Here is a 59514-nt window from a genome sequence, read left to right as displayed (position 1 = left end):
TACACACAAGTAACCTTAGATACATAGACATTCTCTGTCTGCATTGCAGCCACTCACATGTCACAGGGCAAAGATTAACCTGATGTCAGATACTGTGTGATAGGAACAACGGCAAAGGAAAAAAGTGAGAGCGCTTGTGTGTGTGTGTATGTGATTTGTTGCATACTAGTATCAAACCTCTGTTCAATCTCTCTAATAATGTTCCCAATATATTATTTAACAGTGTGACACTAAACATTATTATTGTCAGTGAGGTGACCAGAGAGGGGTTCATCTTAACAATGTGCTGCACTTTTTATTAGAGCCTGTAAGAGACATTTGAATCTGCTGAAGTATCACCTTGAATTGAAGCTGGTTGGTATGAGTACATTTAAACTCTGTCTCAATGTACAGTTAGTGAAAAGGCAGCAGTCTATATATAATATCTAGCTGTGCCACTAGTTAGTTTGTTCAGAGCATGATCTGTTTATATAAAAAAAGAATGCAGTGTTTTGGGATCTAAAGCTAATTTTGCAGGCCTCAACATAAGTTATTTTTGAGTGAGCACATTGAGGCCATACTGAGGCCATAAATAATTGATTGTGTGTGTGTGTGTGTGTGTGTGTGTGTGTGTGTGTGTGTGTGTGTGTGTGTGTGTGTGTGTGTTTGTTACCTGCAATACATAGGAGAAGCAGTCCTGAAACTCTTCTCTCTTCAGTTTCCTGCCGTTAATGAAGACCTCTCCCAGCAGCGCGCCAGAGTTTCCAATCCTCCCTGAGATGGCATCCAGCAGCGTGGTCTTCCCCGAGCCTTTAACACACACACACACACACACACACACAGACACACGCACACACACAGACACACGCGCACACACACACACACACACACACGCAGAGAGAAAGAGAAATTGCTATTGACTGCACATTCATAAAAAATACAAATGCATTTTGATTACTTAATTATTTTGATTGCTCGCAACATTTTGTTCTGTGGACTGAGCTGTGAGTACCAACCTGAATTGCCCAGTATGCCCATGATCTGCCCACTGTCTACGTGGAAGGAGACATCATTGAGGATCTGACGGGTCCATCGCTTCCTGTAGGAGGGCAAGTCCCACCATGGACCCACACGCTCACTGGACCACACACACACACACACACACACAGCACAAGGTTAAACAGACTTGTAAATGACCCCCTGATCCCCCTGCCACCCCTCTGCCTGTCAGTTTCTGCATCTGAATTTGTCTGTGATCTCCTTCTGCAGCTCTTACCTGACTGTGTAGGAGATCTTGTTGACACTGAGGCAGCAGGAGGGCTCGGCCCGCTCCTCTCCACCGTCCCTCCACACATCCTTCTTCACCTCCGAGACAAACTTGAAGGACTCTCTGACCCTGGTCCCGTTCTCCGGCCCCACGGCCTGCATCGAGTACGATTTGTTCATGTCTCCGCCGATATGCTCATCCAAACGGCAAGTATGTGAAAGGGTGGATGGGTGTGTGTGTGTGTGTGTATCTGTGTGTTTGTATAAGGTCCGTCTCAGGTTAAGCCAAATTGTGGGTCCGTTCGCTCATATCCACACCGCCCATATAGAGTGTGTGTAGCTCTAAATATGTATGCAGGTACAATCCCTCTGCCGTCAGCCCGAACTCCTCTTCTCTGTGCCCATTCCCTGTGCAGCGTGGTGGTTCAGCAGTAGTGGTGTTTCTCAGGCACCATAAACACACAATGACAATGCGTTATCTCAGAGAACTTTGATCTGCAGTTGCATAAAGAAGAAAAAAAAAACACTCTTGCTGAGTAGATTGACTGTTAGTCTCTCGTCAGTCCTCACATAGTATGCTACAACCAAGAAGGTTATGACTGACAGCACAGAAAGGATTAAGGAGCTGACATGACATGTGCTTGGACGCTCGGGTTATGAGAGCGGAGGCCTGTGAGCGGAGACAAGAGGAGTTCTTCAGCTGGACTGGAGTCAGACTGCCTGACGTGGAGAAGAAGAGGAGAACAGAGGAAAGACAAGAGGGAGAAGAAAGGCAGAGAGCTACAGAGAGGAAGAGACAGACACAGAACAGAGGAGGAAAAAGGGGGGCGTTGACCCCTTGACCCTACAAACTTCAACCAGCAACTTGCATCATCATGGGCACAGAGATAGACACTGGCCTCGATCACATGAACGGCTCCTTGCAGAAGGTCAGTCCATGACATGGGATCATGTAAACATCAGGACAAAAATAGCATGTTACCATTTACTGCGTACAACAACAGTTGCTGTATCTTTTGAAGGCATTATATTTAACTGGTGACTTATTTGTGGGTTTAGGTGTCCAGTGATATACTTTGTTGAATTCAAATCCCTTTCTTCTGTGGATCCTGTCTGTGGATCCCTTCCACCCCCCCACCCTCTGAGGTGGTGACTATGTGCTCCACGAATAACACACCAGTCAACTCACCAACTTTGAGTGGCACTGATTGCTCTCTGACCTAAATCCTATCAGGTCGACCATTTACAACGTGGAACTGGTGGTCAAAACAGTCAAGATGCTGCATTATTACAATTGTTAGACATAATAAAATTTACTATATTTTATGTAGTATATTTAATTTTTTTTTTTTTTATTACTTATTTTATATTTTCCTATTTCCCACAATTAGGATACTAGAAAAAAAACATGGGTCTTTTATAATTACTTTCATATTTCTTTGATTACATTTTAACAACATACACCATTTCATATTTTATTTTATCAGACTTTTTCTATTGGATCACACATTTGTGCAAGTTATTTCTCTCTTTATTTTTTTATGTAGCAGATTGATTGTTGGCTCTAGGTCACTAACCTTCTAATTTATATTGCTGTGTTAAGGTTCTTCTTGCAAACCAAATATTTGAGAAGGCTTTGGTTACATAACATTGCTAAATGTTTTTGATACCAATAATTTGGGGACCTTTTGTATTATTCTTGTGACCAGTGGGTCCGAAGGCTGACTTTGACAAAACCCTGCTCTACTTGAGCAGGATGGTTTAGCCAATGAATGATCAGTTTGGCTCACACATGGTTAAATCCAGTCATAGTTATCAAGCCTAGATTTTCCTCCACTTAATCCCAACCCGAACCCAATTAATCCCAACCAACTAAATGGTAGTGCTGTCAAGTCACAATTGTCTGCAGCAGAAGTCACTAGAAGTTGCTACATAACATAATACATTCACTTTCATATCAATTCACTGTGCATTCAGGTGCATAGTAGAGTACACTACATAAAAGAGAGATTTTGCCTTTAGAGTCTTCCCTAAATTAACTACAGAGATGGAGGTATCTTTGGTCATGTAATCTAAACATTTTTTTTTGTAGATGTGCAGAGCAAACAGCAGGCTGCTGGCAAAATTGAGGTTAATTTAATTGGTGTTAGTTGGAGAGACTAGACGGCGAGTGTTTCAGTCTCACTCTCAGTCTGGTTCAAAACCTCCAGACTTGTAGCTCACTAGACAGTGACTGTCCTCCAGGCCCTCCAGAAACCAGGCCCTCCCTCTCTCCTTCTCTTTAGATGTCAACAAAGCAGTGGAGGGTTGCCACATGTGGCAAGTGGCTGAGAATTGGACAGAACAGCTGCCTCAGTAGTAGCAAAATATATTGAAAGTCTGAGATCTATACATTTTTAGAGATACTCTGCAAAAGTAGATTTGGCACTAGTCGGTTACCAGGAGTGTCTGAAAAATCACTGGGTGTTCAGGTCACAAGTCAAGTTGTCTGACTGCTTCTGTACTAGTTAAACTGTCATCAATTGATTTGTCTATCATAATGAAGAGCTTTTAGGATTATATAATGGCAACATCAAGGGCAGGTTCAAATGAACCTTGGACCCACAAAACGCACACATGCCTACAAACACACAGACACACACACACACACACAGACACACACACACACAGACAGGTACACACAGATGCATGCATTTATGTGCACCCACACACACACCTGATCATTTATGTAATGGAGTCATTAAAATTGTCCAGTAAAGACAAGATAAAGATCAGCCGTATGATTTGCACATAGCACTCTTGGATTTGCTGACATTCACAGACATATAATATCGAGCATACAGGCAAAAAGGACTTCAGACATCAACAATAGTGATCCCAGAGTATTCCAAAATTTGGTAACCCCATTATGTCAATGGATTCAAGATTGAGATTTATAAGTGCAAGCAATTTCAGATACAGTATATAGATAAAATAATTTTTACTCTACAATGAATTATCATGCAAGTATTTCCATTTGTTTACTACAGCCAACTTCTGTCATTTTATTCTCACAGTTCTTAACAGTTTATATAGTGTCAAAAAAGGACAAAAGTTTTTTTTTTTGCACTCTTAAATAGGTCTTTTGAAATTATTTTGCTTTCAACTTTCCTGTTTATGTCCTTTAGTGTTGACACGGATACAAATAAATGATTCAAATGTGTCTGTGTGTGTGCGTGTACTCATTGACCCGTCTGCTTGTCCTCAACCAGCGCCAGGACACAGAGTTGTTCTCGTCATCAGAAGAGGACAGCAGTCTCTACTTCACCTACAGCGGAGGCTGCAATGAGCTGGAGGTCAACAACCTGCACTATGAGGTAACTACAGGGCAGCTGCCACGCTCTCAGGCAGGGAGATAAGGAAGATAGCCAGCAATCATTTGTAATTATCTGTACCTTCACCTTTGTGTGTGTGTGTGTGTGTGTGTGTATGTGCACGTACATACACACATAGACACACACAAACATAGGTGTATGTGTATATGTGCTCATTGTGCAAATGTGTGTGTTTTCCCAGGTGGACACGGCAGCCCAGATCCCCTGGTATGAGAGGCTGTCAGAGTTTAAGATGCCGTGGGAAATGAAAGGAGACAAGCAGACGGCCATTAACAAGCTTAACCTCCGAGTGCACAGCGGACAGATGCTGGCCGTCATAGGCAGCTCAGGTAACACACACACACACACACACACACACACACACCGTGTTCAAAATTGTCTTATAATTGTACACCAATCAAGGCCATAAAAATAGCGCCCTTCTTGACTGATGTCATTTGGTCCTCCTGGCTTTTGCAAACATGCATTTCTGACCTGATCTTTGAGTAGATACTGATGTGGGATGGGTAAGGACCTTAAACCAGCAGGCAGCCATTTTTATGCATCTTTATGGTCCATCAAAGCCTCAATTGAAGTGTGGTACAAGAAAAACACTGTCTCTACCTTGCTTTACAATCAAGGTGCATGCAGTAGAAAGGCCAGTGGATGTTCCAAAACACGTCTTTGTTGGTACAGAAAAACCAACACGTTTTGGCAGAAAGCCTTCATAAGGTTCTCTTTTGAGTTATATTGGTATGTGCAAGTTGCAAGAAGTTTCATCTCTATGTCTCTTAGTCAAACTTTTCCAGAAAAATGTGTATATACCTACGCGTTGTGCTTTAACCAACCCACCATCCTCTCCCAGGCTGTGGTAAGACGTCTTTGCTGGACATAATAACGTGTCGTGACGAGGGCGGCACGATGACGTCCGGTCAGATTCTGATTAACGGGAAGCCCAGCACGCCCCAGCTGGTGAGGAAGAGCATCGCTCATGTTCGCCAGGACGACCGTCTGCTGCCTCACCTCACCGTCCGTGAGACTCTGGTGTTTGTAGCCAAGCTGAGGCTCCCCACCCACTTCACACAGGCTCAGAGGGACCAACGGGTAAGACTGAGCTCAGTAAACAGACATGACTTGAACCATATCCATCAGGTACAAGGGATCCTCCTTTAACGGTTGTTTAACTACCTTTACTTGTATGACAAATGTACTTGAAAATTCTTACGCTGCATATGCTGTATTTTGGACTGGATGTGATGACAACGCCTATCCATTTTTCCTCAAATGCAATGAGTTGAAATACTGATAAATGATACTCAGCCACTCTGTGTGCTTTGGCATTTCCTGCCCATGTCACCAAACTGTCTCTCTGCCATTTTCTGCCGCAGGTTGATGATGTCATCGCGGAGCTGCGGCTGCGACAGTGCGCCCACACCAGGGTGGGAAACGACTACGTGAGGGGCGTTTCTGGAGGGGAGAGGAGGAGAGTCAGCATAGCTGTGCAGCTTCTCTGGAACCCTGGTGAGAGAGAGAGAGAGAGAGAGAGAGAGAGGAAGGGAGGGAAAGAGGGAGAAACTTTTTTATCTTGTTATAAAAACATCTCTACACTCTGGAGACCAGATATTTAAAGCCACATTTTCCACTAAGTGTATATGAGTCTCTACTATTCTTTTCTATTCACTGTATAGTTTATCTCAATGCCTCAACACTCCCATTTACAAGCAAGAAGAGTCATGTTCTAGATCATATTTTCTCTATTATTTAACTTGTCCTTCTCCATCTCAGGTATTTTGATCCTGGACGAGCCGACGTCGGGCCTGGACAGTTTCACAGCTCACAACCTGGTGATCACGCTGTCCCGCCTGGCCCGGGGCAACCGGCTGGTGCTGCTGTCGGTCCACCAGCCTCGCTCCGACATCTTCCAGCTCTTTGACCTCGTCGTCCTGCTCTCGTCCGGGTCGGCCGTCTACTGCGGCGCCGCCCGCGACATGGTGCCCTACTTCACTGACCTGGGACACCCCTGCCCACGATACTGCAACCCCTCCGACTTCTACGGTAGGCGTGTGTGGGGGGAGTGGAGAGGGAGAGGAGGAGAGGAAGGTGGGCCGCTGCGCTCAGAACAGTCAGTGCGTTGTCATTGTTTCAAATGTCTGTAAAGAATAGGGTTGCACTCAGCTACTAAGAGGGAGAAATTTAGGACAGAGGACTGCACTGTTTCCTGATGTCACGTTACATGATTTCTGGGTGTTGAAGTCTTCAATCAGTTACCGCCAGCATACAAAGTCACGTAGTGCTGCTTTAAAACAGACAAAATGTATTTGGCACTCTGGCCGTCATCAATGTTTTTCAGCTGGAGAGCAGAAAATGCTTTGCCTCTCCTAAAATACCCTATTGTTGTACCCTACTGTATGACCCTATTCTTCTTTATAAACCTAAACTGTACCCATACTCTTATCTTTCAAGCCTCACTCTGTGTGTGTTTGTGTTTGTGTCCAGTTGATCTGATCAGTATAGACCGGCGCAGTCCGGAGCAGGAGGCCCAGTGTTTGGAGCGGGCCAGGGTTCTGGCTGAGCAGTTCATGGAAAAGGTCCGAGACACAGATGACTCCATGTGGAAACCAGCTGGAACCGGCACAGCACCAACACACACCGACAGGTAGCTGTGTGTGTGTTTGTGTGTCACTGTGCTTCTCTGCTCCTCTCTTTCTTTTCTCTCCTATGCTCGTCTTTCTATTAATCTTTCCATTCTTCTACAATTTCTACTTCTTATCTCTTGTATTTCTCCTTTCTTTTGCTCTTCTCTCCTCAACTATTCAACTGGATAAGTATGGCACTAAAAGGGGTATTTTTCACTTCTCTTACAAATTTACATTATTACCTTGAATATATGAAACCTGTCAACACCTGTCAAGTTTTTTCAAGGGACAATAATTTATAATATTTTTAGTAAAATACTCTCCTCTTCCCACCTAGGGAGCTACAGACCATTTTTGGGCCGCTTGTTACTGCAAACAAGGAACAGCCAAGAGTGTAAATTCCATGAAAAGCATTAGATTATTAATTTCTAAAGACCTCCCCCCCCCTTCCTCTTTTCCAGCCCTCAGCAGCCCAGCAAAGTGGAGAGAGAAGAGGTGATCACTGTTTCCAAGAAGAGAGACAGACTGCCTGGCAGACTACACCAATTTACCATACTCATCAGGTATGAGCAACACACACACACACACACACACACACACACACACACACACACACACACACACACACAGACACTAACCTCCCCTCCCTCCTCCTCCCACAGGCGTCACATGTATAATGACTTCAGAGACCTGGTCACCCTATTGGTCCACGGCTTCGAGGCCCTCCTCATGTCGCTGCTGGTTGGTTGTCTCTACTACGGGGCAGGACAAGAGCGTCTGTCCATTCAGGACACAGTGGCCCTCCTCTACATGATCGGAGCTCTCACCCCGTTCGCTGTGGTGCTGGATGTCATAGCTAAATGTGAGTGAGCGAGTGGTGACACTGTAGGGATGCACATTAGGAATTCATGATGCAGATTAACTCTCAGTTCCTCATATTTACTGCTAGTCAAGTCCCTAAAGTCAAAGTTAAGCCCGTCAGTTATGTAGTTAGTCAAGTTCAACTCCAGATTCAGACCCCAATGTTCAACTCCAGTTTGAGTCCATCCTAAGTCTCAGGACCTGCACATATACAACTGACAAGGGGTCACATTCTGTTCAGGCACATTATCTCTCTTAGTTTTTCTAAATAATGGTGGGGTTTTAGGGAAGTTGGGATGTACAGCATTTGGAAAAGTCATTAACAATACAATTTTGTTATGGAATGAAAGAGCAAACCAACCGGAAGAGATGGAATGAAACAGTTTGGTGAGAGAGAGTTGGGCACAGAGTGTTTTTGGTACTAGTAAAAGATATCCAATGTCCAATTTCAGTTCAGCCAACAGCCATCAAGATATGAGTCCAAGGTAAAGTCTGAAAGTCATGCCATTAGTCATAAAATTGATTCAGTTGATTTACTCATGATTCAGAGTTCAAGACTTACTTTAACACTGCCTGCATATAACACAGGGTCTGTAAGCACGTATAGAAAGTGTTACAATATATGGAAAGTGAATTTAATAATTTCCAGATCTTAAAAACTTTTGGAATTGTACAGTTCATTCCTGATACAAAAATGGCTACACATTTGATGTAGTTGGAGACCCAATGTAATATCGCCTTTTGTGATATTTGTGATATACTTTATCTTCAGCGACTGAGTGATATGGCTTGGTTGACTGCTGTCAGCATATAGCATATTAAACACCACCTAAAATCTCCAAACTAAGGTCTATAAAATGTTTGGAAAAATTTTCCTGATAACAGAGGTTATAATACTCTACCTATGCACTACACTCCCAGCGTCTGAAGACTTACTGACTTTTCCTTAACAGTGTTCTCCTTCTCCTCAGGTCACACAGAGAGAGCCATGCTCTACCATGAGCTGGAGGATGGCATGTACTCTGTCACTTCCTACTTCTTCGCCAAGGTAAAACACAGTGATCAAACGGGATCTCCAGCAGGGGTCAGTCTTGCTCCACGCTGGAGTGACACTTCAGTGTGATTTACCACCCTAGTTCTAGTACAGTACAGTAATCTGGTTTTTGGAAAGCACAGGAGAATGTGGATGTATGTGTCTGCATGCAAATAGACCACCCAGATTCTATACTGTATACACTACCAGTCAAAGGTTTGGACACCTGATTGAATGCACTATATTTTTCATTATCTTAAAGCCATTTTGATCCAAAGGCTTATGCTTAAATGCTTGATTTTTTGTTTCTTAGACAAATATAAATCGAGAAGTTGATGCCTATGTATGAATTTCTTTCCAAAGCCTTTGCCTTTCCATCAAGGCAAAGGGCGGCTACTTTAAAGAATCTAAAATATAAGATAGTTTTGATTTGTTTACACTTTTTTGGTCACTTTATAATTCCATTTGTGTTATTCCATAGTTTTGATGTCTTTAATATTATTCTAAAATGTGGAAAATAGTAAAAATAAAGAAAAATGTGTGTGTCCAAACTTTTGACTGGTGGTATACATTTGTGTGCGTGTGTATCTGCAATTGTGTCCGTATATTTGAGAGTGTTCTCTCTCCACCTTCAGGTCCTCGGGGAGCTACCGGAGCACTGTGCGTTCACCTTGGTCTACGCTCTGCCCATCTACTGGCTGGCCGGGCTCAACGAGGCTCCGGACCGCTTCCTGCTCAACTTCTTGCTGGTGTGGCTGATGGTTTACTGCAGCCGCTCCATGGCTCTATTTGTAGCTGCCGCTCTGCCCACGTTGCAGACCTCGGCCTTCATGGGCAACTCCCTGTTCACCGTCTTCTACCTGACCGGGGGGTTCGTCATCAACCTGGAGAACATGTGGCTGGGTGAGGGGACAGACACAGACACAGACACAGACACAAACACAGACACAGGGTTCTTCATTTCTTTCTACCTTACCATGGAATGTGTTAGGAGACTGAGGGATATGGGTGAAGATAGAGAGTGAAAGAAAGAAAGAGACGGAAAGAGCAAGAGAGACAGACAGACACAGATGTACACACTTACGATTGGTACTTGACTTGATTGGTTAGTATGTGATCTTAAAATGTGTGTGTGTGTGTGTCTCCCCAGTGGCCTCCTGGCTGTCCCATGCTTCCTTCATGCGTTGGGGGTTTGAGGGCATGCTGCAGGTGCAGTTCAGAGGCAACAAGTACCCTGTCTCCATCGGAAACTTCACCATCAACGTCGATGGCATACATGTAAGTTAAAACCAAACGCACCCAACACAGTCGTTGGAGTTAAAACTAAACAGCTGCAGAATCGCACATGGGAGTTAATCAAACACAGTTCCATATTGCTGACCTTCCTTCTTTAACCCTCTTCCTCTCTAGGTGGTGGAAGCCATGAACTTGAACCAGTACCCTCTATACTCCTGTTATCTGGTCCTGCTGGCAGTCTGCCTGGGCTTCATGGGGCTCTACTACCTGTCCCTAAAATTCATCAAGCAGAAGTCCAGTCAAGACTGGTGAACACAGTTTGAACAGTCAGACCAACCTCTGTCTGATATCTGATATCTTCCATGGAACACATGGAACAACATCAAAAGTCTAGAAATGTTTCTAGCAGTGGTGGAAGGGGATAATTTTGGTTCTGGGTCGACTGGTTCGACATCCACCCATATTTTCCATTGTTGGTTACAGCGCTAACTGTTCTTATTAGGATATTTTACAGTGCTAAATAGTTAATTGATGGCAGAAACTTGCTAAATATATGTTTCTGTAATCTTAACAATTTCATAATCCTTCAAAATTGGTGGCCACCAGTGCTAGAAAATCCCCACCACTGTTCAAATGTTATGGAAGAAACGCTTGTCAGGGCAACCAGTTTGATGTCATATCAATCATGGCACCTGTGTGTGAAAGTCACTCTTGAAATCTTAATGGTGTAAGAAATCCTCCCATCTTTGATTCGACTGGTGAAAAGAACCTCACCATATCCACCATGTGCCCAGTCTCAGTAGTTTAAATACAGGAGGAGGAAACTAGAATATAAAAAAAGTTGTACTCACGGTGTGGAGAATCAGTGTAAATCAGCAGCAGCACTTGTTGCAGTACTGCTGTTTGCCGCTGGATGGCAGCAGAGCACTGCAGGTAGATCACAGTTTGAAATGATGGAATTTTTCTCTCCCTCTCTTTTCTGTCTTGGCAAATGATTAGAGCGCCACTTTGGCAGATATCCATCTGCAGCTTTTGCTTGTTCCATTTTCAATCTTCTTTTTTTCTACAGCTTTATCTTTTTTGTATATGTAAGGTTATTAAGCTTAACAATGTGTGTGCCAGTATAGGGAACGCTGAGAAAAGCCGAGCAGAGATTTAGTAAGTCACACTCAGAAAAAGAGCTTGTGTTTGTTGTGTCCTCATAGATTGAAGATTATGTAAGCTGTATTTTTTTTTTTGCACTGGTGCAAAAGCCTGATAAATATATCGCCGACATGGTTTGGGTCCAAATTAGGAAAGCATTAAATCAAGTTGCTCCACTTGAGCATGTTTATTTTTTCTGTCTGCTCTCCTTCGGCCTCCTCACTCGGTATGAGGAATCACTTGTAGCCATGCAGCTTCATATCCATGACAGTTATTAATCATGTAATGATCTTTGGTTGTTATTTCAGTGCTATGAAAAACCTTTAAGATGATTCTTCAGATTTTTTGGGGTGCAATCACAAATGGAGCCTTTTAAAAATCAAGTGTACATTTACACCATAAAGGTACTAAAAAGGATGGATCAAAACAAGAAAGTGGTTCCCCTGTGATTATGAATACAATACAATTTTACTGTAGGCCAACTGGACTGAACTAGTTTTTGGAACATAGAGTGGAATCATTATGTAGCAGTAAAAGTGGCTTTGCTGCCATTTTCAAAGAACATGAACAGTGCCTTTTAGTAGTAGTTTGTGATTATCAGTTACGCCACAATGTCAAGGTAATGTTCATCCCTGTCAACAATAAACACATTTTTATTTACGATGACGGTATGGCAAACGGCAATCAGTGATGGGGTTTGTAACAGAATGTCAACATTGTTACAAACTCACAAGGAAAACACATAAGAGTTCTCCACATGTTCTCCATGACCGAGTTTCTTCTCCTGTGTCCCAATTTGGATCCCAAATGGACTCTAATGCTCTGGCTGACACGCTGATGTCAGCTAGTGCTTGATCTTCTTGGAGAAAAACCAATCTGTGTTATCTAAGGCCTGCCTCTCTCGGGGTCAAGAACAGCTTATGTTACATGAAACGGGAATATCCGAGGCCGATATTGGAGAGTAAATGGGTTCAAAGCCAAGCAGAGGAATGTTGCAGATACTGGTTGAGGGAGAGAAGAGAGAAGAAAAAAATAACATGGATGCTGGTTTGTGATGTTTTAGATGGACTAGCTACGGTTGAGGAGGATTCAGTTTGTCAGAAAAAAAGATTATCTGTGTCCCACACTGCCAGGACAAAAAATATTATATTATGTCAAGATGCTTTTGACACACCTTGTCCAAAGTCCTGTGGTAGATCAAATTGATAGTCATTCTTTTGAATCTACACTGTATGGAAACATGAAATGGTCAAACACAGCAACACATGCACATCCATACAGAGCACAGTTAGTTCAAATCTTTGGCATTGTAGTAGATGTTTTTCCTGCCTTTTCACTGAAATTCTGTAGTTTAAGTCTGTGTGTTACATATTGACTAAACAAGAAGGATGGCATCTGATATTGCACTGCTGAACACATGCAGACAGGAAGACTCAAACACAGACTCTTGATTCCTAACATCATTTATTAGCATAAATACTTCTGTACATCGTCAACATCATCATCATCATCATCACTGACATTATCAATGGCGCGGTGGACAGAGATGAACATCCAACAGTAATAACGCAATATTCCACAACATTTCAGCTCAAACAACTTATAAAAAAGGAAAAAGACAAAAGGAAGAAGACGGTGGGATCTGGGCGGAGGGAAGAGGAGGGGAGGATGAATCTATTCTTCTGCTGTCGTCTGGGCTTTGGCAGCTCTCTTTCTCAGCTTGTCTGCATAAAACTTAAAGGACTCCTGAAAATAAAGTGAGAAAGAGAGAGAGCAACAAAGAGAGACGATTTAGCATCAAACATATTCCCAACAAGCTGTACACACAATTTGGGTAACTGCTCCATAGGTAGTCTGTGTGTGTGCGCGTGTGTGCGTCTGTGTATTTCGTCTCTTTCCAAAAGTAAACAACGGCGGAGCCCTCCTGGGCCCGTCTAAATAGTCTCCACTCGCTCCAATCAGGTTGTCTCGTTTCATCTTTAAATCCCCATTAATACACAAATAAGGGATTTGTAGCACACTCCCCAAACACACACTTTCTCTCTCTCCCTCTGTTCCCGGCTAATTAATCAGCGTTTTGATCCAGACAAAGTGTTGTGGTGGGTGTTTTTTTCGGGGGGGAGAAGGTGAGTGCTTGATGCAGATTACGACGGCTCCCTACATTGTACGTTCGCTTATTAACGTAGTAATTAATGTTGATAAATAGCCGCGTTCGCCATACAAGGAGGAAGAGAGGGAGAGAGAGAGAGAGAGACTGGCAGAGGCTCAAATCTCTCCGCAGCTCCTTCCTCCCAAGACACTTTTGTTCTTGGAGCCATAACTACTGTACAAATGGAGAGAAGGAGGGGGAAATGAAGGAGGAGAGGAGGGTTGCTACCTGACATTGGTTTGTGGAAACTTCTAAATACTGAAAGCCTGATTGGGCTATATACATATTTTGGGTATATTCACAAAGAGTCTTACTTGTATATAGAAAATATGCTTTTTGGAACATACTTAACACGTTGTAACTCAATGTGAATAAACCTTTTACAGCCTTGGAAGTAAAACTCGAGTCAGGCTGTGATTTCTTGCATCAAAAACTGAGACAATTAGAGTCATTAACATTTTTTAGTGCAATAAGTCACTATGCAAACCAATAGCCAGTAGTGGATAGACAGTGTTTCAACAGATTGTTAGTGTAACACATTGTTTTGAGGTGGGCTGGCAGGAGAGAGGGGCAGTGAGGAGGAGAAGGGGTGCGGAGAGATGACCTCCACACCCCACCACCCCCACCCCCCACCCACTGCCTCTCCTGTGCTTATAAAACCAGGCAATTACTTTACCTTCCTGACATTCTGTGAATAATGCAGCGGCTCCTCTCTCCCTCTACCTCTATCTGTCTCTCTTTCTCCATCTATCTTTGTAGGTGAGCGAGGGAGGGTAAGAGGTGGGCTCACTCGTACACCTGCCTCGAGGGGACAGCACATCAAAGTGCTGGGGCTGAGAGGGGGCTGTGTGTGTGTTTGTGTGTGTGTGTCTCAACAGTCCTCTGCCAAAAATAGGGCTACATCAACTTACAAAATGTGCAATGTACTGAAATGCTCAAAAACACTAGGAGCCAGAAAAAGAGATAGGCTATTGCAGTGACACCATCTCGCTTACACAATATATGTACTCTGTGACCGGGGGGCACAATTTCTGACACACACACGCATACCAATACACACACACCCACACAGCAACAAACACAGGAGGCTAGCTGCGGGCCAGTGTGTATTGAACTTCCCTGAGCAGGCAGACTGCTCCCTCACATTACCTTGGCACACACAGACTACGCCACACACACCATGGCACACATTAGGACACCAGCCGGACAACTGCCAGCACTGGTTAGGAGCTGTGGGGTGTGTGTTTGTGTGTGTTTGTGTGTGTGTGTGTCTGTGTTTGATCTGTTCATAGTCTGTTGTCCATGTCTGCGTGGTTGTATGAATAAGGAAAGGCGTGTGTGTGTGTGTGTGTGTGTGTGTAGTCGGTTGTCTGATGGTATAGTGTAGTACTGTAAGCATTGAGAAAGAGTAAAATGGTGAGTGTTGAGTCTTCTTTTAGAGGAATAAGTATTTATGTTTCGCTTTTTTATTTACCAAGGTGTGCTGAGCACTCATCCTCGTTTTTTCCACACTCACAGTTACACACACATTCACACGTCATCGAGCTTCCCAGTACAACCACAGGTTTTACTGCTGGCCATTTAGCAATGCTGGAATAGTTGAGGTACGTGCCTTGTTCAAGGACACATGAAAGGTGATTTAGGTTTACAAAGTTCTCCGATGCAAATTTTCTCAGCTGGTCTGGAGAATCGAACTAGCAACATTACAGTCACAAATTTGCTTGTCTTAACCTACAGGATACCACTTACTTTTGGTAATGACTACTTGTAGCATTAGAGAAGCTAACTTGTGACCACAAGGACAGTGGTTTGAATCCACAACCGGTCTTATAAAATGGGGGAACTGGATGTTGCTCTCATCTTTCTCAAATATAGTACATCAAAATGCCTTTGAGCAACATCCTTAAACCCTGTGTGTGTGTGTGTGTGTGTGTGTGTGTAAGCGAGAGAGAGACTCACAGGGGGCTCAAGGAAGGGCGCCGTCTCTCCTGCGTCGCGGTAGAGCGCAGCCAGCCGCTTGAGTGTCAGGTCATCTACTTTCATCCCCTCTTTCTGCATCTGCTCATACAGGGCCTTGGCTGATGTCAAGTCCTTATCCAGATCTGAGAGAGAGAGAGATTGTGTCAGCAAATGAGGAAAGAAAACACCATGTCAGATTTAAGTGTCATGTTTTATTTTTGTACAGACATTTGCAAAAAAAACAACAGCAGCAAAAAAAGTGTGCTTGAGAGAGATGTAAGTGTCATGTTTTAGTGGTGGGGGGAAAAAACTGATATCCATTCATTTGTCACGATCATACAAAACAACATTAGCTCTATAAAATCCTGTTGGTGGGGCATGTTAAAAGAACAGCAGGTGAAAGAGCATGAGTAGTTGTGTAGGCTACTTTGTTTTCCTCCTGTTGTAGTAATGGCAGACAAGAAGAAAGAAAAACTAGTCCAAGATACATTGTCAGCTTTCAAATGAAAGGTTTGGGCCCGTTCTGGATTTTACTCCACTGAAAGAACCAAAAACCTCCATAAAGATAATGCGATTGCAAGAAATGTCTTATGAAACTTTTTTTTTTTGTGTGGAATTTGTTCTTAATGATAAATAGTCAGCACTACCCCAACAAATAAAAGGTTAAATAGATTGACCTTTGCCTTATGGGATGTTACGTTGCCATTTGTAGGGGTACGTTTTAAATTTTTTAGTCGTGATATATGGCAATATATTGATGTAATGATCACCTGTATCCTGATACTATCGTTATTGCGGCCTAAGTATTGTGATAGTATCGTATTGTGAGGCCTCTGATGATCCCCACCCCTATTTCTGTTAATTCAGACATTTGCAAAAATCAAACAAACAGAGTAAAAATGTGTGTGTGTGTGTGTGTGTATAAAAGAGTGAGACAAAAGTGACGTGTGAGGTCACTGCGGTCACAAAGAAGAGCGAGGGAAAGAGACCGAGAGAAAAGAAAACCCCCAAACGAGTTGAAAAAAAAAAAAGAACAAGAACAGAGAGAGAGAGCGGAGAGGAGAAGCGAACAGAGCATTGCTAATTGTGTGCCTTGACCGGCCAGCTAGCTAATGCTAATTAAATAGTCATGTCTGCTCATCTCTGGTGTGACAAGGTACGGAGGAGAGGAGGGGGGGGTGAGGTGAGGAGACGATGGAGAGAGGGGGGAGGACATGAGGAGAGGAGATGAGAAGGAGGAGAGAAGAGACGGGTCAAAAGAGGAGACGGGGAGAGGAGAGGAGCGGAGCGGAGAGGTAGATGAGAAGAGGGAGAATGCAAGCGGACAGGTAAAGGAAGGAGGGGAGGACAGCGGAAGAAAAGAGATGCGAGGACAAGAAAAGAAGAAGTCGACAGGGTTGAAAAGGTGGAGAGGGCAGGAAGCGAGGGAGTGAGGAGCAGAGTGGTGGACCGTGTTGCGATTAGCACGCTAGGCTAGCCAGGACAGCTAACTCATTAGACGACATGTGTTCTTCTGCCCCTGAATGCCTGCATGCCTGCACACGCACACCTTGCCCTGATGCATTGTTAATGCGTCCGCTAATGATGAGTTAGCCACAGGCCAGCGAGCCGACTGCTGCACTGCTCCCACTGCTTCACAAGAACCCGCCAGGCCTGTGTGTGTGTGTGTGTGTGTGTGTGTGTGTGTGTGTGTGTAGGATACCGTACCGTGACATTTCATCAGGTATGAGTAGAGCACCTTCTTCTCAGTGAAGTCTGGAATCAGGTTCAAAAGGCTCTTGATCTTGCCCAGCTGCAGATTGCGCACACAGACACACAAAACACTTATTTACATTTAAGTCAGTTCAATTCAATTTATTGTCATTATACCAGTCTAGTATAACAAAAAGTCTTGTTTGCCAGTCTCTCTGGTGCAACATAAAAACATAGTGCAGATACTGACACAGTAAGAGACACACTTTCAAGACAATATTACATCATGAAAAATATTGCACAGTGCCTATACCTTTGTGTCTGTGCTTTTGTTTCATTTTTATTTTGCAAATAATTGCAAATGATGACATGAGCAGAATGTTTCTATTGCCATACACTAACAGTAGGGATGAGACGATATATATCAAAATTCAATATATCACAACACAAAAATGTATCGTGGGGCAGAAAAATGAATCATGATATTAGCTACATTTTATTCTGCTGTAGTAATCACAAATGAGACGGCTTGCTCATCACAATTTCACAAGCTCTCCAACCAAATTACATTATTTGCACTTTGTAATGACATTTAGAAATTGTTCACATTCTAGTAAGCCAGTGCTAGACAGATTTGTGGCTCAGAAATCAACAGAATTCTGCACAGTCATACTTTGTTGTCACTGAATTGTATTGAATATTGTATTGAATCGTGAACCTCGCATATTGTCCCATCCCTAACTGACACTGTAGTTAAAAGCCGTTAAATCACCTGTATTTGCCCTCTCGATGGCCTTTAGCATGCATTTAAAAAGACAGAATAATACAACTGTGTGTTTTTACCTGTCCGGGCCGCTGGGCCTTCCGAGCCATATAGGACACCAGTGTGTCTCTCTGTTCAGCCACGGCGTTACAGCGCTACGGCAGGGCAGGAGGGACAAGAGACATGACAACATTACAATGAGGGCTAACATTTGGGGGTAAATGTGTTTTTTAAAACGGTAAAGACTCTCCAACCTGTCCCCCCTGCTCTTTACACACACTCCCACATACCCATGCACGCACTCAATCACACACACACGCATTGACACACAAGTCAAAGGTTAATTACCGACTTAATAAGGGTGTCAGACACACAACTCCTCATTTCTTTATGAATTAAAATGTACAGTGCTATTCACTTCAGAAAGCATAATTATCTACACTTAGTCACATAAAGGGCCCAATCTAGTACTTAGTGGAAATCTAAATATGCACTAAGCCCAAGCTTTTCATTGGGTGATTTTTTCCTGTACAGCTTGCAGAAATTAACCAATTAGCGAAAAACAGGAAGTGAGAGAGATAATGATAACCAGCGAGCGGGAGAGAGAGTGTAAGAGAGAGAAGTAATAGACTCCCTATTTGACATAAATGACAACATCCAACCAAGCAATTTTCGCTGCACTAGGCCTTCATAATGCTATACATTCAAATATAACACTGTAATTTAGAAAAACATGTAGTTGTCGGAGGGGGGTGGGGGGGGGAATCTCATGGCGTGTTGCTGATGATTTAACCTGTACAAATACTACACCCGTTTGTGTCAAACGTGTGAGCATACATGCGTTTCATGTGTGTATTTAAAGTGTGTGTGTGTGTGCAGGGAATGCATTAAAGTTGCCGTGCTCTGTGTGAGCGAGTGTGTGAATGAATGAGAGAGTGTGCTGTTCTCTTGGCTGAGCAGCAATGAGGTCAGATTACTAGCCAATCGTGAACTAACGTGTTTCACTCCTTCTCCACCTCCTACAGAATTAAAAGCGAGTGGCCTGCGAGGCTTTTAACAGGAAGACACACACACACACACACACACACAGCAAGCTCCCCACTCTTCGGAATCACAAAGCGGCAGGAATGGCTTTAGTACAATCAGGCAATTAGACTAACACTATGCCACTTCACTCAACTTTGCTCCACTCTCTCTTTCCTCTCCCTTCTTTTTTTTCGCTAGACCGACCACTCCCAACGGCGAGGCAAGACCCAACAGGCGGCTATCTTCTCCCCTGCTCATGGCACTGGCGCACACACACACACACACACACACACACACACACACGCTGCCTAAAAGCTCTGGATACCCAGGGAACGCTACCTCCTTTCCTCAGTGACCCCTCTCAACACAGACCTACACACACACACACACACACACACACACACACGCAGTTGTAGACAAGTCTGTGTGAGTGCCCGCCTCACTGCTTCCCTCTGTTCACCGTTCACTTCTTAATGACTAAATTCATCCCTCTCGCTCTCCTCTCGCTCCCCGCCGACCTCACCTCCCTCTCTCTTGATAGGCTTGTCATCATTATCGTCTGCTTGGCTAGTTAGAAGCTTTTCAGAGTTTCGGTCCTGCTTCACTTATAATGGGATGGAATGGAAGAGTTGGGCTGCTACCCTTCAGTGACCCCGGAATGGCGGCTTGGGAGGGAAGAGGATGGTGGGGTGGGGAGGGGGGGGGGTCGTGATGAGGGACAAACCAGAGCCTACCAGTTCAGACTGGGCCGGACCAGTTGAGTCTAAGCTTGCCAACTTGAGGCTTCCACTGGGAACAGCGGGGGAGAGCTTTAAAATACTCATTGCTGAGATGTGCTTGCAACTTTTCTTTCTAGCACCATGTCCATTTGTTCCAAGTTTGGGTTTTTTTTTTTCCATGTTTTCCTGAAAGATAGCCTTTACATTTTCAGAGTTTTCAAGACACCCTCACTGTATTAGTAGCAGCTTTCTCACAGGCACTTCATGTCCTTTCTCAAACAAAAACATCACACTATACGATCTTCCTCCCGCTTTCCTTGGTCTTCAAAAACGAAAACTGAGAACAGAAATTTTGAAAATAGTTTTTCATCTTTCTCTTCTGCAGAGAGAGAATAAAAAAGTAAATGTCTGAAAGCCTTAGACTGGCCAAGATGCATATCAAGCGAGGAGCATATTATAGCCTCAAAAACACGGAATCCGTAGTTTGTGTTTAAATAGTGATGAAGATGAGTAGTAAGTAATGTATCTGTGTTCATTAGCATGCATGCTAGTCAGACATCCCCGTTAAATGATTGAGAGGGATAATCACTCTGGATGTCAGGGAGGAATGAGTAGTAGATATTATGGCAATCTCTCTCTTTTTTCATTGTCGCTGTCCTCCTCTCTCTTTCGGAAGAACACACTGTCATTATGAAGAAGAATTGTTGAACTGTTTGAATTGTTGAACTGAAGAATTGATTAAATTGACCTGGTGGGTAAAATAAAGATAAATACAGACCAAGACTGAATCGTCACCTTCATCCATGGATTAACCACGTATGAAATGTTATATACAACCCCTGGCAGCTTTCTACTATTCTGTCCACCTTTTTCTCACACTATTCATCCCCTCCCAGGTACGGGTTTTTCAGAAATTATAGCAAGGGAATACACTTGCTTTTATATTATATATTAGACTTATATTTCAGTATATATTTGTCAATTAGCAGTGTCTTTTGGGTAATAAATGATAAATATTGTAATTCAGAGGTTAAAGTTGGTTGTAGTAGTTGTACTGGTCTCCTTGTTGAAAAGGTGCTTTTATTTGACTGTTTTTGCAATGAAATTGTGATTTGTGAGAACTCTGTTCCATGACATTTGTCAATATATGAGATGGTTTTTATGTGGTAGAGTGGGGATTGTGAGCCTTTACAACATTTGTAGGAAACTTTTGATTTGGACATATTTGATATCACAAAATCACAAACTTATGTCAGAGCTTACCTATGGGTTTCCTGTAGTAAAATATTACATTTCTTACAATACATCCTTATCTTTTCTCCTCTTTACAAAGAGTGTAAACTTCAACCAGCTAACACGCATGTCTGACAAGAAACATACTACGATGGATTCCTATGGATTCCTTTAGTTCATGTTTAAAAAGTGATGAAGTGTAGTCGGTAAGAGCTGTAAGTAATATATCTGCGTTCATTAGGAGGCACGCTAGACAGACATGCAACTCAATGACAGAGCGATAAACACAGAAAATGAGAAACATGGCTGTTGGAGGGAGGAAGAAACAGGAGAACAATCTCTGCATGTCTGTCTTCATGTCTGTTTCTTCCACTGAACCTCTCTCCCTCTCTTCCCACTTCTCTCCTTCCGCTCATCTTCCTGCCCTCTCCATCCATCCCTCTGTCTCTCACCCATCTAGCTTGTACATATTCATATCCCCAAGCTCAATGCAGAGTCATTGAGCTGTAATTTATGAACCGTGGTTACATTAGCAAAGTAGTAGGAGGCCAATTTCAGACAGCCAGACGGTAGTGGAATGTGGTTAAGTATTCCCTGCATTTACCAAGAATGAGAAGACGTAAATGCAAGGCTGGATAAATAAGTCAACGACCCCGGTAGCAGAATTTCTCCAACACTCACTGGTATTTGGCGATTGGACGAATACATCGGGGATCTGAGATGGACTAAAACCACCACCAGTGGAAATTCCCTTGTTGATTTTCTGCAGATTTTAATTACCTTGATCTTCAGGTCATTTAAAATGTAGCCTAGTCCCTACACTCAAAATGGGGAAAGCACACGCGACAAATTATGCTCAAGTTGATTTAAAATTTTATTTAGTGCTAGCATAGAAGGTAGCCTAAGCACACACATTTCACTGAGCCTTCCTCATGGTGTGCTGGTTTTTTGTCCCATCTTGTGCTACTGCCTCCCTCACTGCCACCTGATACTTGTTCAGTTTTCTTATACTACATTATACTAAAAATGGCCCTTCCCGGCACATTTAGAAGCTATGTTTCAATTCAAGTCATCAGATCTGCTCCATGAACACTGTATGTCTTTCTTACCCCAACACCCGCCCGGCATGAAACAATACAACTGTATTCCTCAGACAATGTTAAAGTCTTGGTTCTCTGGCTTCTAGTTTTGGGAAACACACACACACACACACACACACACACACACACACACACGTGTACTCACAGCTAACATGAACTTGGCATCCTCCACTTTGTCCATATCCAGTAGCTGCAGGAAGAGGTCTGAAGCCGGCCTGTAGCAAGCAAAGTGGTTGGCTAGCCGCTCTGCCATAGCACTCACTGCAACACACACATACACACACACAAACATAATGGTCAATGGCTTTATCATTACATGTGTGCTTATTTTGTTGATGGTTGCATTGTACAGCACTATATTTGTCAATGGCTTTAGCATTATCTATGTTTGTATATTTTCAACTTCGAATCGTATTTTGTATTTGTGTCTTTGTTTTGTGTGTGTATGCGTTGTGTTTCTCTTACATTTGTCAATGGCTTTTTCATTGTCATCTTCCAAAACCCTTCTGAAGACGTAGGACATGCTGGACCCTGTGCTGTCTGGACCGGTGTAGACCGCCTCCAGTACCTCTACTGCAGACTCCAGGTCACCGCTGGGGAAGGATGGATGGGTGAGAAGAGTGGTGGTGGGGGGGGGCGAGACAGAGAGAGAGGGAGGAAGGCGAAAGAGAAAGAGGTTACTTCATATAAAACAGTACAAAGTACTCCCAACAACCTGTGCATTTTTTTTGTGTGGCTTTGTGCAGAAAAAAAAATATGTTCGTCTGATACATTCAATTCTTTGACATTTGGTAATCAGCCATGTGATATTTCTACCCCACTTAATACCTTCAAACACGGACCTGACCCCTTCGAACAGGAACAATACAGTAGATGTGGTGTACTGTGAGAAACCGGCAGGGTTAAAGGCCAGTGACTTTGTTGCTACATCATATCTGAGTTTTTTGACCTGGAAAGCTCTGCCATTATGGAAATTGGAATCTGGAATCTCTCATAAGCTTATGTGTTACAGTCAAATATTCTCTCTCAAAAAAAACAACAAAAAAGTTGATCAAGATGATACTGGTTTATTTTCTTCCTTTACAACCTTCCACTGAGTACAGACCAACTCTTCCACTGATACACTTGTTATTCTCTGTCATACTGTAAAATGTGTTTCTGCTGAGGTTGCCACAACCAAACACAGCCTGCGCACCAAAGCACCGCAAACCTCAAACAACTCAATCTGGCAACCAGGCCTAGCTAATAACACTTTACACTCCCTCCTCTGCTCCCCCTCGCTGCCACCAGTCGTTATGAATATTTAAAGTACAGGGTGTGTGTGTGTATGTGTGTGTGTCCGGGGGTGGGGGGGCACGTATCCGCGCTGATTGTTGCGACTGGGGCCGTCTGAATAATTCAGCGGGGGGCCCCTCTAAATGTGGTGCTCCGCTTTCCGGGCCTCCTTTTTTTCCGCCCCGGCTCTTAACCAGTCAGCTCGACTCAGGCGCAGCGGGGACGCACGTGTCACAGCCGCTCAGCGCCCGGCTCCCAGAGGTCAGGGTTCAAGCTGACAGGCCCGCGCCGCGATGGCCAATCGGGCGTGAGACCGTCTTGCTATTTTTCACTTCCTGCTGTCCCTCCGAGTTGGCGTGGGGCCGCCGCCGCTTGGGCTGGGGGACGACGCTAATGCGGCAAGTAGCGCAATGAAAGTTTGATGCACAATGTGTTTTATATTTTGTTCTCTCTTGTTTCGAGAAGCGATGGAGCCGGAGCGGAGGACGGAGCAGAGGGGGGGCGGGGCGGAGGGAAGAGGGTATTGTGTGTTTTTATGACACTAAGGAGAAACCATGAATAATCCCATTAAGCTTGTGTTTCCTATTTGTACGTGACAGCCCCCTCTTTCTGTGAGCTTTTAATTTAAGAGTGTGTCAACCTGGGTCTTGCTCACACTCTTGCCTGTTGGTTATGCATTAAACCATCTATCTCTCTGTACTGCAATGTAATACTGAACATCATATAAAAAGGTACTTAAGACTTAAAAATGGACTTTGTAAATCATGGCGCAATATCACAATGGCAATATAAAGTGACAAATTCACAATATATTTTTTTGCCCATAACATGCAGCCCTACTTTGCTGTGTCATCGTCTTTCTGTCTGTCTGCACTCCATTTGCCTTTGCATGGCTGTTATTTTGTCTGGAAGGATTAGAGACGAAGGCGATCAGATGCCAACTTTCTCAGCCCTTCAGATCTAGGGAAATGTCTGAGAAGCTGTACATGCCAAAATGTCTGTGTCTCGTACATGACCGAAATCCTTCGGCCTCATAAGCACCGCGTTATAACTGCCATGACCAGCCGTACACAGATTAAGAAACTTCTAGAGTCTTGGGAACATTTAGTGTAGGCCAATAAAACACTTGTCAGATTCATTGCCTACATAACCCTCACCAATAATCTCCTCACTCCAGCCAAAATCTCCTCACTTTATCTATGAAGAACTCAAACTAGTCTTCACAAGTCCATCAATAAAAGTCCATCCCCACATACACACTTGGCAGCCTTACTTTTTGATGTGTGCCATGGCTGTGTTGTTGATAAACAGCATGCTGGACAGGTTGAGGGGCGTGCCGAGGCCCATCATGAGTGACTCCACTTCCTGGATGCCCGTCACGTCACCTTGGCTACCCAGGGCCTGGACCAATCTGGTGATGGAGAGGTGCGATGGCACATGGTCTGCCTGCAGCATGGACTTGAGAATCAGAAGGCCATCTGGGGAGGAGAGGAAGAGGTGAAGAGGTGTGTGTGTGTGTGTGTGTGTGTGAGAAATGAGCGTGTGTGTGTGTGTGTGTGTGTGTGGGGGGGGGGGGTTTGTGTGCATGTGTGTGTTTCTTACCTTTCCCCTGGCCTTTCTTGCAGTGTGTGATGATGAGCAGGTTGGTGGCCATCTCACTAAGTTGGAAGCCTGCCACATGAGATGCAGCCCTGAGAGAGAGAGAGAGAGAGAGAGAGTGAGAGAGAGAGAGATGGATGGGTTACACAGTATTTTCTTAGTACAGTTTCAACAAAATGCTTCATATTTGCATTTTGCCACATGCCTCAAACTCCAATAACAAGCAAATAAAAATTGGTTTCACTCAACGTTTCTGTCTTGACTTAATTTTGAGCTCTTCACTATGTTTGACTAAAGCGGTCTAGAGGCTGCAATAACTGACAACCACAGCAGATTAGATGCATGATGGGAAATTTCTGTGATGGCTACCTTTAGCCCACAGAATCATAATACTCAGATTGATTCCACAGAGATCTGAACATATCAGCATGGTACAAACTGTCATGCACTTGTCCATTACACCAAGTTAAATTTAGAAAAAAACATTAGACTCATGATCCACATAGAGGATAAACAGATGAGCAGAAAGATAGAGATAGAAGATAGACAAGACAATGGGAACAAATCTGATTGACAGCAAGTCTGAGCCTCTTGTAAAACGCCTGCTGTGACGCTGAAAATAATACAGACATGAAACAGTTGATTGGTGTCATGGTGTGCGATGTTCCTCCCAGCTCAGACTGTGCATGCGTGTGTGTTTGTCTATTTGTGTGTGGTATTATCTAGGAGGGTGAGGCCGGGTCAGAGGAGCCCCTCCCACTCCTCCATCACTCCATCCTTCCATTTTTCCCTCCCTCCATCCATGTATTTGCTGTCCTTTTCAGCCCTCCTCCTTTTCATTTCTTCGCCTCTAAAACCTCAATCAAGCTCGCCTTCCTTTTTTTTTTTTTTTATTATTATAGCCCTGCGACCAGATTAATCCGCCCGCTCAATTGAGCATCAGGCCGGCAATCCTTATCGCCACGGCGACACCAGGCCAAGTAGCAGCCGGCAGCCGCAGCGACGGGGTCGCCGTGGAGATTGGAGCGGGAACAGGGTCGCAGACGGATTGCCGTGGAGACCGAGTGGTGGGGGAGAGGGGTCAGAATTATTCTTATCGGTTGAGAGGAAATCTCTAGAGGCCGTTTCTTGCTCACCTTTTCAACACCCCCCTCTCTCTCTCTCACACACACACACACACACACACACACACACACACACACACAATCACTCTCTCCCTCCTGGGTCTAGTGTTTTAGCCGATGAATGTACCATCATCCACCTCAACCCTCTCCTCTCTTTCTCATCATCATCACTCTCTCCCGAATCCCTTAATCTTGCCATAAGCACCCCGCTGCTCAATTCTGTACAGATTACCCTAAAACAAACACACACACACAGAATTAATGCCTATAGCGTCTTCATTAACCTCATGCATGATTAAATCTACCCCTCCTTCCCTCATTCACTCCTTCTTTCCTATTCATCTCTTTTTATCTCCTTCCCATTTTCGTCTTTCTCCTACTCTCGTCTTCACTCATTCCACCTCTCATTTAGAGTGGAGATAAACTAAGCTTTTATCCATGTAGGGAGGCCATAACCCAATTCAAGGAGAGATTGGAGATGGGTTATCACTTGTACTGCCTAGTGCTCACTGAAACACTGGTGTAAAATTGATACGATTATTTCACAAAACATAAGAGAGCCATGTAGAGACACAACAGGAAAAATAATGATAGTGTGATAGATGTTTTTCTATGCGTTTTTTTAATCTCATCTGCACAAATTAGTAATTGCATCATTCTTTAAGTGTTTTGTATCATATATTATCACTGTCTTTTTTTTAACTTCGCTTTATACGTCTTAGCAAATAAAGTAAATTGATATATGGAAGAGAGAGATAAGGAGAACAGGTCAGAAAAGGAGATAAAGAAAGAAAGAGGGAAAAAAGGGGAGATTACCTAAAAAGACAAACAGAGCAGAGAAGCTCAGCGCTGTACTAAGCTCAGATCTCTAATGCCTCTGTCTGTCCATCCCTTTGTCCCCAGGCTCAAGCCCTGATACGGCCCCGGCAGCATAAACACACGATACATTACTAATCGGTGGAAGATTGACGTTTTTGCGCAAAGTCATCCGCTTCTCAGAAAACCACAATTAATCTGTGCGTGTGAGTGTGTGTGTGTGTGTGTGTGTATGTATCTCTGGGCTTAGTAAGAACTACTGTTCATATCCAGTGTACAGCAGGGTCGAGTGTGTCAACACACAATCAGTGCATAATCCCCGCCTCTATTGAGGAGATGCAGCCTGAGACTGACGTGACCTGGAGGAGACAGGCGAAGAGGCAGAGCCTTCACCAGACTGTGTGTTGGGTTTGTCAGAGCGTTACATTCATAAGCAGGATGCTGCTAAAAACCAGCAACAGTGTTGGAAAAAAAAAAAAAATCCTATAATATATTTAGAATATATTAGCTGTTCTGATTTATAATGATCTAAAATGGGGGGCGGGGGGGAGCACTAAAAAGAGATTATTTGGTTATCTGTGTTTAGCCATTGTTAAAGGTGTACTGATACAGATACTGGTTATCACAAATTAGGCAAATACCAGGATAAAATGAGGTTCTGGTGTTGGAGACTATTTCTACTGAAATCCAAAGATGAACACCATGCCAGAAATCAAAGCAAAATTGTTCCTTGTCCAGAGAAACCAAAACTAATTGTCTAAGCCTATAGTGTTCATTAAAAAGGATCAAAACTTGGCATCAGCGGTAAAAAAAATAATTTTTGCATCCTTAGCTATGGATGCCGTTTCTCCTCATGATAAAACCCTCACAGTCTGAATGTCACTTACATGTCTCTGAGGTCCATGGCTTCCTCCATGCACCCCGTGGCAAGCAGCGAGCGGATCAGGTAGTCATAAAGGGCGGGGCCTAATACCACACCCTTCTTATCAGCCTCCTTCAGCATTCCATAGGCTTCTGCAGAGAGGGAGGAAGGGAGACAGAAAGAATAAATTAAAGAATAGTAGAATTTGAGATCATCTTCATTGGGTTATTATGGGATGAAATACAACAGATGAAATACAACAGTGAGGCTAGTAAGGCCAGTTAGCAGATGATCTTCACTTGAAATTTGGCACCATTTAGGTAACTCAAAGAGTAGTGTTTGTGTATGTTATTAATATTGGGAATGACTTCATCAAGCCCATAAGTTATGGGTTGAGCAAGGGAAACTTTACACCCCTCGGATGGTTTAAGTATCTGAAAGCAGCTTCAAATGGCTTTAGTCCCAGGTTTATGTGATGTGGGACAACAATACCGGGACCCCCTGCGGCTTACCTTTGGCCTTGCCCCTCTTGCAGAGTGTCAGCAGACGGACCTGGTAGTCTGTCACACTGACTGCGGGGGCTGTAGGGGGGGGGCTGGCTGATTTGGGCGACTTGGCGGGCTCTGTGGTGGCAGCTTGTTCATACCAGACCTGGAAAACACACAGAGAAAACATACAGATATAAAACCCAGTCTGATGTTTCCTACAAAAGAGAGCAACTTCCAACATTCGACTCTGTATATGTGTTCAACTGTGTGTTGGCGGTGTGTGTATGTGTGTGTGTGTGTGTGTGTGTGTGTGTGTGTGTGTATATATAATGCTGGGCGGGCAGGGCAGGGTTCTCCAATGCTCGGTCACCCGTTTAGCCGTGAGGGGAGGGGGTTAAGCTGTACTGGCTAGGGGCAAATTAGGACTGGCACCCCAGGGGCAGAAGAAGTGTGTGTGCGAGCATGTGTGTGTGTGTGTGTGTGTGTGTGTGTGTGTATGAGTGTGTGTGTGTCGAAGTGGGGGTGACAAATCCAGAGCCCCAGGGGTCACTAAGTTCATCGCTCCAGGCAACAGCAATCACTTCCTGTCTCATCATGCTCTGGGCCATTGCCGCACACACACACACACACACACACACACTTACACACTTTACAGTGCAAACCATAGCTGAGAAAAAATGCAGCAAGGATGAATGGAGCAATCTGACAGAAAGGAAACTGAATTTTCAGGTTTTACTGTAAGTAAAATTCTACTCCATCCCTGTTATATCCCATTGTTTTCTTTTATTCTTTGATTCTGTCCATTACGTTGTGTTTTTGGACAGCATACACTGGAAAGTAGCAGTATATTCGGGAAGAGAAATAAAGGTTGCAGGTGGGACTTAATATCACAAGAAGCATGTGACATGCATGAATCCAAACCTGTTAACCACAGAGAGCCCTTTATTCTACCCTGTCTTTCCTGTTCTGGTGTTGGATATGGGGCTGATAAAAAAAAAAAAGGGTATCTGAAAATTTCCCCAATATTAAACTCTGGTGTCAAGATGCAGGTGCACAATGTCAGAAATGAAAACGTGACTTGAGTTCATTCATTTTTCACACATAAGATGATCTCTAATTTTTGTTCAGCGACTAAAAACTAATGATGTAAGTCTATATTTAAAAAAGTAGTATCGGTACATCTCTATCTGACAGCATCCAGCGTCCTGTACTCTCTTCCTTATGCTGATATAACGAAGCAGCCAGCGGCAGCCATATGGTGGCATTTAGCTGCTGCCTAAATTAGTCTGGCATTACAGACAGATCAAGCCGTAATTCCTTTCACCAGCCAGCCTGTCTGATTGACCACACTTCAGATCAGAGCTGCAATCCTGTTTCCTCTACATGTAATGAACAGAGGCTTAAAGGGGAGGGGGGCGGGTGGCGGGGTCGCATGGAGAGAGCAGCTGATGGAGGTTTTTTGGGGTTGGTTCCTGTGATCAAAAGTTGAGGTCAATTTGCCCTCTGGTCTATCAATTCAGGAAGCAAAAATAAAACCTTGTAGCTTTCACATGAATTGTCCTGGCTTTATAATTGAGAACGAGACCGCTGCATCCTTAACTGATGAATTTATAATTTGAATTTGCTCACTGGGAAATGAGCTTTAGCATTTTGTTTAACCTTTATTTATCCAGGGAAAGTCAACTTAACACACTTGCCATTTCCAGCCACACCCTGCTTCACATTCATATAGTGCCACCTGGGAGCTTCCCAGTACAACCACAGTCTTCTACTGGTGGATATGAGCAGCTGGGGGTTAAGTGCCTTGCTCAAGGGCACCTCGGCAGTGCTTGCTGAGGGAGGGGAGACCATTACTTATTCACAGTGGTGGAAGAAGTACTCAGATCTTTTACTTAAGTAAAAGTAGAAATACCACAGTATAAAAATACTCTGTTACAAGTAAAAGTCCTGCATTCAAAATGTACAAAAGTATTAGCATCAAAATGTACTTAAAGCAACAAAAGTAAAAGTACTCATTATGCAGAATGGCCCATTTCAGAATAATACAGTATATATTATATTATTGAATTATAATTATTGATGCATTAATGTGTAAGCATCACTTTAATGTTGCAGCTGGAAAAGGTGGGGCTGATTTCCACTACTTTATATACTGCTGGGTAGCTTACAGTAATCTATAATAATAACAAACACAAACTCATTCAAGTCCCCCAAGAAGGCTGGTCGTCCACGAAAGACAAATACAAGAGAGGACAGGATAATGCGGAGAATCTCAATGGGCAATCGGTTCAACACTGCAGCTGGAATTGCTCGCCAGTTCAGCGCTGAACGGGGTAAGGATCGGTCTCGTCATACAGTGTCTCGACGTTTAACAGAATTTGGACTGAAAGCCCGCACTGCAGTGACCAAACCTCTCATTAGCAGAAGGAATCAAAAGGCTAGACTAACCTTTGCTGAGGAACATGTTGTGTGGACAGAGGAGAACTGGTCCAAAGTTCACTTTAGTGATGAAAGCAAGTTTAATTTATTTGGGTCCGATGGGAAACATTATGTTCGTCGTCAAACTGGGGAAAGACTGAACCCAAAGTGTGTAAAGAAGTCAGTGACAGGTGGAGGAGGAAGTGTCATGGTTTGGGGAATGTTTTCTGCAGCAGGAGTTGGGCCTCTTATACAGCTACATGGCAGAGTGAATGCAAATGTTCATCAGAACCTTCTTCGACAACATGCGGTTCCTGCCCTGTGTTCATCACCCAATCAGCCAGCAATTTTCATGCAGGACAATGCCCACACACAGCAAAACGGGTAAAGCAGTTCCTTGAAGCTGAAAACATTGAAATAATGAAATGGCCAGCCCAGAGTCCTGATCTAAACCCAATAGAAAACCTCTGGAAAATCCTTGGCGACAAAGTTATGGCTAAGAAACCCACTACAGTCACTGAACTGTGGAAGAGACTGGAAGAAGAGTGGACCAAAATCACATCAGAGCAGTGTGAGAGACTAGTGATGTCCTGTGGCCGCAGATGTGCTGAAGTCATTCAAAGCAAGGGCCTGTACACTTCCTACTAATTGTTGACTGTTGTAACCTTCAGAAATTTTAGTTGTAATCTTTCTCCATGCTACAGTCATTGCTGTTCTCTAATTTTGATCATTGTGTTTTTCGCAAAATAAAGGTTTTTTGTTGAAGTGCCTTGGTTATTTTGTAAAACACTGTTCTAGTAGCATGGTATAGCCTCAACAAAAAAATCCTTCAAATTTTGAGCAATGAAGATTACGTTATTTATGAAAAAATCAAGTGTTCATAAATTGTTCTCTAATTGTTCCCTAACCCACTGTATATATAAACATAAAAACTTTGAGGACAGAAATCTATAAACTGGCACTTGTGTAATGTGCCTCTGTAACCATCGATGTTGAGCTTGTGTGTTGTGTTTTACCTCCTACCTCCCTACCACCTCAAGGCCTGTAGGGTATATTTCACATCAGGCACCTTGAAGGACACCTCCTGGAATTTGATTTCAGGTTTCTGCGCTAAGTTTTACAGTTTGCTAGTTTTATTTTTTTCCCCTCAAGGACCTCAAAGGGTACTTCCTGGCCATCGTTCTTCAGAATACCGAATCCTTCTGTTCTGTTCCTTCTCAAATTACAGGGCTGTATTTTTTACCTCAGGCACCTCGAAGGGCACCTCCTGTCCATTACTCTTCAGGATGTCTGCCAGCGTACGCAGGGTCCGCTCCCTGGGAATGACGTTCTCCTCCTGCATCTTAGTCCACACTGCTTCTGCCTTCTGCCAGTTGTTTGTCTCCTCTGAAAACGACAACACACTCGAATGAGAAAAGGACTGCTCCCATCGTTCAACAGCACATATGGAACAAACTATGAGGCATTAATACACGTGTAATCTGTTACAGCTTCAAACAAAGCCTTGAGACAAAGAATCGTGTGTATTTCCAGTTGTATAGTCAATCCATATTGAATGTAGGCCAGCGCCAGAGAGTAATTTCTGACAATGCGCTCCATGCTGAGAGGGCAATCAAAGCACTAATCTGGTCAACTGACTGACCCTCAACTATGCTGTAATTTAGGAAACACACTAACTAGTGGTGTGTGTGTGTATGCAGGGGAGTGGGGGGTGGGGGGGTGGGGGGTGCTGTAATGGGTTGACAATCAGCTTTAACACTCCAATCACAACTGTTATCTGCTCTACTCTTCACTACTGCAATCACACCATGTCTTCTGCTTACTTCTGACTGGCCCCATTCTCTGTCTCTTCCTAACACACACACACACACACACACACAAAAACACACACCCTAAGGCTAGAGCCCTGTACACACAGACAGATACACACACCCAGAGGTGGGAGGTCATAGCGGCAGAGGAGATTGCTAAGATTGGCTAAGTGGGGGGCCAGGGAGGGTAACAGAGTTGAAACACACACACACACACACACACACGAGAGAAAGAAAGAGAGAAAGAAAGAGAGAGAAAGAAATAGAGAGAAAGAAAGAAAGAAAGAAAGAATGGACTTACTGCAGAGACGGAGGATATAGTTGTACATCTCATCTCTGTCACACTCGAACAGCTTGGCCGTCACGTCCACCATCTGCTCCAAGGCCTCCAACTACACACAAACACAACCGTTTACAACTGTATTTGGAATTTTTATATTTTTAATTCATGTATCCTTCCTCCCTGGCTTTAACTGTGTGTGTGTGTGTGTGTGTGTGTGTGTGTTTTACCTGGTTGCCAGCGATGCACTTCTCTGCATACCACTGCAGGCGTCCAGGCCTTGCCCTCAACCCAGGAGTCTACAAAAGACAAGACAGAATTTTTAAAGCAAAGAAACAAGAGAGTAAATAAATATCAGTATTAAAAAAACAGTGTCTAAAACTGAACAGCTACCAGATGTGAATGTGTGTAACACGTCAGTTACACACAAAATATCAGTTGAACCCTGCCAGGAGTCTCTTACAACATCTGGCCTAAATCAATCATAAAAGTGGGATGTCAGTCGAATGTCAAATGAAATACAGATTAAATATATACTTGGATAACTTTATGGTCATAAAGCCACTGCATTATGTTCCAACTTAAAACCATAATGCATTATCCACAGGGTAACTGCCTATTGATCCATACTGGCCCATATAGGCTAAAGAGCTTTTTAAATATTGCTATTGATGTGCACTGTTTACAACCACATAACATGAATCAATATAGATGGATATATCAGTGGGTTAAAATCTTAAATGCTTCTGCACTGAGTAAGCTATTGTACATATGTATTAGTGCATTGGTTTTACATCAGCATCACACTGATATATTTCCAGTAGCTTAAGCTTGAACTTTAAACTAATTTGCAGACAGAAGAAATATGAAGTTGACATTTGCATGGCCTTAAATGGGCTTACAGAATATGGGTGTATAAAAGTCAAAGGCAAGTGCATCACTAGATAGATGCTATTAACTGGTACAGAGTGAAAGATGCTTAGGGTAGGTATATGGGTTTATGGCATCAATATGTATAGTCCTTTGTTTCACTGAGCTGATTCTGTGTGAACTGACATGAAGCTTATGCTCGAATATTGTATTTCATCACAAAACAAGACCCACTTCATCTCTTCCAAGAAGTACCTCACAGCACTCTCTCTTCACTGAATCATATCCCTCTGCCCACATCTTCCTCCTAGACTCACTCTAATTTTCTCCCACAAAAAGAATCAGTTTCATCTCTCACCTTAGCTCCTATTTTCATTTCATTTCCTGGCACTTCTCTCTTACACGATCATTCTTTAGCTGCAGTGATATTGTCTGAATAGTGCGGCTCCGACCCTTGAAGTCCCTCACTGTTGGTTGCTTGTAATGTTGGTGCTCTAAGAATTGAAGCGTATTCTGCAATTGTTGCACTCATGCCAAATTGCTCTGGGAGACAGAGCTAATTAAACACCTAAATATGTACACGTATAAATGTCTTCATTTGAGCTGATTTGGAGGATATTTTTCAAGGAACCAGGAAATGTGTATAGGCTTCATGTGGTAAGAAACTAACATATGTTTTGTTTGCCTGAAAGACTGCTGGGTCACAGGAGAAAACGGCAAAGACTACTCACTGTAAACTCCATTCATACACCTTTTATTGCAACATTCAAGTTAAACATTGTCAATAAAAAGGTGCATGAATTGAGATTCAAATGTACTGGCTGTGTGGTCTCAACAGTTGTAAATGCTCTTCCTTTTTTTGGAGTACTTACAGGACACAAAGAACATGTATGCGGGCAGATTGAGCATGTGGGCTGACAAATAAGGGCTGACATAGATTGATCTGCAGGCTTGTGTAGCTAAGATTTAGCCTGATATGGGGGAGGCTAGATGATTATTATCATGGAATAAGAGTGATCAGGATTTCATCTGTCTCTTGGGACTGCGCTGCTTTGATACAAACTGAATAAGACTAGGACTGAGAATCTCTCCCTCCCTCTCTTCATGGTAATCTGTCAGAGGGAAAGAGAGAGAGAGAGAGAGCGAGAGAGAGAGAGAGAGACAGAGAGAGATCTGCCAGCAAGTTAATCTGAACTGGGATCAACAGTGCTCAATCCACGCTGGCCTCTTTGATGGGAGCCCATCACACTGCGAGAGGGAGGGCAAGTCAAGAAAAGACGGGCTCAACCCGCTCTCTGCAGATCCCTTCCTGCTGTCATCCACTCCTCTTTCAATCCTCCCTTCTCTCACTCCGCCCCCCCCGCCCCCCCCCTTTCCTTCAAATCTCCCCTTACTCTGCTTTCTCTCCCCCCTGCCTCTCCATCCCTCCTTTCCTCCATTCGTCCCAGGGAAAGGCATTATGTTCTTACCCAACCAGCCAAAGAGACAAATTAAAATGTGTTGCACTCTCTCTTGGTCTGTCTAATCTGCTTAGAGACTAAGGCCCAGTGCAAGTGCTCCATCTTTTCCCTCGGATTCCCCTTACTTGGAAAAATCTCCCGGGCTCAAAACGGCCCTCGCACGTCTAGTCTCAAACACACACACACACACACATCCTTGGGCTTCTGAACCCGTCGAGACAAATCTTCCTAATCTGGGCAGAAACAAAATCCACTGGAATAAGGGGAGCGCACACATATTTTACACACACACACACACACACGGGTGGATCAAACAAATACAGAGAAACACAGCAACAAATAAAAACCAACACAGACACTCTTATATTCACTTTCACAACGAGATAATGGAAAAAGGACAACTAGGTCAGATTATGAAGACAATCCACACACACAGCAGAGTGGATTACAGTACACTACTCTGCCTTTTTCAGAGCCTTGTGTGGCCTCTTTTTTTTTCATCCTTACACACACACACACACACACACACACACACACACACAAACAGAAAAAGAAGACAGAACAGACTAACACAATACAGTGGGGTAAACCTTGACCTCTTCTCACCTACACTTAACAAACCCTCTCCATCTCAATTCCTAATGTTCTAATTCCACTAATCACCTGGCCACTTAGTGTACACATACCTAAGCACACACACACACACACTCACGGCCAAACCCACCCCCGCAACCCCTCTCCCTAACACAAAAACACCTAATGGCACACCACTCTTTTAGCAATACTACCTAACCTTGACCATCACACACACACACACACACACACACACACACACGCATGGCGTACTAATAGCCCCGACCACCTGACAATCCTCTACCCTAACCATGACCATTTAGTACAAAATTGGCCACCTTTCTCTATCATTACATTTAATTAGCTGTGATTAATCAGCTGCCAATTATACCAAACACAGCCTAAAGAGAGACACCACTCTGCGCTGCCACTTGACGCTCTCACAGGGAAAAAGTATTGTGTGTGTGTGTGTGTGTGTGCGTGTGTGTACATGAGTGATAGATACGTCTATCAAATGTAGCTATATAACCCCAATGCTATATCCATCGTCATGCAAGTATGATAAGTGACACGGGTCAGAAGTGAACTTGCTGTTCAGTGACCCCGGTTTAAACACCTGCATAGGTTAAGTGGGCAGGGGCTTTTGAAATCCAGCATCAAAGTGATATTTCAGGGGTTTATTTTTTACTTTTTAGTGAACATTTTCCAATAGATGGTAAAACGCTAATATTGTCTATTATGGGGAGCTTTAGTCACCGTCACCGCAAAACCAAATAACACATTTATGGCCAATGCAACACATGTAAGAAGAAGACCTGTGTAATATAATTTCACTCTGGGTTCACAGTCATAATTTGTGAGGTTTGCTTGTTTCCTATGATCGACATTGAGAGATAGGGGGAAGAAAGCCTATTATGATAGCTAATGTTGAAGACTGGCCGCTCTCGAACTTTGCAAGAGGTGGTGAACCCAAGTGGAGTATCGTTTTAAGGTCTACAGGTTTAACTTTAGAACTATGAGGCCATGACAGCCCAGCTGGACCGTACCTTCAAACTACCAACCCAACAGATGGGGCGACGCAGTTGAGCTTTTGTCCGTCTAACCAACATCTTCCTTTGACATCAAGGAGGCCGTGTACATCTGCAATCCGTCTACAAGGCTACTGACTACTCCAATCTCACACACCACTGGCACACAGCCGACTCTCTGTTATAAGTAGGATAACAGCCATACAATCTAGCATGAGTGGGATGAGAGCCACAATAACAACATGTCAATATTTAAGAGGGATTGGCAATCCTCAAGAGGGATAAATCCTTGTTTTAGTGCGCACCAGGAGACGAGAGAGAGACAGAGAGAGGAGATAGAGAGAGTTAAGGCATATTTTTTTCAGTTTTGTTCTCATCCTGATCACACAATCAAATGGCGTTGCTTCCTCTGCTCTGATGACAGACTCATCCCCCCATCCGTTTATTCATCAATCTCTCCGTCCATCTATCCAGTCCCTGGCCTTACCCTTCATCCATGTGAATATCGCTTCTTATCCATCCCCCTTGCCCTTCTCTCTCACTCTCTCTTTCTCTCTCTCACACACAAACACAATAATCTACAGGGCTTAGAGCAGGAATAAAGATGAAGAAATATTCAAGCCAGATAGGCTACAACAACAACAAGAGTTGGCCATGAGGCGAGAAGTACAGAAGGGTGGAATAGGCAGTGGTGCAGCTATCTGACCTTTTTTTTATTCAACTATTTAACCAGGTAGCTTAACTGAAATTAAAAAAAAAATTAAAAAAATAACTTTTTTTTTTCCAGTGAGATCTGGCCAAGAAGGCAGCATCAAGGTTGCAGTCAAACAACAAAGCATAGAGAGCTCCTTATTGAGTCTGCTACATGATCCTTCATTGTCAGTTTAAACTCAACAGAGAGACCAGCTCTTTCCACTTTAAATCATTTTGAAGTGAGTTCCATGAAGAGGGAGCAGAATACATGAAAGCACTTTCGCCTTATTCAGTTCAAACCTTGGGGATGGATAACAAAAACAAATCCTGCGACCGTAAACAGTGATTTCCACCAAGTTTAAATGACTGGCGACTCTCTGGAGGGAATTAAGAGGCTTTTTGACATTTACATGGTACTGCATGGATATGGCTATACTAGGAAAGCGATTGAAAAGAAAATCCCCCTCTCACATTCATGAAAAAGGACAACATGCAAAACTCATTTCACACACACACACACACACGCAGACCACACCATCTTCTGTGGCAGTCTGTTGTATTAAGACTAGTTGTTCCTGCTCAGAGCTGGGAGCTGGCTTACAGATCAGCATGACTGGCAAATAAAAAAAAAAAAGTCAACAGGCTTGCCCAGAACAATGCATAAACACAGTCGACCACAATTGCTAGTGTGTGTTGAAGGAGTGGAACTGAAAGAAAAGGTGGAGAAATGCAAAGAGGGCATAAAAAATAAACAAACAGAAAATTAATGAAGCGTCTCAGAAGTGTCAACCCCAACTTGCCACGTTGAAATGGGAAGGCTTGGTAGAACGGGACTCTAGCTGATGACATTTTAGATAGATGCAGTGCACTGCAGGGTTCCCACTCTTTTTAAGAAATCATTTTCCAGGACCTTTCCAGGACATTTTCCAGGAGTTTTTCTTGACAATACAGGACAGCACTTGCTCACAAACAGTCATATAATTTACCGGTAGGCCTAGTATTGACACATTTAACCCCAGTTTTATACCTCCTTTTTTAATGATGCAGGGTTCATGATGAAGTGTCTCGGGTTTATTATGGGTGACGGCTACACCCATCACTTTTTTACTTACAAAGCTCTCCTCAGCAAACACCAACATGTTCTGTGTTACACTTACTTGAATTGTGGCAGTTACAATACTCACTCCAAACACTGGCTTATACTCCAGGTCCCTCATATGAACTTCAAACTTGGACAAAAATTGACTATGTTCTACCTCTGTAACAATTTCAAAATGTGATAAAGTAGTAAATCACACCATAATGTACGCTGTAAGGTGTGTGTTATTGTCAAAGCATTGTTTAACAGGTGGTATTGTAATGGGTTGTTACATGCACCTCTAGTAGCCTATAACTGTATTGATGTAGATGAATAAAATCTGAATTTCAATTTAACTTAAATTTACTTTTGTCAAGTGAGTGAGGGGCTAAAATACAATTAAAATTTTCCAGGACAACATAGATTATTTCCAGGATATTTGGTCATTTTAATCAATTTCCAGGTGTTTCCATGACTGGAAAACTAGTCTCTAAATTTCCAGGTTTTCCAGGTTTTCCAGGACGCGTGGGAACCCTGGCACTGGTATGAGTTTCTGTACCCATAAAATTGTGTCCCTTTACTGTTGGTAGTTTTTCATATATTAAGTGTTCCCTTTATTTTGTCCAACCCCTGTATATTGGTGTATAGTGATCTGTGAATGACGTTCACAGTCAAAAAGCTGTCAAAGAAACTTACTCCTCCAAAACAGTCAGCCCCTTCTATTCTGCTGGAAAAATTTGGCAAGTTGCCTTTGGGAACTGCAGTGCACCAGTCTCAAGAAGATGCAGTGTAGCACAGCTCAGCCTAGTTCCCTAGGTACCTGTGTCTGTGTGTGTGTGTTTGTGCGTGTTTACCTCGATGATCTTGCGGGCCTCGCGGTAGCGGCCCGTCTGCATGAAGGCGAAGAACAGGTCATAGAGCATGGTCATCTCTCCTCGCTCCTGACTCACAAAGTCCATGGCTAAAGACAAAGACAGACAGACACAGAGAGAGAGAATCAGAGCAAGAGAGAGGTCATGAGAATAAAATGCAACAACAATGCATGCAAGGTGAACAAACACGCCACACACTCCATCCTTTCCCTGTGATTCCATTATTTGGCACACTGTCCTAAGCACAAAGCAGCCCTAGCAAGTCTAGTCTCAAACACACACACACACACACACGCACACACACACACACACACATACACATCCCGAATGAAAGCTTAAGCCCTCCGGTGGTAAATTTGCTAAAGCGCTCTGCTCAGCAGTTCAGCTCTAAATACTATCTCTGTCCAACAGCTTCAGGACAGGTGGGAAGCTGGCTGCCACACACACACACACACACACACACATAAACTCAGTGCAAACGTTCAGTTATCCAAATGGACGTGCATATCCAAATAAGCCAAGGAAGAGAAAATAATCCCCCTCTCTGTCTTACTTACTCGTGTTCGGAGTCAAAAGAAAGGACAATGTGGTGTTTTGGGCACTTTGGGCTTAATCTGTGGCTTACGATGGTTGATATGGTGGCTTGGCAACTAATCAGTAAGAAATCACGTCATGGGCAACGCCTGATGCAGAGAAGTGTATATCGATCCCCTGGTTATGTTTTTGACATACACAACTTGCATACTATTGGAATCACTTAAGGACCTAAGGAATTGGATGAGAGTCCTAATTTGAGGCTTCTGTGGCAGACAAGAAGCGGGAGAAAGGAACGGTTGAGTAGTTGAGTAGTCTTGGATTCCTGTAGCCTCTCTCTTGACAAAAACATCCAGATTAAAAGCATGCATGATCACTACTTGTGGTTCCAACAACCTCACAGAATTTATTTTTTTATGTTGATGCTTTGAAATGAAACCAAGGTCAGAGCTGCGAGTCAAGCTGTCAGGACAAGCCACTTCACGCTTCTAGTGTGCTTTGGGACACTGGAAACACCTGCAGTCTTTGAAAGTGTGAACGTCTGACGGCTCAAGTGCATTTCTGCTTTTATTTCACAAGGTGCCATGGGAGCTTGGGAGTGTAACGGATTTTTCATACTATTCATGCACTGCATCAACATGGGTCTGAATAGAGCTAGCCATGGTGCAGCCGGCTACACACCATGTACTCGCAATGCTGTCAGGGAAAGTATGGCTCAAGACTTATGTTGCATGTCATCCCTCTCTCCCACTGTAGAAGAGGGAGTAATAATCTGTTATTTCAAGACCCACTGGTTGCCATTTGTTTAGATGCTGGCCTCTGTCGAACAATCGTCATGAATGTCATTTTACTTTTTGAGGGTGCAGCAAGTGACTCGGAGGGGCTGTCACCTTTCACGGGGTTAGAGAAGAGGGTGGGAGGGCAGGTCGGATGGGAGAGCGGGTGGAAGGGGAGGATGGAAGGGAAGGAGGTGGAGAGGTGCTCGACAGCAAGGATTCAACCTCGACGCACTCCAGAGCCACTTGCCCCTGTGGCACGTTGAACTTGACCTGCTCACCACGCCGCTGTCGGCATTATAGGGAGGCTGTTAAAAATGTGATCAGCTGACGTGCTTCAGCGCAACCCTGGCCTGACCTTTTCTCACTCTCTGGCCCTCTTACGCACTCTTGGAATAGTAGCCGCTTGATATGCGTACGCTTAATGCAAACACTGCACAGGCACTTAATTTTCCCTTTCCCACATACACACACTCTTGCCCACACATACAGATGACAGAGGGCTAGTGTCAACCAGGAAAAATAGGAGAGGTTCCACACAGTCTGAGTTGGATGAGCCTAAATGTTAGAATATAGCTGCCAGTAGCAGTAATAGCTGCTACTTTGAACCTTGATGAGGCTGTTGGGAAGTTTGGAAATTTGGACAAAACAATTTAAGGGTTGGGCTGTTTTTACAAGTCATAGATATATAAATTAACTTGGAGCCTCTGGTTGTGTGGGGAGCATTTGCAGAAAGTGAAATCATGCATGCACCTTATGTTGTTCATAATACAAGTTCCTAGAACCTGCAGAACTGATAACCCTGCAGCACTGATAGTTGCACAAATTGTACAAATTGCACAAGTTGTACAAATTCTTCGGCAAAAGCTGGAGTTTGAAACCAGCGTGCTCAGGAATGCTAAGTAGTTAGAAATGTACAAGGTGGATGTATGGAAGGCTGGTTAAATATAAAGCTGCACGAAGACTGGAGAACATAGATGGATGGATGGACAACCAGACAGAAGACAGAAAAAGATGAATCAGTGATAGATGGATAGATAGATGGATAGATAGATAGCTGGATGGACAGATGTGTAACCTCTCTGCAGCAGTTCTGTGTCTCCTTTTTCCACCATGCCAACGATGATGTCGTGGATACGAGGCAGGCACCTGTAGCGCTTCTGACAGTCAATGGCTGCTTCTAGAGCTCCGAGCAGGTCCTCACTGCACACACACACACACACACACACACACACACACACAGGGGAAGAAAAGGAAGAGAGAGCGAGTTAGGTGTCAGGTCCGTCCAATCAGACATGCACGAGACTGTGTCGGTAGAGAATAGAGGACGTGTCATGGGGCGTTAACCCCATGACCTGCTACTCAAGCACTCTGACCCACCACAACAATGCAGGCCTTTGAATTCATGACAGCACGACTATGGCAGACAAGGCCTTTGGCCCCAGTACATCATTCTCACACAATCGGGTACATGCATACATACACACACACACCTGTCTGCCAGGGGCTAATGTCTCTTTGGACAGGCTTTTAGAGATGAAGCTAGGTAATAGACAGAAGGACTCATCTGATCTTTACCCTCTCTCCTCAGCTACCACCTTCTCTCCTTTACTCTCCTCTTTTGTCCTCTCCAGCCCCCCATGACTCCTTCATCCTCCCCTCCTTTCGTCTTCTCTCATTTCCCTTTCAGCCTCTCTCCTCCTCTTCTCTCCCGTCTCCTCACTTTCTTCCTCCCCTTCCCTCTCCTCCTCCCTTCTCTCCTTTTGCTCTTTTAACCCCTCTCCTCCTCTCTTCACTCCTCTCCTCTTCGTTCCCCTTCCTTTTGATTCCATGCTGTCAGCCCTCACTCCCCTCCAATGACCTCGCCCCCCAGCTGAGCAATTTAGCAGAAATATGGCAACAAAATTAGAGCCCCCCCCAACCCCCCACCCCCCGATCTCACTCCCTTCGTCTCATGTCATCCTTTTCTTGCTCAATCTAGCCTCCTCTCCCCCCTCTGCCCATCCCTCCCGAGCGAACGAACAAACAAAAGAGCGGGTTGGGAGGATGAGTGTTTCTGATGGAGTGATAAAGAGAGGGAGAGAGAAGCAGAGAGAGGAAGAGGGAGAACGGAAGCGAGGAAACAAGAGAGAGAGAGAGAGAGAGAGAGAGAGAGAGAGAGAGAGAGAGAGAGAGAGAGAGAGAAGGGGGAGGGAGAGAGACCACTTCAATCCCCTCTATTGTGACAGCGCTGCCATCAATCTGCTGATTGGGTAATTACCATGTCAATCACACAGAGGTCAAAGCAGATAGGGCACCCATGGGGGAGGAAGGGGGCAGAGTAAGTGAGTGAGAAAGAGACAGAGACAGACAGGAAGGGAGAGAGACGGATAGAGAGAGATAAAGAGAGAGCGCGAACAGGTATAATTTCTGAAGTGTTTTCTCCTCATCAATTAGACAACCGTACGAGAGAAATATGCCCAAAAAGACCAACAATCTGGAAGAAAAAAAAAAAAAGCGGAAAGAGTGTGACCTTGACTTCGGCTTCAGTGAGGCAGGAACGGAGGAGAGGGATGGAGGGAGGAGGAAGGGAGTGATTAGGGGTGGAAGGTAAAGAGGTCCCCTAATTGAAATGAAGAGGGACAACATTATTCAGCAGCGCCAGTCAAGAGGCTGTTCAACTGCACAACAGTCTGATTGAACAACAGAGAGAGAGAGAGAGAGAGAGTAGGGGAGAGAGACTGAGAGGAAGTGAAATGAGAGAGAGAGTGTGGGGACAAATTGAGAGGGGGGGCGGGGCGGTGGGGGGGGGCTATGAAATTGCAAATTCCAAAAATTTGATGCGGATGAGAAAAAAGTGCAGAGAGTCGATTTGCAATTACCGTAATGTGGCTTATATGCACAATTACCTTAACTGTTGTGGTGAACGCAGCTGACTAGACTGGAGCCATTCCCACACGCTGTAGGAAAAGCCCAGCAGTGCTAGTGGACGGGATTCAACACTCACTCCTCCACTCATTTCATCCCTCCATCTCTTCTCTCTTATCTGTCCACCTCATTCATTCATCCATCAACCTCCTCCACACCTCCTTACGATCCCTCCTTCCTAATGAGACATCTTTAAAAACAACACAAAAAAAAAAAACTCCCCATCACTCTTGGCAAAAAAAGGGCCTGGTGTTGCAATTACACCCCCTCTTCTTTCCTCCCCTCTCCCCCTCTCTCCGCCCGCCGATCCACCCCAAAAAAAGAGCTAAGGATGTCGAAAGATGGATAATTTCCCCTAGGTACAATTTAACTGTCACTTTGCGTTGCCATTTACTGCGGTGCACAGCCCCGTTAATGTCCCCAACTTTGCATGTCAGCCACTTTCCAACCAATTAAGCCCTGAAAAAATAACGAGCGCTTTGCGCGGTGGAAACCTGAAGGATTAGACAAGGAAGCTCATTTTGCCTCATCTCACTCCCCCTCTTTTTCTCTCCCTCCGTCCCCCTCCTTTGTTCAGTGCAGATCAGCAGGCCTGTTATCAAGCCACTGTCCTCGCATTGGGGGAGGCCGAGGTGTGTGTGTCTCTCTATACGCAAATGAGAGTGTGATCATGACACCACTAGCCTGCTGTTTCAAGTGCTGAAGAATGGCACTTACAAATATTCACGCTAATACCCACACAGGTGAATGCGCGCATGATGCACACACCTAAAACCCTGATGAGTGTGTGTGCGCTTGTGTGTGTGTGAGTGTAAAGGTCTAAAGTACACAACCAGTCGAATAGTGCAGGGAGCTTTGTTGAGTTGGAGTAAATCATCTTGTGGCTTTCAACTTGCAACAACTCTCGCTTCTTTGGTCGTCTATCTTTTCTTCTTTCCATCTCCTCATCCTCTCACTCCTGTCTTCTACCTCTGGCTGCCTCCTCTTGTCTACTCTGGATTTTGCCCTACTCCATTTTCTCTTTTGTCCGCCTTTTTTTTTTTTATCCTATTGCTTCTCTTATCAGCAGTGAAATGCTCTCCTCTATTCACCTCTCCCGTCTCTTCTTCCCTCATTCTGGGCCCCACTTAAACTCATTGTACACACAGTAGAAGATGGTAGAAATGAGTGGGAGTGAATCAAGCATTTTCCATCCCGAGACACTCATCTTCTGTCAGCTCCCCTCCCCTCCAACTCCTCCTCATATTCTGTCTATCTCCACCGTTTCTCTCTCTGTCTTATCTTACATCTCCTGCCAGCTCCCCATTTTGTTGGACTCATTAGCATTTGCTGTCGCTAATCACCCCTATAGGGGTACGGCGAGGCGAGCTAGCTGCCTGGCTAGCGTAGCGGGTTAGCGCACACAATGCTGAGCGGACGGGCAGGGAGGCTAACGGGGCGGCGCGTATGACGGGCTGTCAAGGGCTAATCTGCCGGAGAAGTGTTCATTAAGTCATTAGCGCTGACGCGGCGATGAGACGGGCGCAGGCGGGAGTGATGCGCGCTTTGTCCTCTTTTATCGCTTCGCTCCATCCCTCCTCCTCCCTACCGTCTGTATGTCCGCTGACTGACGGAATCAAGAGGTGGAGAGAATGAAAGAGGATAAAGGATATAGAGAGGAGAGAAGAGCAAGGAGATAGATTTAACGGGAGTCCAAGAGTCAAGCGTTGTGGTACTCAAACCTGGCTGAGGCTCGGCTGAGCAAAGGGAAATGTATGCATCAGGGCCCAAAGTCACCACTGGAGGTACACGTCCAATGCCCAATACCTTTTATACATCTTCACAGTGACAAACATGAAAAACCCCTATTTCCCAAAAGCACTTTCACACCAAGGGTTTCATGATGGAACTAATAGCATCTTAAAATTTGTCATATGTAGTTGCAGAAGCAGAGGGGCAAAGCGGTATTTATGATGCCGGGTTTTTTTTACAGAAAAGTTTCATTTATTCATCAACCGCTTGGGATTCATCTTCATATTTTAAAGACCTCATGAAATGGCATCTTTACTTCCTTGATTTGATGCATTTCCTGTTGAAACAGGATGATGGGGCGGGACATAATGCAGTGAGGGATCATTCAAAAGTCTAAACCAATGGAATATGAGATGGGAGAGGAAGGCAGCAGGGGCGGGATTGTTCAAAAATCTGATGGTTTTATTGGTTAGAAATTTATATTTATGCCTGTTTTCCAGGAAGTAAAAGTAATGGAGTTCATTTCATGGGGACTTTAAAACTTGTTCAGTGCCTTAAAATCTTAGAAACAACCACTTAGAGATGGGACATCCAGCCTTTACCTCACTCTTGCAAAGTAGGACCAGTTAAATGAAACTCAGCAAAGAGAGGGCAAGCAGGTAGAAGAAAAAAAAAGTCCTTTGCCTTGTATCGTTTGAAGCAAATAATCACTCAATGCAAGAGTATGACCTATGAATAGGCTATATGAGGTAAGCTGTAACTTTCTTTGCTTTTTAGGCTATTTCCTGGATTCACTGGATGGACGGGATAGGGGGCAGACAACCAGCCAGCCAAAAACACATATATATCCATATAATACAATCCCCCATCTACACTGCAATTTCAAAACATTTCCCCATGTGAATGACGACAGTAGAATGCCAGAAACTAGCTTGTTAACTTGTTAACACACACACTGTTCATGAGTGTGTGTGTCGTTTGGAGGGTCTACACTTGGCGCATGAACACTAGATGTGTAAACAGAGATGTGGTGAGCTGGTGTGTGTGTGTGTGTGTGTGTGTATGTGTGTGTGTGTGTGTGTATTTTGGCTGTTGTTGATGACCCAGGAGTAAATTAGCCTGCTAATCTCACAGAGGCAGTGATTAACGAGTGAACCTGCAAACTCTGTTTGTGCCAGAGACCTGACTTACAGCAAAACAAACAGTGGCAGGGGAGCCTTGGTGTGTGAGTGCCTGTGTGCGTGTGTGTGTGAGTGTGTGTGTATACGAGCTTCGCGTGCAAAGGTGCGGACTTGGCCTACCTCTCCCACAGCATGTACAGTAGAGGTAAACAGTGTGTGTGGGAGTGTGTGTGTGTGTGTGTGTGGAGGGCCTCTAACAGTGCACTGCATGGCTGCGGTAAATCCAGCAATTAGTGCTCTGTACATAATTAACATGCTAATGAGTTGATCTACTTAAAAGCTGTTCTGACAAATAGAGCACGCACGCGCACACACACACACACGCTGAATAGAGTCGGAGGGGAGGGGCTACACCAGTGACCTCGGGGCCAGTGTTTGGCAAAGTTAATTTGCATATTGGCATTATAGGGAAGAAGCATCAATGGCAATTTCTAAAAACACACACACAGAGACACACAGATATACACACACACACACACACACACACCACTACACCTTGGACTCAGAGTATGGGAGTGGGTGTTTGGAGAGATCGGGGCTGGGGGCATGGGAGGGGCTGCAGCTGGCGAATCCTCAAACAAACAAACAAAGCTTGGCTGTAACACCCCCCACACACACACACACACACATACGCGCAGGCGTGCGCACACACACACGGGGCAATTTTCACATCCTCTCTCTGTCTGAATCGCTGACCCAGAATGTAACCCCAGCTATGATCATGGGGGGGGATGAGTGACTCATTGAGACACAAACACACACACATATACACACACACACCTGGCAACTGAATTTGGCAAATAAAGAGACAAATCTGAAAACAAAGTGTGCTTGTTGGTTGGTTGATGGGGAACTTGGCAACTTCAGCCATGGATATAGAGCACACCATGAATCAATGCCTTAATATTATATTTGTTTGTGTCTATATGGCCAAAGCAAGTGTGTTTGTGCGTGTGTGTGCACATTATGTTCACAGGCATCTGTCTTTCTGCAAGTGTGTGTTTTGTGTATACTTTGTGTGTGTACTGTTCGTGTGTCAGTATTTCTGTGTTCTAATGCACATCATATATCTGTCTGTACCTGTCCAGGTAGGCGGTGATCAGTGGGGAGCAGAGATTGGCGGTGGGCCTGGCCAATCCCAGGGTGAAGATGGTGTCCTGGAGCTGGCGGATGGTGGCGGGGTCGCCCTTGGCCGCTGCAGCGTTGAGCATGTGGAAGAGCATGGTGACGTTTATGTCGTTCAGCACCACCTCTTTCTCTTTCATCTCCTTTAGCAAGTCCACTGCCTCTGTGATGGAGGGAAGGAGGGAGAAAGGCAGAGAAGGTGTGTTATGAATGTGAAAAAATGTTAGGTTTGCATCATTTATTGCCATCTTTTGCTCCTCCATTTCCCAACATGTATGATGCTTTTGTGATGGATGCAGAGACAAAGTCTTAGATATGTGGCAAAATGTGATGGCATCTTTGTCCTGAAGTCCACTGCCTCTCAATAGAAGGATGAAGTGATGACCGATAGTGAGGGAGAGTAAGTCAGAGGTAGAGGCAAAGAGGAAAATCAACAGAATGAAAGAGAGAGCGAGAGAGCAAGAGAGAGAGAGAGCAAGAGAGAGAGAGCGAGAAAGAGGCGGGCAGAGCTTGGCTAGGAGAGAGCAGGGTGTGTGAATATGATAAAAGGCCCCTTTAGCTAATTCCATGTGGGGAAAACAAACCCATATTAAAACAGCATTTTGCGCCCAGCAGGGATGCAAATCCAACCCCGTATAATGCCAACTCGGCGCTAATTGCTACTTGCGGTTTTCTAAACGAGACTACAATTACCGGACCCCTACAATGGAGGCCGGCTTTTTGCCGTGGCCGTGTGGAAAGCACTTGGGGGGCTAAATTATAGGTATGCGGCGACGAGGGCCCGCCGTGGCCCCGGTAAGACCCCAGCAAGCGGGATGAGGGGTGGATTGGTTCGGTCAAGTCCGGCCGGTAATGGAGGGCTTTTTACCGGGCCACGCGCCCATCTGGCCAACGCTAGGGGCTAAATGGTGTAGAGGGAGTGTGTGTGTGTGTGCGTAGCTGTGGTATATCGGGGCGAGGTTATTAAGATGTGTTTACTGTCTATTTAGACAGCAGCTAATGGGCTGACAGCGATACAGCCGCTCTCCACCACAGATACTAATCTATACTGCCTGACCAAGAGAAAGGGAGAGAGAGAGGCACAGAGAATATGGGTGGATAATGTGCAGGCACAGACACACAGGACGAAATGGCCAGAGGCATGGTGAGCAGAACCTAGGATTGCAGAGCAGGGCTTGGGACCTTGCTCAAAATTATGAGTGAGGAACCTGGTTAGGAGCCCATTTAGTTCACTCTACAAAAACACTCGCTCTTTATAGTGGTGAGGATGACAACAGGCACAAAGGCAGAGAAAGTTAACACAAAGTGAGTGCACGTGGGTCTAATGATACTAACACCTACGTAGCTAGTAATATAACAAACCCCTCAAACAAGAGTGTCACTCTCAATTGGGAACACACATAGCACACACACACACACACACACACACGCATGTGGGCTGAGGGACAGGGCCACTGGTGAGTGCTTTGGCATCCTAATTCGAGTCTGTCTCTCCATCTCTCCACCTCTCTCTGCCAGTTGTTATGGCGATGGGAACCAAAGGCTGTCATAGATTTAATGGGACAGGGGAAAATAGGAAGGGGGGATTTAGAGGAAGGGAGGGTGGTGGTCTGGCAATGGAGGATGGACTGGTAAAGAGGGGGGAGATGAAGGGAGGACAGGGAGAGGAAGAGAGGAAGTCTGAGAGGGCCAGGTTGGCTTGGTTGGATGAGGACTTGAAAACAGAGGGGAAGATGATCGAAAAGGGGGAGACCTTCAAGTTACCAGGTTTTCCTTCACCATGTTTTTGTTTTCTGATCATTAAGGATCAGCCCAGTGCCCTACTTATATTTTTGTGGAAAACTTATCCAGGAAGCAGCTCTTGTCAAATTACTAGAATTCTGATACTATATCTTATCTGCAACCTAGAAGTTAAAAGGGCCTGGTGATTTTTTTTTCCAACTTCCCTGCCAAGTAAGGAGAGTTTCTTTCATAAGGATAGCACCTATATTTGACATTAGTGGTGTGACACAGACCCAAGTTACAGCTGTCAGTTCACTAAGAATTAGGATAGCCGATTGCAAACCTCTAATTTCCCGAGATCACATCACTATGCAGCCATGCTCAGCCTCACAGTGTCTCTTATGGTTTACTGGCTTGTATTTCTGCATTTATTGACATCTGCAGCCACATTATCTTTTCAGATTTTTCCCATTAAGTGTTTACATTTTCTCATATGTCCCCAGTGGCTAATTGCATCTAGACTATGTAGAGTTCCCATTATGGAGTGGCCCGCACATCCAAATTGGGCTAGGAAGAGCCAACAGCAATCTGAGCAAAATATGAAGAGCAATGTAAATAAATAGAGAGAAAGAGACAATAAAGTAGACAATGTTCTACATCTTGCATGGCTAGATTTATTTAAGTCAGACATTTTCAGGCCAAGTATGGATGCTCAGTGAAAAAACATATGACCAGAACTCAAAAATAACACTGAAATAACTACCTGAACCAAGGTTATAGGTAAAACAATCTGATCCCAGACAGCGATGTCAACAATGGGCCTGATGACCTGACCTGTTGGGCCTGTGTCTCAGTACGGATGCATTGTATCTCTGTCTCTCTCTCTCTCTCTCTCCGTCTCTCTCCATGTCTCCCTCCCTCCCTCTATCCATACCTCTCTCCATCACTCTCTGACAGACCCGCTAATCACCGAGACCAATGGCTTGGAGTTGATCTGCCCAAATGGAGCTACACCAGCTAACATCGCTCCGTCCAACGTCCAACCCTCCCTCCCTCTTCCTCCCTCCATCTCTCCCTTCATCTGTCCGTTTAGCCAGTATGCATATCCATCAGCTCAGCCAACCATCGCAGCCAGCATAGCGAGCCAGACCGCACACACACACCCAGGGATGCGGAGGCAGACAGGCCAGGTAAACAAACATCACACAGCCCATTGGTTCATCTAATGTTCCACGGCTTGACTGCTAGCGATGTCTCTCTCCCAACACACACACGCACCACCAAAAGACTCACAGCACCAAAGAAGAGTCCAGGGGCATCTGAAGCCAGGACAAGTTGTGTTTACCAAAGTGGGTGGATGGATAGATGGAAGGAGAGAGGCAAGGGCAGGTCAAAGAGAGTGTTGGCGATGGAGGAGAGGTATATAAAAAAATGGAGGGAGAGAGGCGAAGGGGTTGGTTCACCCTCCGTGATATAGAGGCCAGTGAATTGAGCTCAGTTGGTTCACCAGGGCAATGAATGGATGGCTGGACAGATGCACTCATATAGGTATGGGAAATCACTTGGATGCTTTGGGGTATTAGTATCAGCAAATTTATCAGCAAAAAGTATGACAATCTGATGTCAAAAACCAAAGCAATGCCAAAGTAAGTAGGTAGTGGATAATATTGGATTATACATCAATCATTTTTGTCCAGTGACCCAAACACAATGGTCTGAGTCTACAGCATTCAATACAAAGTACTGACCAGCACTTAAATTTTAGCACTCGGCACTGGTATCAGCAGTGGAAAGAGTTGTCTTAATGCATCCCTACACAGATGAATGGAAGATTAATTAATGGATAGATGGACCGATGGTTGGACGGATGGATGGATGGACAGATGGAGGTCTGGGTGGATGTGGGGAAAGTAAGACAGAAGGATGGGGGTACAGGTAAACGGTGAGCAGCAGAGGTGACAGAATAAGTGTTGGAAGGAGAGGAAGGAATTAAAAAGAAAGTTGAGAGAGGAAAGGTGGAAGGAAGGAGAAATAGGGAAAACATCAACAAAAGGATGGAGGAAGAGAGGGAGAAAGTTGCTTGGAGAGGTGGGCTGGGGGGGGGGGGTGTATGAAGCAAGGGTAAAAACAACAAAGCCATTAGAGAGGGTGAGAAATGAGGAGAGATGCCAGGAGGCATGATCTTCAAGTGGGCCTGGTGTGTGGTGGGAGCCAGGCGGACTAACGTCTGGGTGGGGGCAGGCTAACATCAAGGTTAGCCATGTGTGCTAATGTGGATGACAAGCGTCCCCTCCATGTGCACACTCTGGCTAATGGCAAACGCGTTAGCACCGCCTATACACACACGGACACACACACACACGCGGACACACCAACCGTCGTCCCCACCAAATGCCTTTTGCTTGAATTCACATGCAAATTTGCGTGTGGCTGTGTGTATGTGTGTGTGTGAAATGTTCAAGCACTTTGGCGGACATGATCTGCCATTAGCATCAAGGCGGATTTCAATAATTCTGGAAAAATACACACAGTCCTGTAATTTTCCCCCTCTCTCATTTCTCACTGACGCGGGTGTGTGTGAGGGGGGCGAACGAGAGAATGACACGCATCGAGACGGAGAGAGAGCGGGTCAGATAGAGAGACAGAGAACAAGACGGAGGGATGGGGAGGAGAAGAGAGGCGAGGATAGACAAGGGAAACATTTTGCCTGTCATTGTGTGCACAAAGCAGAGCGGCAACACTGATGGTAATTGGGTCTTCGATGGGCTGAAGGAAACCCACCGTGGCATTCTGAAAATGGCTGGCTAATGTGGTTTGAGGGAAGGAGAAAGACAGATTGCGACAGAGTCAGCGACACACACACTTGAATGCGTGCGAGCTCAAACACACACACACTCACACTTTGAGGCCTTTGAAGCCTTTGGCCAGGCTTACTGTCAGAGAAAGAGGGAAGGGAGGAACTTACCCTCCACTCTGCCATGCTTGGAGAGGGCCTTGATCATGGCGATGTATTTACTGGCATCCAGTGCTACTGATGAGTCCTTACGACTCCTGGAGACAGAGAAAGAGGGAGACAGACAGAGACAGAGATTAATGCATTCCACTTACAGTAACGCAACTCATCTACTGTACTTTCTTCTGCTGAAGTTCAGTCTCTGACGCTGGAGCCAGGAGAGCAGAAGTGAAGAGAGAGAAGGAAACAAGAGATGAAGAGGAGAGAGGTTCCTGTGTTTTAGCCAGTCAACAGAGTGGCTGGCCCCTGCATTAATGTCTCCCCTAATACTGCTCATGTTAAACTTTAATGGCCTACTACTGGTCATAACACTGCCCTGTGTGTGTGTGTGTGTGTGTGTGCGTCCTACTCCACTCACAGCTCCCTCTTCAGGTTGAGCGCCTCCTCCACATTGTCGTGACGACAGCATAAGTTGATGAGGGTGGCGTAGCAGGGGGCTGTCATCTCCTCCTCATGCTGCTGCTTCAGCTCAAGGGCGCGCTCCAAGTTCTGATTGGACGAGACACGAAAAAAAAAGATCATGCTTCCGTTTTGTATCACACATGTGAAAATCATCTCCTGACTGGACTAACAGACAGATTTTTGATTGACAAAGGGACTAAATTAAAGGAATACACCGAGTTTTGGGGAGGTTGGCCTGTTAAAATCATAAAATCAACCATGCCTACCTCCTCTGCACACAGTGTCAGTATGACTTGTTTGAGTGTGGCGCCTAATGGTTTGTTCTCTGCTTTCAGTTCAGCCAGTTTCTTCTCCAGAAAAAACACTTTGCCCTCAATAGCCTGATGGAGAGAGAGAGGGGTGTTGGACAAAAGCACACACTTATGCACATGTACATACGTGCATGTACACACATACACAAGCACATGTGTCTAGAGTTTTTATCTAAAATTAAACCCACCATTTGAAAAATGTGATACTCCTACAGAATGACTGATAGCACACAATTAAGACAAATGATGGTACTTTTTAAAAGGATATTATGTATATTAAGTCCTTTATTGAAAAAAATGGCAACACTTTAACCATCTAGATCCTCAAGATTTTAGAGGATGATGGTGAATCTCAATGATTTTTTTCCCAAACAGGTATACAGCATTTTGGAGTAAAATAGTTTAAATCCATTATATAGCATTTATGTAGCATTATATAGTGTTTTATATATGTATATGTATCCATTTGTCACTCTAATGTGCACACTGTCCTACTCACAGTGACTCTGGGATCAGCTAGCACAGAGCCGTTGGATGGCTGGTCTTTGGGGCCCACCAAAGTCATCACATCCTGACACACAAACAGATTACATTTGATAAGTGATGATATTGAAATAGGCCTACCAGTAAAACACTACATCTACAACCTTAGGCCTGCTATCAAAACATTAGAAAACCTATAGTAAAAATAGATCCTCAATGTCAAAAATTAACTAATTCTGGTAAAATTCTGGCTGTGGTTCGTCTACTCTACCAATGCCTTTGTTAGATAACCAACCATCTATTCTAAAATTCACAAATGATACTCTGTTTTCCTGCTATGCCTACAATAGAAAAATATGACAAAACACAAGAAATCAGGACAGTGGTGTTGTCTGCCTCTGTACCTTGATGAGCTCCGGGACTTGGTAGGAGTCCAGAAGGTTCCTGATGCCTCTGTAGATGTTTCCTGAGATGATTATGTTCTGGAGAGGGCAAAGGAGATGAGAGGAGAGGAGGGGATGAGAAATGAGTGGATCAAGCACTGATCAAATCTTAGTACACCAGGACCAGGAGCTGAACCTGTTGAATTGTGGGTTAAAAAGGTCATGACTTTTTTTTTTTTTTTTTTTTACAATCAGTGCCACTAAAAACCCACCCAAGTCTGAAATTTTGATTCCTAAATTTCCTTATGAAAAAAAAGATTAAAAGGTAAAGTTTTGTGTTTTCTAAAGCTATTCGCCAACTCGTGTTAAAAATACACTAAGCCTACACAACCCAAAGAAGACAATCACTGGATTAAACGTGCTTCACTTTGTCGCAGTTCGAATGATAGCCAAATGTAATGAACACAAAGTAGGAAACTGTCTCAGGTAAGTAATAATTTCAGTATGATTTATCTTAGAGGTAACCTTGGAAAAAGATTTAAAAAGTGTCAGACCTCGCCTGCGCTGTTGGAAATATTGCAATTTCAGGTTTAACACATTGAATGACCAACAGAGGTCAACAAGTGATAAATTTCACTTGGAAAGTATGAGAATGTATCAGAATTTTTGATTTTGATGATATTGTTTTGTGTGAGGATGATTTCAGCAGAAAGAGGCCACTATTAGCCCCAACCCGACCTTAATTAGTTAAAAAGCTTTTATTGAACAGTCAAGATAATTATACAATAATTCATATTCTGGGCTTTTCTGGTGATCATCTGACTCATAGTGGTTCCAAATTGGGCCAGAAAGTAATTTTGTTGAACTCTCCACTTCAACATGTCTGACTGTCCCAACCCCAAAAATTCAACCACCCAGCCCATTACCCTTCAGAAATGGAACACAGAGAAGCAGTAGTGTGTGTGTGTGTGTGTGTGTGTGTGTGTGTGTGTGTGTGTGTGTGTGTGTCTATACATGCATAATCCAACTCTCATTACACACTGCAGATCATCTCAGATCAGCGTGTGTGTAAACTGGGTTGAAGTGGGACAGTTATGAATGAACTGGATATAGTGTATTTTAGTCTATGCATGTGTGGTGTGTGTGCTTGTGACATCATCCCACAGTCTGTATAAATTGATGAATTGACTTCATCATCCCACAACGTGTATGTTTATGTATGTGAGCTTACTCATCATCTTAAAGTCTATATTTGTGTATTGGTGACACAACAGCAGTGTGCATATCGTCAAGTAACTTCTGATTATTTAACATGTGACTGTGTGTATCCACCATCCTTGTGTGTGTGTGTGTGTGTGTGTGTGTGTGTGTGTGTGTGTGTGTATGTGTGCGTGCGTGCCTGCATGTGCGTGTACCTGGGCCTTGAGCTGATTGAAGAACTTCCTCAGTTTTTCTTCCTGTGCCTGCACCTCATTCTCCGGCATGTTGTCGATCAGGTTGTACAAGAAGTAGGCTGCTGCCTCTGGAAGGGGACGGACACACACACACACACACACACACACACACACACACACACAGAGAGCAATTGTCTTGGGAATGCATTTCATTTGCCACCGTGTCAGTCACTGGATCCATTTGTGCATTTATACAATTTTTCTGTAACCTCTGCAGTGTGTGTGTGTGTGTGTGTGTGTTCCTGTTCTGCTGACAGAGCTTTCGGCCGGGAGTGTGAGTGAATGTGCGACGGCCAGCAGTGACAGCCTCCCCCCGCTCCCACTCCCACTCCCACTCCCACACACACACACACACACAGACGTCGGCTAACGGGATGTGACATGGATAACCGTCTCCATCGCTCCCACCAGCACACACACCAGTGCCAGTGCGGGGGGTCAAGCCCACGCTCTGTGACACACACGTTGACACGGAGCGACACCAACGCTCCACACACACTGTCAGATCGGAGACGCTGCCCAGCAATGACACACACACACACACACACACACACACACTTTAACTACTCAGCGCTGTGTCAGCAGCCAGGCTCCATTTCCTCTGACAGAGAGAGCAGGTCTCTCACTCACACACACCAACACACACACCTAGAGCACACTAGACATAAACACACACAGGCTTCATAACGCAAAGTGAGCCGGTCAGCAGTCTACTGCTACTGAGACTGCAGATACACACAAACAACATGAGCACACACACACACACAAACACACACTGGGCATTTGTCTGTCATCTGAATTATAGTTGCAAGGTTACTGCTACAGAGACTGCAGATATACATGTACCACAGACATCAAAACGCACACTCGACGTTTGTCAACCACGGTAGTAGTCACATGTCTGCTAGTCAGAACACTGATATATGATAGACGATACACACACACACACAAACACCCACACCCTCCACCCTCCCACTCTCTGCCTCTCCAACACACACATCTTGCTTACAAAAAGAGACCGTCAGATATGAATGTCTTCCCTAGTCAGCGAGCGCAGTGTGTATCAATGTGTTCTTACCAGACAGCCTGGAGCTTCCCTTGGAGAAGCGCTCGTCTCTGTATAAGAGGTCAGTAATCTGGGAATCAAAAACCCATAAATTAGACACACACACATCGATATTTAACTATATAGCACAATTGATAAAATACGGCATCAAAACTGCCAGGGTTAGGGGTTCAATTCCCCCTAGGCCCTCCATCCTAAAAGCATATAAGCTCACAATGCTCCAAGGAGATTTAGGTGGCAGATGGCATTTGTCATATTTGATATATTCTCACCAAATGTGATTATAACTGTGTATGTAACAGATGGCGACTAATTTAGTTTTCATGGCTATTCCATAACATAAGGAATAAGGCACCAATAGAAAACTGAATCTTTATCCAATGCCCTGAGGACTAGAAGCAGCATTTTAGAGTTTATTTTACACTTTGATTAATATCCGTTTTCACAGAGGGAATAGAGCATCTGTGTAGATTTTGTCATCTAGGCCCAATATTTACTTGGCTTTGCAATTGCTTTCAGCTATAGAACCATTTTTTAAGAAATCAGAGTCCAGAAACCCTGTAGGTCATTTACCATAGACACACAGACACACACAACCACCAGAGTCTTACCTTGACCATGCTCTCCACATCAGAAGACCTGCAGGGGGCAGTAGAGGACAAGACATGAGCGCCCAGCTAACACACCGGGGGTCAGCACACTAACATGTCAGGACTGAGGTGCAACGTGCTCACAAGTGAGCAAGTGAGGAAATTTGGCTTTTAGATTAAAAACACAAAAAAAGGGCATCCAAGTTTCTGAACCCTCATCTCTAAAAGAAATGCCCAGCATCCCCCTGAATGATTTTCCTTCTCCCATATCTTCCTCCTCTATTTGTTCCAATTTACTTGAAATAAAAACACAAGCCCTTCAACCTCTATCTTTAGCTCTCATTTATCTTCTGTTCCCAAGCACTTCTCTCAAGCATGATCACTGTAGGATTTTGTCAAATTGTGTCAAAATATTGTCACATGAATATTGTCAGGGAACTATGGCTCTGACCTTTGCACTCCTTATTATTGGTTGCTTGATATTTTGGTGAGGAATTGAACTTTATTCTGTGGTTGCACTCTAGATAACAGTGTCAGGTAAACACCTAGAATGTAAAAGTTGCTTTGAAGCTATATGAATATGTTAAATGTTTTAGGTGAAATAAAAATAGAATAAAGAAAGATACAATAGTTTAGATGAATTAGTAAATCATTTAGGGTTGCAAATTTTCAGACAGTATTTTATGTTTTTAGAGGAAATGGGCTACTTTCAACAGAAGGAATAGACTCACAGACAATATGAGAAGCTGTATGTATGTATGCAACATCCCAATATAAGTTACCAAAACACTGACATTGTAATGTTACCGTAGATAGTGACATGACAGCGCAGTACAATACAGCAGGCTACATAAAGACTGTGTTTTCAATCTGACACTCATAATCCTACAGAGCACCGGAGAGAAGAGACGGCACTACAAAAGACTGGGAAACCACAAAAGACAGATACACACACACACACGCACACACACACGCTAAATGATGACAAAGTGTGACATTTCTGGCGTTGTCAGCTAGTTGGCAGTGAGGAGGAGAGCAAGGGAGGAACGAGAGAGGAGAAGAGAGGAGAGGAGAAGAGGTCTTTAATGATTAAATTATCCCCTGACCTTGCCTCTGACAGGGGCAGGTCCCCCATCGCAATGACACAGCAGACACACACACACACACACACACACACACTTAGTGACAATCTCTCTCGCCCCCCCAAGTGACAAGCCCAATTATGACCCTGTCAGGAAAGCTAACACAGACAGAAGAGTGTGTTAGCGCATGTACGTGTGTGTGTGTGTGTGTGTGTGCGTCCATGCAATGAGAGCAGAGCAACTGGAGGAGAGGAACAGTGGATTCAGACAAAAAAAGGATAGACACAGATACACAGACACAAATAGCGGCTACACTGAGTTACCATCTAAACACACACACACACGCACACACACAATGCCAAGAGACATGACCATTTCCGCACACTCCATCATGGACAAAAAGACACACAAACACACACATCCTGAACCCACTGTACCTAATGCAGCTGAAGTAACTTTATTCACTGCCCAGGTGAACACTACACTTATCGACTACTGCTCTCCTGCCACACTTCCCTCTTCATAGTCTGTGTCTGCTGTCGCTGTATTATCTGAAAAGCTCATGAAAACACTGAAAGACAGCATGGACTGGCCCTGTTCTCCTTGAAAAATAATATATAGCCTATATCTCTCCACTGAACACACAATTCTTCTCTTTTATAACCAATTTCTGTAGAGGACTTTGGTACAAACTTGTTTTGTTTTGTTTTTTAAAGCACTATATAAATAAACTTGAACTATATTTAATCACATTATTACCCAATGACTAATGAAGAAGATCTCACAAAAATGTATATATTATAATTATATTGAAATATGTGTGATAATTATCAATATTCCCCCAGTAGATTAACAAAATCAGTTAAAAATATTTAGTGACTGAACATAAACTCAACTAAGAGGAGTGTATTTTGTTATTTAACAACAGAAACAACTATATTATATATAGAATATATATAGAAACAACTTTGGTCCCTCCAGGTCAAGTCAGCCTACTTCTCTATAACTCACCTGCAGCCTCACTCAGGGGCCACAGTGGTTCTGTGCATGGTGTTAAACTGTAAATATTCATAAACATCCCCTCAACAAAAGCCCACGGGTCAGGCCCTGGCCCTCTGTGTGTGTGAGTGTGAGAGAGAGAGAGAGAGAAAGAGAAGAGAGAGAAGAGAGAGAGAGAGAGAGAGAGAGAGAGAGAGAGAGAGAGAGAGAGAGAGAGAGAGAGAGAGAGATCAGTGTGGGTCTGGGTATGAGGGGCAGCAGCGGGCATCTGCTAATTTACATATCTCCCACGGTGCTTTGGGGCGAGTGCTGAGGGATGACGGCCTCCATATGCATGAGGCACCCGTCTGCATGTGTGTA

At 44.2% G+C, this 59514-nt stretch overlaps 2 protein-coding genes across 2 annotated transcripts; one reads left to right on the top strand and one right to left on the bottom strand.

Annotated features, from left to right (window-relative positions):
• Nucleotides 1-2120: 2120 nt before the first annotated feature.
• On the top strand, nt 2121-10676 carry LOC139640241 (ATP-binding cassette sub-family G member 8-like). The gene is made up of 13 exons (XM_071514419.1): nt 2121-2174; nt 4497-4601; nt 4801-4948; nt 5464-5702; nt 5987-6119; nt 6384-6653; nt 7095-7254; nt 7696-7797; nt 7897-8096; nt 9067-9143; nt 9764-10031; nt 10279-10406; nt 10539-10676. Exons 1-13 carry the CDS (start codon nt 2121-2123, stop codon nt 10674-10676), a joined length of 2022 nt encoding a protein of 673 aa, XP_071370520.1.
• Nucleotides 10677-12960: 2284 nt separating this feature from the next.
• Nucleotides 12961-57116, bottom strand: LOC139640242 (leucine-rich PPR motif-containing protein, mitochondrial-like). Its single transcript, XM_071514420.1, has 24 exons — nt 57095-57116; nt 56496-56553; nt 55379-55485; nt 53985-54062; nt 53597-53668; nt 53053-53166; nt 52743-52873; nt 52337-52422; nt 47605-47812; nt 41784-41908; nt 39378-39484; nt 33052-33120; nt 32843-32933; nt 31974-32116; nt 28337-28475; nt 27850-27976; nt 25026-25114; nt 24697-24901; nt 22614-22741; nt 22294-22409; nt 18151-18225; nt 17323-17407; nt 15616-15758; nt 12961-13253 (listed from the first exon to the last, which is right to left on the bottom strand). The coding sequence occupies exons 1-24, from the start codon at nt 57101-57103 to the stop codon at nt 13182-13184; spliced, it is 2577 nt and encodes an 858-aa protein (XP_071370521.1). The 5' UTR covers nt 57104-57116; the 3' UTR covers nt 12961-13181.
• Nucleotides 57117-59514: the final 2398 nt, after the last annotated feature.

This window comes from Centroberyx affinis, unplaced genomic scaffold (assembly GCF_046629955.1).
Source record: "Centroberyx affinis isolate AG114_WGS23_722 - 3 ecotype Tasmania unplaced genomic scaffold, CSIRO-AGI_Caff_v1 ptg008755l_1, whole genome shotgun sequence".
Taxonomy (NCBI): Eukaryota; Metazoa; Chordata; class Actinopteri; order Beryciformes; family Berycidae; genus Centroberyx; species Centroberyx affinis.
This window is presented reverse-complemented; position numbering and strand designations above follow the sequence as displayed.

Bases quoted from the DNA above. Each gene is read 5' to 3' on its own strand.
- LOC139640241 (XM_071514419.1), top strand. From the start codon at position 2,121: ATGGGCACAGAGATAGACACTGGCCTCGATCACATGAACGGCTCCTTG. The intron at 5,703-5,986 runs GTAAGACTGAGC...TTTCTGCCGCAG, and splicing joins AGGCTCAGAGGGACCAACGG to GTTGATGATGTCATCGCGGA. The intron at 7,255-7,695 runs GTAGCTGTGTGT...CCTCTTTTCCAG, and splicing joins GCACCAACACACACCGACAG to CCCTCAGCAGCCCAGCAAAG.
- LOC139640242 (XM_071514420.1), bottom strand. The intron at 25,115-27,849 runs GTAAGTGACATT...TCTCTCTCTCAG, and splicing joins GCCATGGACCTCAGAGACAT to GGCTGCATCTCATGTGGCAG. The intron at 13,254-15,615 runs GTGAGTCTCTCT...CTTTATTTTCAG, and splicing joins CGCCCTTCCTTGAGCCCCCT to GAGTCCTTTAAGTTTTATGC.